The sequence below is a fragment of the Lates calcarifer genome, linkage group LG11 (assembly GCF_001640805.2).
Source record: "Lates calcarifer isolate ASB-BC8 linkage group LG11, TLL_Latcal_v3, whole genome shotgun sequence".
NCBI lineage: Eukaryota > Metazoa > Chordata > Actinopteri > Centropomidae > Lates > Lates calcarifer.
This window is the reverse complement of record NC_066843.1, coordinates 21,101,186-21,164,345: the sequence shown is the minus strand read 5'-3', so window position 1 is coordinate 21,164,345 and position 63,160 is coordinate 21,101,186. Positions and strand designations below refer to the sequence as shown.

At 39.8% G+C, this 63,160-nt stretch overlaps 1 protein-coding gene across 1 annotated transcript; it reads left to right on the top strand.

Annotated features, from left to right (window-relative positions):
* Window positions 1-2,735: 2,735 nt before the first annotated feature.
* On the top strand, window positions 2,736-6,040 carry LOC108897900 (ADP-ribosylation factor-like protein 4D). Its single transcript, XM_018697708.2, has 3 exons — window positions 2,736-2,910; window positions 3,670-4,407; window positions 4,996-6,040. The coding sequence occupies exons 2-3, from the start codon at window positions 3,964-3,966 to the stop codon at window positions 5,158-5,160; spliced, it is 609 nt and encodes a 202-aa protein (XP_018553224.1). The 5' UTR covers window positions 2,736-2,910; window positions 3,670-3,963; the 3' UTR covers window positions 5,161-6,040.
* The last annotated feature ends 57,120 nt before the right edge of the window (window positions 6,041-63,160 follow it).

The following is a 63,160-nucleotide window of genomic DNA, read 5'->3' as shown; positions in this document are numbered from 1 at the left end:
AAAAATCATAGGACTATATAGACTCACTGCCTCTCAGTCTCGTGTTTGAATCTTTCAAAACTGGGGCACTGCCACATCAAGGTCGTAGGTTTGATGTCAGCAGCAGCTAAAACATCTAGATTTTTTTTTGGAAAACAATATTAACTCAAAGTCCATTAACTAGCTTTTTACAAATCTATCTAGCTCCACGGCAACAGAGCAAAGCTCCAGCTGGGGGACCCTTGTTTGCTCTCTCTGGAGACTGTCAACTGTCCAATAAAGACAAAATGCCAAACAAACCAATCTTTAAAAAGCATCAGTGTTCTTTGATATTAACATAAATCAGCCATATAAGATCTTTGCAGCAAGACGGAATAGGTTCAGCAAAACTATGATTTCAATAAGGAAATATCTGAACAAAGAATAAGTAAAGAGGACTAAGAATCTGACCAAGCATTCAATGCCAACCTGGTACTTGCTCGTTCCAATATTCTTAGTTTGATTGTAAAATATTCATAAGACTCAAACCTAGCCCTATCCAAGACAATAAACCGTCTGCATGTTGTTTCCCTCTGAAGACGAAAGAAAAAGACAGAGAATGTGAGACATTTCCGTTGTTGAGAGGATGGAAAGTTTCTGCATTCTGTTGGTATATTTGTTCCATGCGTACAGGTTAAAGCTTAAAGCTTCTCATTAGATTTTATTTTGTAATTGGAAAATATTTGATTCTAACAGTTTGGCTTATGAATTACAACAGACATTGCTTTATTCATATGACTAAAACTTTCCAAGTCACACTAAATTCCACATTTTATATACAAGCTCAATTGGAAATAACATCATGTAGGACCCAACTACACCCATTTTAATTCCATTATTTTTGCTTTTGATCTGATTTTTGTATTTTTGGGAGGAGTTCATTTCTCTGCTCAAACCTGACTTATCTGACAACAACCTCTAGATTTGACTCAAGTTCTGAAACCTGTCTCACACATAAACAAACGTACACGTTATACATGCATTTGAAGATTCCCTCATGCTGATATAATCAGTTTCACAACACATCTGCAAATCATCTGACAGCTGCGTCATCCCATTCAAATCAGGACCTTTAAAGCTGCCACCCATCTCAATTTCCACATCGGGATCATACGAGCTGTATGAGGAATAATATTGTGGGTTGCATGTCAACCAATTTTTATCAAACTGTCTGTCATGATTATTTTCTGTGTTCTCTCAGAACCCCTCTATTAATGTCACATGTTGCCATGCTTTCTCAAAAAGCAGTCAGTCAGCCTGCTCCAGTCAGTAAAAAGGTCATCACTTGTCTCACACACACACACACACACACATCCCCCACCACACACACATCTGCAACACACCCACATCGTTACCATAATGAGTACCGGTATCAAGGAAAGAACTACGTAAGCCATTATCATGCAAATCAGTACAGATGACCCATTATGTCATAGCTGGCTCGTACTGACCCTTGATGACCTGTTATCAGTCTGAGGCTTCATTCACACACACATTTGCTCTGAATGTTAAAACACAGGAGGTTCCACAGTTTCTCCTCAAAGACTCAACAAAAGTTACAGGCAGCATGTCCAGGCAAGCTTCATTTCACTAGCTTCTGCAAATCAACACAATATCTTCTGACAAAATGAAACTTGTGTCTAGAGTTTACTTTCCATATTCTCAGACATATAATTTGCTGATAACAAGTGCATATTTTAATTATGACACTTCTTTCACTACTCCCAGCATTTTATCTGCGCTTAGAACAGAATATATTTACAAAAGTCTGTTCAATCACCATCATGGCTGCTGTTCCTCCTGCCAACAACAGAGTGTGCTACTACCCTGTGTAATAAGAATTGATGGCTTTTATGGCTAACTGTTCTGGGATCAGGTTTTCACTTGACCACCTCTGATTAAGGACAGGAAAGCAGAGGAGGCTTCTCCCTTGTCAGACAGGAAGGTTTGGTTCAGTCTTTCATTTCATAAAGGTTGTTGTTTTAGAGAGGAGTTTATTCAGGATTAGCTACTCTCCAAACTTAAGACATACTGTTAGTGATATTGTTACTGCGCGGGACACAGATGGGCCAGTGGTGTCAGTGTTGATGACCAACAGAGGAGTGTTAAAGTAGGTCTGACTGAGCATGGAGCCTCGCCCTGAAACACTTTAAGAGCAATTCGCTCTATCCTAAACTTAAAAGCTTTACTGCCACTGGCTGATATTTCTACAGCAGCTCTGTGTATTTTTGTGTGATTTACAGTGGGCTATGATTACCTACACACAGCATTACATACAGCTGTATATCTTCAAGTAATAATTAAATAGTATGATATAAAATTGCATAGAGTATGGGTCTGTATTATCATAACACAAAACATATTTCATTGATAAATACAACTACTTTAACATGTAACAGAATGTTTTTACATTGTGGTATTGTTACTTTTACTTAAGTAAATGGGTAGGCCTATGAATAGCCTACTTCTTTCACTACTTCCCACAAGCAGAGCAATAACCAACCAAGTTCAACAATAGTGTTTTATCTGTGTTTGAAATAGAGCAAAATTAAACAAATCTGAAAAGAATCAACCCTGTAAACAATATAAAACTCTACAGGAAAATGACAGGAGCATTATCTGATTGTAGGGACTGTTCCTCTCTCCGATACTCTCTCTGTCCCTCCCGCCGATGCTACGTCAGCAGTGGGGGGATGGTGGAGCTTTTCTTCGGCGCTGCCTCTCTCCTGCTTCCAGTCTTCGTCGGACAACGGGGAGAGTTACACAGCAACACACAGCGGCTGTACGGACGAATTTGTCGGGATAATTTGACGTAAAAACTCGGATATTACTGGGAAATTCGTAACACGTCGATAATGTTGGGTAGTTCAGGGAGCGCGGGAATGTGGACAGGTGAGAAATATTAAGAATTTTACACCTAAATGGAGATAATCTGTTTGTTGACTTTGTTGTATCACTGGTAGCCTCGCGACACTAGACCTCCGCCGCCAAGCAGACTTAAAGAAAGAGTAAATACTTTTTAATTAATTTTTAAATTCGTAACAAAACTTGACTTGTAGTTTTGTATTGAACTTGTTCTAATATGTCTGAAAGCATACGTTGTTTTCCCTATTGTGTTGTTTGTGTACCTATGCTGTTCTCGTAATTTTCGTGTTCCAAGCTGTTTTTGATCCTGGGATCACATATAGATCCTAATGCCCGTTTGGGTCACACGCTAGCATTAGTTAACGCTACCAAAAGCCAGAGGGAGACGTTGCAGGATTTCCTCTCTCCCCGTCGCTCCTTCTCATCCGTGTCTTTCCAGTTCTGTGCAGGATTTAGCTAGAAACACTACAGCTGTTGACAATACCTCCTGCCTTGCAAACGCAGCTCACCATTCACCGTGCAGTCCGAGTCAGGACAAAAGCTTACCAGCAGTTTACAACAATAGCCTTTTAAATGTCCTCTGTAGACAACCTTATTTTATCAAACATGTAGGCCTACCCAGCCTACAGTATTTTTAAGTTAAAAAACGCAGCTTGGATTTATCTGTCTTTTGCTTTCAGTGAGGCAGTGGACTGGGGTCTTGATTAGCCTACTGACAGCCCCGTGCTTTGTTGAAATAACTGACTCATGCTTTTCTCTCCCATTCCTTTTTTTTTTTATCTCCAGGTCCCCAGTGACTGCAGCCGGCTGGCTGTCCCCTAGTATCCTGCAGCACCAGCCTTTGAAGTGAGGCCAGGAGTGTGAACCACTCTCCAGCCAGAAAGACTCCTCCCAGTCCCTCCTGCTACCTTCAAAGCCTCTGCTGACACACAGTTTTTTTTTTTTGGCTGCCAAGGACACACAAAGTTACTGAGACAAGGACCCGGGAAAACAGACACTGGAATTTTAAAGGACTACCCACCAAAGGCAATAATTTGATCCTACAAATCCTTACAGAGATTATATTCATAGGACCTAAACATGGGGAACCAGTTAACAGAAATCGCCCCCAATACCCCATTCCTCCCTAGCTTCCAGTCATTGCATGTAGTGGTGATTGGTTTAGACTCCGCAGGGAAAACCTCCCTCCTCTACAGACTCAAGCTGCGGGAGTTTGTTGAGACAATCCCCACCAAGGGATTCAACATGGAGCGGATTAAAGTGCCCATGGGGAACACCAAAACCAACACCACTGCGTTCCAGGTGTGGGACGTCGGCGGTCAGGAGAAACTGAGGCCCCTCTGGAAGTCGTACACCAGGAGGACGGACGGACTGGTATTCGTGGTGGACGCAGCGGAGACAGAGCGTATGGAGGAGGCCAAGGTGGAGCTCCACAGGATCACTCGGTCTGCAGAGAACCAGGGGGTGCCTGTACTGGTTCTGGCAAACAAACAGGACCTGGATGGAGCCATGTCAGCTTCAGAGGTAATTATTGTAACATGAATAGTTTGCCATTGTTCCTGCTTCCTTGTTATTGTATCATTGTAAATCAAACACCTTTGGGTTTTGGGCTGGTGGTCAGACAAAGCGAGCAGTTTAAACCAATCTGCTGCAAATATTATTAATCAATCAGTCTATAGACAGAAAGTGATGAAAAATGTCCAACAATCAAAGGCTTGTGTTGTTCATATATTCAAAAGAACCTCAAAGATACTGAGTTTACGTCACTTTGAAAACTGCACAGTTGGACAGGTCAATAGTACAGAATGTTAGTTGACCGAGCATCAGGAGAAAAAGTGAATGGTTTGTTAAATATCTCTACCTTTCTTAGATTGATGAAAGTTTCAGCTAAATATCATCAGCATTTAGAAAACACATTCATACTTATAGAACTCCAATTAGCATGAAATTGTGCTTTAATTTGCTGTTTTTTATATATATCAGTTAAACCAGTTCAAGTCAGCAGTCATTCATTCAAAATTGAAATATTTCTCCTTCACTGAAACATGGTCAGATTTGCAAGAATGAGTGTCAGATTGTGACGGGCCTCCTGTATGTGTCTCTGTTTTTCAGGTAGAGAAAGTGCTGGCCCTCCATGAACTGAGCTCATCCACACTGCACCACACACAGGGCTGCTCAGCACTGGATGGTCAGGGTCTGCAGCCTGGCCTGGAAAAATTGTATGAAATGATCCTGAAGAGGAAGAAGATGCTCCGACACAGCAAGAAGAAGAGATGAAGGGGGGGGGGGGCGGTCACAGTGATGCTGGGGATGAACCTCGACTTGTTTGGTGAACTACTCAGCTGTCATGTCTGTGACACTTATGCAACTTCAGTGGGTGAAACCAGAGGGAAAGCTGACAGTTCTTCAGAGAAGCTGTGACATTTCCAATCAATTTCAAACTTAAGCTCTGAAGGCTGTGCCCATGGTTAACACCTTCCCTCGTCTATTTTGGACAGACTTGCTTCCTTGGGGACCATTTCTTGCTCTTGAGCACCCATCACTCTCCTCATCTCCAGTCCTTAAAGGAGCATGGTGGAGAGACATTGAGGTCCACAGGCAAAGTGTAGAGGGAATGAAAGAGGAGAAAATCAGTGCAATATATGATGAACATTCATTCAAACATTGAAGGATATTTTGTAACACTACCTGTGCAAACTCTCTGTTCCAGCAGAAACCTGCAGGCCTGGCCAAAGCCTAGTTCCTGTTCCTCTCACCAAGTTTATATCTTATACTTTACTATGAATCTTTATGTTGCATGATGTTCACCCATATATCTGCTTGGGAATATTAAGCAACACTTTTGTTGATCGAAAGAAGACCTTTGTAATTATTCTGGGTTAGAGACTGCCCAGTGTTTAGTTAGCTATGCCATTGGGACTACAGTTAACCTACCACCAACCATTTACAGACTGACACGCTGAGGCTGTGGAGTCCAGCCATGCAAGCTGATTGTTTTTCACTCTTCACCAAAGTGGTTTGTTTGTCACAGTTTGGTGTATTTCAGGGTTGGATGACTGGTTGGTTAAGTTCAAACAAGAAATTGTTTTTACATGATGTACATATTGTTTTGTAAAATGTTAACAAATGAATAAATTATTGAGAAACTTTGGCATTATTTTGTGGAAGCTTGTTTCTTTATTCTTTCTAAGTGTCATATTCATCATACACTGACTAATGACTGCTGAGAACTTGGTTAAAGTGAGTTCTAAGAATATGATTCATGTCAGAGTGCACCAGGGGATATGTTTGACAGGTGCAAGCTAATGATCTAGCCAGTGTTGTTAGAACATGTCTTTCAAGAAAAACAACACGTAGTGTTGTTAAGCACCGAAAACTACATGAACAAGATTTCATCCACTTCTGCGGCGGAAACACACACAGGCCTGTCAATAACTGCTGTATTCAGAGCATAATAATATAATCAGGGTGGACATTGACATAACAATAATGAAGATACAGATCTATACTGAAATACAGCAGCCATGAAATCCTGTCCTGTCCTTGTGAGGCTTGTAATGCTCAGCTCTTGTTAAAACTGCCAAGTGGGCATTAAATTCTATGTGTAAAATCTATGTGGTATGATATGAAGAGACAGTGTTATTCTGTCCATGCTATGGAAATGAAACTGTTGCCTCGTGGATCCTTTAACCAATCAGATTTCAAGTTGACGAGACCAGGGCCTTCTAGCAGGCCTACCATGATGTTGCCAGTCATTTGATTGGATGGTCATAGTGTACTGGTCAGAGCTAGCAAACTGCATCTATAGCTACTAGCGCAAACATGTCATGATATAGATTTAATAGCTGTTTTTTTAACCCACAATGGCTGAAGGAGGAAGAGTTCAGTGGCTCTGCTGTAGAGCTTATCTGTGCGTCTCAGCCTCCATAGCGATAGAAAAGGACTTATTGTTGAAACTAATGCTGAAAGTCGAGTCTGCCCAGTCGTATTTCTCAGATAAGTTTTAATTCGCTTTAGGACTGAGAATGTCCGCTCGATAGAAGCAGTTTTTTTATTTGTCTACAAATAATCAGCAGTTTCAGTGAGTAAAATGCATTTTACCTATATTTTATTGTTTATGTTTTTGTCAGTTTATTAGTAAATATTGATGCTTCTGCTGGAGATGATGTGTGTGGCTAGGCTGTGGCTGCAGTGTTTGGAGACCTATTGAATTGTGATAATAGCCCGCCACTGGTTTCCACCCCATCTGGCTTATGACCCTTTATAATATACCAAGGTCTACTTGTGACCACTTATCATAGCTTACAGCCTTTATGTGGATGTGTTGTGAGCAGTTTAACCAAAGAAGTTCTTTTTCATTTTCAGCCTGAAGAGGTGAATATCTTCTACATCACAAGAAGAAACAAAGAGTAAAAAACTTGATGACAGAAATGTTTTTTTTTTCCTTTCTCATCCCTTTGAACATAGCCGCTATAGTTAAGGGCCACATTCAGCTTTTCCTGTTTTTTTTTTCTTCTACAGCAGCTTTCCTGTGTGCTTGCTGTGGATGACAATTCCTGCACATGCTGGAATGCACACATAAATCGCTGCTGACAGTGTGCATACAGAGGAGATGGCGTGCAGGTCACAGCACAGAGTATGCTAGAGCCCTTCAGTAAACAGTAACAACACCATGGATCATCACAAGCCTTATGCTGTAAAGAGGAGGAAGAGAGGGAAGAGGAGTGTGCAGCTGTGTGAGGTGCAGTATATGGTCTAGTTTAGAGAGCTGCTGGACCTGTACCTGAACTGCAACTTCATCAAACTTATTTTATACAAAATAGTATTTTTACCCACAAACTACTAACTTGTGCAGGATAGTTGTTTTGTCTCCTGTTTCGTTGGGAGTAATGGTCTTTTTTTAAATGTTTTTTAATGTTTTTAATGTTAATCTTATTTGTATAATCATTTACAAACTGAAATATATTTCAGTATTACTATACAATGCTGTATAGGCATGTTATCTAGGCTGCTCCAATTCAAGCCCTCAGTATAATACAGTCTTATGGCCTTAAATATGACCACAATTTAAAACAGCTCCTCTCAGGAATCCTTCATTTTAAATGATCATTTCATTCAGGTACAAGTATTTATTATATTAACATAAGACAACAATAGATTGTTTCGGTGTTGTCTTCATTTTGTCTGTCCCTTCAGTTTTCACAGTCAGAGTCTACTTCTATATACATATTGGTAGAGTGAGTCATGGAACTTTGAAGCTCGGGCAGACATGTTGGTGTCGTGCAGCTGTATTTGTCGCTGTATGTGGATCAAACAGGTTTCATGTCAGTGTCCTCAGGCTACTTCTCATCAGAAGGTCATACCATTATGTATCCCACACACACACCTCTGTTATTATTATTACCCATCTGTCTTTCTATGCTACACCCCCCCCCCCTCTCCCTCTGCCATATAATAGTATCCAGTGCTCAGGCTCATATTACTGACCTGTTTGAGGTGGTTGTGCCCTGCAGAGTCCATTCAGCAGGAATCCCTCTGTGTCAAACCAACTGCCTGTTTATAGTTCAGATTCATGATGTCAGGAGCAGTTCAGATGTATGCTGTTGATAGCAGAGCAGAGATACCTGAAACCTTTTTATTCATTAATGACACCAGATTTATTCCTCTCCAACATTAATTTTCTGTGCTTCGATGATCATGTGGCAGAAGAGGTGTGTATCATATAACAGCGGTTGTGAATTACAACAGTAATGTGAGGCAGCTTATTTATACACATGCTTAAGCCAAGGAAATTGAAACAGCTTTAAATAATAGACTGCAAACATCCTTTAGCAGTTATGCAGCTCCCATACTGATATATCATTTGAATTTACAGTCAAACTGTGGCCAGTACTGTCAGCTAATGACAATAAGATAAAACACATCTTGTCCCTGTTATCAATATTGTATATTCTATAAGTAGTAATGGTTGATAGGAAACTAATCAGCAAGCTAGTTAGGGCAACAAACGATTGCTTTAATTATCAACCAATCTACCAATTATTTACAGTGAGTTTTTATTTTTCACCAAGTTCAACAGACGCTGTGTCAGAGATTGTTAACAGTCTGTCTTAAATCAAATTTACAGTTTTTTGCAACCTGGGTATTTTTATTTATTTATTCATTTGTTATTAGTAGTAGTAGTAATTTGGGCCCTTGTTTGCCTTTATTTGATAGAACAGTGGAGAAAGACAGGAGATGCAGGGAGGGATCAGGAGTCAAGCTGGGGACTTGGCCCATGTGGTATGCACACTAACCACTCGGCTACCCCCAGGTATTTTTATCTTATGTGTAGCTATCACCATTGGGACAGAAATTTTACTGATCAACGTAACTGGTATGATCAGGGAACAGCTACATTGTAAAAAAAAAAATAAATAGCTCCAACAGGGAAAGAAAGAAAGACAAGTAATTACATTATAAACAACTAGCTAGTTTAGCTAAACCACTTTGTTTAGTGTGCACCTGTAATGTTCCTAAGTGTATTTGGTCAAAACTGAACAGTGAACTGATCACTTGTGTTTCTTGTGTTTTTTTTTTCTACTTTAATTTTTGGCACATCCAATTCTAAGAATCAAACATGAGCGGTTTGGCCTTTCATGAATATTTGAAGGAGAAATGAAAGCAAGGCTGTGGGCAAGGTAGACTTCAAACAAACACACTGTACAGACACAGGAAAGCACACACACACACACACACACACACACACACAAACACCACAGAAATCAATAGTAATGGGATACTATATACTGCTGGAGTGCTATAGTAAGTCTGCATTTTACTACATGGGCTGCACAGTAATTACTCTGCCACTTTGGTTTATTGATTTTATTAAACATCTGTACATCTGTAATGTCATGTAAATTTAAGCTTGAGATACTTTTGTATTCTATTTTAGGAACACTCAAATAGGTCTAATACGATTGTGATGGAAATATAATACAAATCTATGATTTTTTATTTAATTTATTTCTAACCCAAAAATGTATCAAACAAATATCAAAATTACCACCTTAGAAACTTCCACTGACCCTAAATAAACACCTGCCTAAAATGTACATAGGCAACTAATATTCATACGTACAATATGTGCTTCATTTGCACCCTGGAACTAACCAACTCATACATGTACCACTGTCTGACTTAGGGCCATCCACACTTTGTTTGCAACTTCATACTCTAGAGCACCGAATGTGTATTTATCCGCTGCTGAAAATAGTCCCCAACAAATGCACTATTTCCTCCTGTTTGAGAAGCATTTGCTAAAAACAACTTTAACCATCTCATCAAAATACTGAGCCTTTTTAAAGAATGAAGCTACTTGTATTTGTCAAAAACATCTTTTTGATTTTGAGGATTTGATGCTTTTGTGAGAGTGCACAATAGAGAGACAATGAAATGAAAAGACACAGGGATAGATACAGGGATTGATATGCAACAAAGGTCAGGTGTAAGCGAACTGAATTGATGGGTTGCAGCTTCACTAGGAACCAGTGGGCTGAATGCAACAGAAAGTATTGAGAGATGCATCAAGACATTGTTGGTGTTGGTATTTTCATTGGAATTGTTAACACCAACTTTACTCCTTTGCATCAAAAGGAGCCAGTTGAGGTGGTTGTTCCATCTGTTTAGGATAACTCAAAGGAAGGCTCTTCTTTTGTTGGTTTTCTGGTCACACCCAACTGGGAGGGGATGCTGGGGTAGATCCAGAACTCACTGGGGGGGGGGGGGGGTTTACATATCTCATCAGGCCTGGGAACACCTTGAGACACTGCCCAGACACCCACGTGGATGGTGGAGTGTCTGGAATGCCCTGCTTTGTTTGCAGCCACTGCCACCCTGGATAGGTGGAAGAAAATGGATGGAAATGGATGCGACTAGTTCTCAGACTAATCCATGCAGCTGTTTTAATATAACTCTCTATTAGCCACTCATTTAAGCTGCTGATGCCTTCACCAGTTGGGCCATTCATCCAGTCCCAGAGTTGTAGATACTGAAGATTAGGTCACTACCCAACCCCCGTATGTCAGTGATACTAAATACTAAAACCTGCAGTTGTTGTTCCTGCTTTCTCTCTCTCTCTTTCACAAGAGACGTGAATGTTTGTAGCTAAATATGACACCAGCCAAGCACTGTCTTGCATTTTACATATCAGATCTGGTTGTGTCATTCAAATCTCAAATTTCTGTTTTGTTTTACATCAGTTCATACACAACAATTCAAACATGTACATGTAAATCACTTCATGCTCTTCTTATTATGGGTTGGGTTTGGAGAACTCAGTAGCCCCTTTTATACATCCTGTTCAAGATGTGACTGCTGTGCTGTAATTCTGCCTCACCATGCTGTATAAAATGAACAGCAGCCTTGAGTCTCTCACAGATAACCTCTGTTGTGATTTTGTGTTATACAAATAAAACTGGCTTGACTTGAATTAGACTAGTTACAAAGCTGAACCGAAATGTAAAATGGAGAGCTGGCACAGCAGGACAGATAACAACTGACGCCAACACTGCTGAGCTCTTTCTCCGAAAGAATCCTATCCATAATATTGTCAGATACTTATGACAGTCTGAGGCTGTCAGTGGCTGAATGATCCAGCAACTGAACGCATACTATAGAACAAACCTCTGACCAACCAGGCTGTCTTCCTTTGTCACTGCCTTTTTCTCACCATTCTGATACAGTACTTCCTGCAGTACAGTATTGTCTTAATAATGCATCAGAGGGTGTAGTAATACAGTTTGTACAAACAGAGGGTTTGGAAGTCATTTTTCCAGGTTTTGGTAACATAAACTTTTTTTTAAAATTGACATTTTATTCATTTATTTCTTCATTTATTTTATATCTGCCAGTTTACCACTGACCTATCTAAGTTTATTCACTGGGCTTGAGCTGCTGAAATTTAGGCCTAAAACCATTTGTGTACACAGCGGTGCTAAATTTGTGTTGACTCTCGGTGGCATGATAACTCTCTGCCCCATCCCCCCCGTGCTCTCTAAATCATTGTTCGAACCCTCCCGTGCCCAGTTACTGCTCAGTCAATCCAATTACCCTGATTGGAAGCTCCCTCCTGCTGCAACTCATCTGTTGCAGCAATAAGTAAGACGAAGGATTAGTGAGTCAGCAGAATTGACAGGAAAACCCTCCACTTGAGAGGTCTTTAAGAAGCAAGAACTGACTTGGATTTCCTCATTCTTTATTAAATGAATGTCCTGTCATTAAAACTTTCTCTCTCTGTGGTGATCTGCCTGTGGATATTTTTCTTTCTTCTTGATCTTCCTCCTCTCTGCTGTTTTCTCCTCCACTCGGCACCTTTCTGTCTCTTTCCTCGCTGCTGTCAATAAAGTTTTTCTCACCTTTGTCCTTTCATCTGTCTGTCCTCAGCTTTTTCTCTCAAACTCAGGAGCCTTATCTCTTCCCCCCCTCTTTCACTTTGTCTCTCAGACAATGTCTGACATTCACACTGAGCCAGCAAGACTTTAAAATATATTTCTTTCTTTCCAACAAATGGAAGATAAAGGAATGCAATTCTTTTTGTTTTTATTTGTTTTTGACACAAGGTTGAAGAATTGTAACTTAAAAGACCTGAAAATGTTAAACTAAAATTTTACTTACTGTGCCACTCATTATTTATGTTGTGATGATGTGATAGTTAACAGAACAGTGTGATGAATGATAATTCATTTGTTTAACAGTTTACTCAACAGTAATATAATATAAATAGACCTGATGTATTTCTTTACTGTGGCACAGTATTACAGAGTAGATATCTCTTGATGTGAAACAGCATCAGGGTTGTAGCGAGAAGTTTGTAGTACAGATGCTATTTTTTAAAAGAAAAAGGTCACTGAAGATTAAATACTTCCACTGAAAAGTAGCATGTTGCTCCACCAACAGTCTCAAGAAGCATCTCCAACAATACTAATAACAGTTCAAAATGAACTAATCACTCCACAAATACTCAGCTGGCCGACACACTTACACCAGCCAAACCAAACATATTTTTAAAGTCCCATGTTTAGTAAATCTTTATTACACTCCAATCTACCCTCATTTGTTCTACTGAAATATCACTTAGAGAAGCAATTTTACCAGTAATTCTTCTGTCGTTGAAATTCTGTCTCTGGTAAATATGATCATATCTCATCTCACCAACTCTCCCAAGATCAACAAACTCTGGATAGCTCTTTTTATGCACAAATATGGACATCTCCCTATTTCTTATGAGAGGTGTGCATATTAAATATTCAACATGCACAGATCCCATATCCCACTGACTCAACTCACACGTTATTTTTAGAAATTGTAGCATACGCACACACACACACACACACACACATATGCCTGTCCCTCTACATGGTATGCATTCATTTTTATCTCTACTAAAAGAACAAAATCTAGCTCAGGGTGGAACATACTCTCAGTCCTAACATGCAAGTTGGGGCTCATTCACCAGAGAAAAGCTGTCTCCCATTATTTGTGGTTGAGGCTACGTCTCTCTCTCTCTCTCTAGAATTACCCCAGTAAAGATGTCAGCAGGCCTCACCACACACATGAACAGGACCAAACCCATCCACGTGTTCAGCTCTGAGTCTGCTTTACTTTTATCTGCCCTTTTTGACTTAGTTCTCCTTTCTGCTTCTAGTAAAGCTCCTCATGTGCACATAAACAATCATACATCTGTTTAATGCATGTAACAGTTACATTACCTCCTAACTGGCACTGTCAATGCCATCAGTCACCTATTCCTACATAAAGTCAGGGACACTTCAGTTACTAAATCTGATTTTTATTTTCATATCCATGTACAGAGATTAGTTGAGTTGCTGCTTCCAGTTCTGTTTCTGTTTCGCCTCTCGCAGTCTCTCTGCAGGCCATGTTTTCCTCCTCAGAGCAACACAGCACTTGTCGAAATCATTGTGGTTTTTGATGGGTATCTACATGTCTCTCAGTCCACCCAGGCCTTGATGGTTGAAGGGAGGCTCCAGCTTCATGCACCATTTCAGATGAGACATGCCTTCCAAAATAGAACTGAGTGCATCCAAATCATGATGCTATCATAGTGTGTGGAGTTAAACCATTGCACGGAAACCTCCATGCTTCACGCTAAGGCAACATTTGCAGGGTTATAACTGCCTTCAAATGCATGTTGAATTGGTTGCATTGTGTAGTATAATGACAGCAGTGGTTCCAGCAGTGGTTTCTGATGTAAAACTCACAATGTGCTTTCTCGTTTCATCATGAAACAGCAGGTTAGTTTATTGTATACTGACATGCTCTACGGCAGCTGTGCATGTGCAACCCAGATGGACTTTATCCCCCTTTGTGTGATATCTTCTAAAATCATTTTATGCAGGGGGGATTATGGGTTTGTATCTCTGTTAGACCAGAGGACTAATCATCAAAGAAATCACTGAAAATATAAACTTCACTTTGCTGCTGTATGATTTGGCACCATAGCATTTATGGATTTATGATACAACACATAGTTCGGACCAAGCAATCTCATTGGTCAACAAGACATTTAGAATGTGCTCAAATCAGCATGACAGCACACCTTACTCATCACTAAAACTATTACTCGCCATATACATTTTATTTTGTTGGTAATAGTTGTATAATCACAATGTTACACTTACGACCACATCACTGTCGTGCTCAAATGACGTTAAAGCACACCCTCTCGGTTAATATTGCTTAATTAATGGTCAATGCATTATTTACTAATGCTTTGTATTTATAAGCCATTAATAAGAACAACCGTTGGGTTGCCAACAAACTGGCTGTGATTTGAATTCAGTACAGAATTTTGTTAGTTTTTGTTTGTGAGAGAACTACACAGACATTCCATATTGTGTGTGTGTCTGAACAGAGGAGGTAGGGGTACAGGTTCAGTATACAATTTACTGAGTACACCTCTGTGCAATATTAAGAAAATGCTATTTTGAATTTGAAGTGTAGAGTATATACCTATGAACAAACAGGTGAGCTAGACTACACTGAAAATACCTAGAGCACAACCTCAACACAACAAAAGTGACTACACCTGTGATATCCACTAAAGTCTAACTGCAGGAGCAAATAACCTGCGAACACCACAGCTTCCTCAGTTTTGCCCTTGGCTGTGTCTAATACAGAATGGCTCCATGCAGTAAGGAGTAAATAAGAAACCATATTGTGAGACTTCATAAAGATGGGAGAGGGTACAAGACCATCAGTGTTCCTTCCTTCTATCTACTGAGCTCTACCAATAACAGAAGGTGCTTAAAATTTTAAGTTTAAATCATCAAATATTTCTGTTTTTCAAATTAATTGTCTTCATTCTTCTAAGGCTTTGGCTAAAAACATATCAAACAGTATTAAATGGACAGGATTTGTGATTAGTTACCATTTTAATGTGACTGACCGGGGGTGTACTCAGTTTTGCACTATATAGAGGAGGCAGCCAGGGAGGGCTAGCAGGTTGTTCATATTAATGACTTATCACAGATCTGTAGAGTATTAGTAAACGATGTATTAATAAATTCATTAATTACTTGTGAATAATTTATTATCAAAATTGCTTCGCTGATGGGGCTTTCACATCAAGACTCTGAGCCTGGATACTCCTGGCAGTGTTTGCTGATCTCTCAAATAGAAGCATGATTCAGATGGTTCGATAGTAGTAAAAGGAAGTGTCAATAATTGTAGTTACTATTTAAAATGTATTCCGTTTAAAGCTGCAGCCCATATCTCTCAAACATTCTTTGGCCAGAGAAAACAGGAGAGACTGAAAATGTATCATCTCAATATCTTTACGTCCTTTTCTGCACAGTGCAAATGTATTTTGCTGACATTTCATTCAGAGTCTGACACCCTGCTTCTCTTCCAGTTCTTTACACTTTATTCTTATTTTTTAAATCATGCCTTTGTTGTGAACTGGTTTTTTGTTTTTTTGTTTTTTTTGCACAAATTTTCATCTACCTCAATGATTATCTCCATTTCTCCTATATTTATAGACTGTACATTTCACAACTGCACATTTTCTATTTATTACAGAGACTTGTTTTTTCCAAATGCTAATTGCTGCACTTTAACTTTGTATTATTTGTATTGTTTATATATATTTTTTCTATTTTCCTATTTTGGTCACCCTTGTTTCTTGCTGCTGTAACATGTGAATTTCCCACAAGTGGGATAAATAAAGTCTATCTATCTTGGACAGATAGTCATTTAACAGTAGGACAGACTTGAGCTGCTGGAATGATCTGCTTAAACATGCAGAGGGAATCCTCCTGTCTTCAGGTTTGACGTGGTGTGTTTAATCACAGGTTAAAAAAAGAAAAGGCTATTCCAGGGAATGGCCTCAGTGTTACAGGCTGATCTTCAGAATGAAAAGTATGTCAGGGATTTCAGCTATGTGCTACTCTGACGGGCTTCAGCCAATTATCATACCACATGCCTACTGGGAGGCATCTATAGTTACTTAATCTTAATCATCTTAAATGGCCTTCATGCATTGTTTGGTACCAGTGCTTCATTTTCCCCTTTGTTACAGTTCCACATGATTTATACACATGTAATGTCATGTCAAAGACACTTGCTCTCATGTACACACTCTGTCCTTTAATAGTATGTGCTCCACCCTCCTCTTTGGCTGCCTAACAACTCATTGGCAAGGATCTTAAAACCAAAAACCTCATCTTCCACAGTCCTGATCCCCACTTTACTTCCTTGTTTTTGTATGAAAATTGACTCTTGACATGACAACAGGGGAGCTGTGAGACCCATATGAGACCTATCTGAAGTCTGTTCTCTGCCCTCTGTCACCTCACAGTTCTCATTGTAAAACCACAGGACTCACTCACTGGGATTTTATTTTGGAATGGAATATTCTCTATAAGTTAGTGTATAAATACAATAAAACATAAGAATATGAAGATATAGTCATGTTTAAGTTTCTTAGTTTAGTTACATGGTAGTTGTATGGTAAGTTGTTAGCTAGGTATTTGACATGTCTGGCATTTACCAGCTTCAGGTGCACACCTGGCTGTTTAGGTACACTGGGCATGCATGTGCCAGTGCAAACAGTAAAGGGCTGATAACACCGCTGGATGTGGAAATTGTTGCAGATCAGTAATTTGTTATCCATGTTGCATTCACCACTGGAGACTGAGGCTGGTGTTTGTTTTCTTCTGGTAAAGGGTGACGTAGCTGGCACGTGATGAATCAGGGATGGATATGCGTTATCTATCATCATCCATACTGAAACATATTAGTATGGATGTAGCCTGAGAGTGATGTTTATCTTCTCATCCAACTCAAAAGATAAAATAAGTGCATTTCTCCTCAGTGTTGAAGTATTCATATAAATGACATTAGATACAAGTTGAGTCTGTGATGCCCAGAGGAATCATCAATGTAATGTTGACATTTTTGAGTCTCATTCTGTTGCAGGCAACTTGATGATTTGCAAAAAGAGCGATCCAGCATTTGAAAAATGTTACTAAGTAAACATGGCAAACACCACCACCTCTCAGCACACAGCATACCTGAAGCAGACAATCCAGTTCATTCAAGTTACTCAGATAACAGTCGACCGGTATGACAGCTCTTCCCCTCCTCTGTGGTTCAACTTGTTTTTGTTGCCTTCTACTCAGCTGGCTGTACACAGTCAGTACGTCACAGCAGGAAGAGGAGCTGGACTGACGTCTAAGGGTTGTTCCACCATTCCACCCCACCCACCTGCCAGCTGAATACAGGTGTTGAAAACAGGCTCGTCTAGATATACAGTGGCATCCCTGCAGGCATGAGAGCATAACTCACACAGCAGATCAGTGCATTTCTTAGTTTCGGTGTGGATGCAGGTCGTGCTAGCTAAACTGCTGAAGGGAGTTCATACAAAACCAGAGTGTTAAGAGGAAATATTTATAGTCATTGTAACACTCATTAAGGTGCCAAAACAAAGGAGTTTCACATGGAATGTACAGTTTAATCACTGATAAGCAAATGCCTCTTTTACAACATATCCCGATCTGATCAATTACTTTATATACAGCATATGTATGATAAAGTACATAATAGATACAAGGGTTTGTGTTCTGCAGTGTGCAAAAAGGACCAGAAACACATTTTGAGATATTGTCCATCCTTCATGTATTTTGGTTGTGTGTACCCAGGAATCTTTTTGCTTAGATTGAGTTTTGAGTACCACTTAACTACTCTGACCCACTGGGGCATGGACACAGGACCTGTGGGAGTGAGTGATCGGATTGGGATCTGGGGAGTTTGGAGGCCAGGTGAACACCTTGGGCTCTTTGACGTGTACCTGGAGACATTTCTGAGCAGCGTGGTTGCAGTGGGGTGGGAACACACATCCTGCTGGGGGAGGCTGCTGCTTGGTCTGCACCAGTGCTCAGGTGTGTGGTACATGTCAAAGCATCATCCTGGAGAAAGTCAGGACCCAAGGTTTCCCAGCAGAAACACTGTACTGTACTTGATGATGATGATGATGATGATGATGTTTTAGCTGATCAGTTTAATTCAGGACCTGAGAAGACATGAGAGAAATAAAATGTTACTTAAAACAATTGCATTCATCATGTAACATTTTTAATGTGATGCTTGAATACCTGATATGAAGGCATGAATTACTTTGTTAGACAGTGTTTATTATAATATGTACTATACACAGTTATGTGTGGTTTATTTGATGATATGTATAAAATGTTACCAACCCCCTGATGGTTTTTATTCAGTTATTATTTATTAGTGTTACTTAAACCCAACTCAAACCCCTGAGCTGACACTGCTGTTAACCCAGGTGTGTGTGTGTGTATGTTTGATGCAGACAGACCTGCAGGTGATTTACTGCAGAACACACAGCAGACAGCACACAGTGTTCTTATTTTAGGAACCTGCTCTACCTTGCAGATCACTTCAAGTCTACACTGTCCTGCACACATGACGTGTTTAAGATCAAACCACAGATTTTCAACAGTCCCTTTTTACAGCCTGTACAGGCAGATACTGCAAAGGAACTGAGCTAAACAGCCAGCTCAACTGGATCATAACTAGACAGTACACTACTTTGTGTATTGTCTAGTTCTGTGCGTTAGATGACAAATATCATGTGCACTGGCTCTTTCAGTCTGAATGACATTTCTTTAATGGCTTGATGAAGTCAGCGATGTTACATATTCCATATCTGAAAAGGGTTAGCGCCTCTCTCTCTCTCTCTCTCTTTCTCTCTCTCTCTCTCTCTCTCTCTCATCAAAACATGTTAGTTAGACTTCTGTCCAGATCATTCCAGAACATTGCCATAACAACAGCTAATTAAATTAATGGAGCTGTTTGGTTAGACATGTGGTGACAGACCTGTGTGTGTGTGTGTGTGTGTGTGTGTGTGTGTGTAGGTGGGTCGGGAAGGGGAACTCATTTCTGGAGCTCTCAAAAAGGATGAGTCAGCTTATCAGCTCTGAGGAGAGATCTTGTGTATGAGACTGGGAGAGAAAGAAAGAAAGAGTGCCAGCACAGAGGCAGAGCACAAAGTAACAGTTAAATCATTATTACACACCACAAGACTGTGTATGTGTGTAGAGATAACAGAATCAACAACTCAAGCTACATATTCCTTGCTAATTATTTCTTATAGAGCATACATTATTGTTTGGTGCGTTTTATTTTATTTTATTTAGCATACAGTTGATAAATGAGGCCCCAGGATTCATCACGATTACATTGGACATTTGTACTTCACAGCAGTAAAATGAACAAAGAGACAGATATATCCCTATTTTATCAGCTCATTTGAAGTAATCAAGTGGACACTCCATCACACTGCCCCCCCATCTCTTTGCCCTCTGGGGGAGAGCACACAGGCAGGCAATGATTACCTAACAGCTGAATGAGTGCCAGGATAGAGGGGGGGCGGGTCAGGGTGTCATCCAGTCAGTTCAGTTCAGTCAGGGCTGGAATAGAAGGCAACTGAAGAGACCCTGGATCTGTCCTGCTCCCACCCTGCACCATCTCTTCTCTTTGAGGTGGATTCAGCAGTGCTGCAAGAATGTCACATCATTTCTACAAATATTAAATATTAAATATTTGTATATTAAATATTTGATTAGAGTTTGGGGAAGAAATAAGCATATTGGTAACATTTTTCTTAATGAGGGGCACAGACTTGAATTCAGATGGGCTTTGTGAAAGGGGTTAGACAGAGCAAGAAATAAAGTTAGAAAATGCTTTACAAGAGAAAAAAAAAGACACAGTTACACTATTAGTTAAAATCAAAGTACAGAGGATGAGACAGACTAAAACATAATGAAAAAAGATGAGATAAAAGAGTGAGTTAAATAAAACAGATAAGACATACATACATATGAGACATAAAAGTTTCAGCATGACTGGGCAAATTCAAATGTTAATGCAACAAGTCCTCCAACCATATGGGTTTGTCCCTACCCTCTGATGTGACCAATAAGAGCCTTTTCTAAATCTAATATCTAAGTATCATAACAGGGAAGTGCAGAAGTATATATTATATATAATACATGTAATAATCATACCAAATATCATAAATAATATATTGATATTTGGATAGGAAGATTCATACCACTCTCATGCTTGCTTGGTGAGCAGCCAGTTAGCTTAGCTTAGCAAAAACTGTTCACTGTAAAGTTTCAGCCAATCAGTGGCAATGCTAGGAAGTTACTGTGCCTGGCCATGAAATAGTTCAGCTCAGAATGTTTAACACTGCAACATGTCGTTTTTTATACCTCTGTCTGTATACAAGTAAAACAATATAATAAATAAACAATGTAATATGAGCTTTAAAGATAGGTATGTGGTAGGTTGATATTGTCTCCTTTGTTACCTTTGGACAAAGCCAGGCTAGCTGTTTCCTTCAGTTTCCAGTCTTTGTGCTAAGCTAACTGGCTACTGGCTGTGTGGCAGCTTCATATTTAACATACAGATGTGTGAGTGGTCTAGGTCTTCTCATCTAACTCTCCACAAAAAAAAACAAGTGAAAAACAAATGTGAAATTATTCCTTTAAGCTCCATTAATCACTGCTCCGAAACCGTAATTATTAAGAACTAAAGGTGAACGTACATAGACACACTTTATGGATATATGAATAGCTGGTGCAACCCAGTTCTTCCCAATGTGTGTTTTTGTTCTTATTGTTGTTGTCTTTGTTGTTTCTTTTCTCCCTGCATATAAGTGTGTGGAGCAGAAGGAAAAAAGAAAGAAAAATGTACAGAAATAAGGAAAGAGTAGGTGGGGTGGAGAAGGAAGAAGTGTAGATCTTCTCCAGTGTTGTGTAATTGATACAATGACTGACAGAATGGAGAGAATGATGTAAGAAAGAGAGAGAACGAATGAGACAGAGGGAAAGAGAAAGAAGCCTAATTGGTATATGGAGAGGAAATTGGTTTCAGTTTGACGTGTGGAGCCTCTTGTCTGCAGCAAAACATCATCCTTCTCTTTAACTCATCTGAATCTTCAGGAAGCACTAAAACACTACTCACAGGTGGCTCATTGCTGGTGTTGGCTGAGCAATTTATCAGTGTCAGAATTACAGGCTGAATATGAATGATCTTAAAAACAATACAAAATCCTTTTTCTTCTAAAGGAACTTCATCTAAAATAAGACTTATTTGTTCTAATGCCTTTTCCAGGTATTTTTATTGTTTGTTGGCAGTGGTAATCATGATTGGTTGAGGAGATGACTGGTCACAACAACCATCTGTGACCAGGAAAACCAATACTGAACCAGTGCAGGTTTAACTACATCATTGGCTCTGTGTGTGCCTGAAGTAAACCCAGAGGCTTTCGTGATGTAAGTTACAAAAACCTATGATATTAAACAGATCATATTGCTCACCATTAACCATTGGTCTGTTCAGCTGCGGGATAAGATTACACCAGGTAGATGATAGCAGTGGCCTGTGATCTGAGGCCAACACGGCAGCGTTCCATCCTGCTGCTACGAGATTCAAAATACACAGTCAGATAATGTGACAAATGCAATGTGTGAAGTTCAGTCCCACACTGACTTCAGTTTGGTTCAGTTGTTTCTCTTACTAGGAGAAAACAGCAGTTCACCTGAGCAGCTGCAGACCTTTGACTCAGCAGCAAAATTACAGTACAGAGTACAGTATGACAGAATACATATGAGAACCAGACTAAAGATCTTGTCAACATTGTACAACACTTGCAATTATCAACTATTTAGCAACTGATAAAAAATCAGTAAGGCTAAGTACTACAGCTGCTTCTGCAATTGTGCCACTGTCTCATGGACCTGACTTCCTCTGAAAGTCTGAAACATCACCATCCACAGTCCAGTCACATTGACATGCAGCTCCTTGCTGATAACTGCTTCCTGGTTGATATATAACCTGGATTTGCCTCAGACATTTTGAACCAACCAGTGCACAATGAGTGGAAGGGTCTGCACACAAGTATTCCAGTAAGTGGTAAAGAAGGACTAAACTGCCTCATCTGTTTACCAGCTGTCTGGAAAAAGATGGTCAGAACTGCACACACACACACACACACACACACACACACACACATACAGAGAAAGAGAAAAGAGAGAGAGTCTGCATTTCTCATGTGGGAAACAGCTGTTAAGGCCTCTGAGATTTTAATCTGAACTTTTATATGATGTGTGTGTGTGTGTGTGTGTGTGTGTGTGGTGTGTGTGTGTGTGTGTGCTTGTGAGTTCTTGATAGCTCTGCCAGGTAGACTGATGATTTGTTGTTCAGCTGTTAACCCTGTGGCAGTGTGTGTGTGTGTGTGTGTGGACTGTTGTGGTGAAGACAGCAGGTTTGTTTTTTAGGGAAAAGATGAGTCAGATGGACTGAGTGAAACGAAACAAAAAGGCTGCAGCTTCGTGGGGATGACAAAACACACAGATATAAAACCACAGTGTGTATAAATGTGTGTCAGTGTGTGTCTCATTCAGATGAATAACATCAATGATAAATGTTTTAAAGCAGGTATAAAATGACAGATATAAAGTTGTGTGTTAGTCAACTGTGTGTAGCAGAGGATGAGTGCAGTTTGGTCTCGTTTGCATTACTGTACTTAACTAACTTTAGATTATAGTTATAGATGTTAACCTGTTACTACCTAAACATGCACAGCTGTTTAATCTGTGCACAAACAGAAATGTAGAAATGACAATTCGTGGTTTAAGGAGCAGAAACCAACAGAACTATTTCTTGACAAACAGCTGATACAGGTTTCATGACTACTTATGCTCTACACTGGCACTGGCACTAATGTTGCTAGCATTGTTACTTCTTCCTGTGAGTGCTTCAGACAACCACTGCCTTCACATTAAAATAAATTCAACATGAAACACATAAAACTGCTAAAGAATGGTGCAGAAAATGGAGCAGATAGATTCCTGTTGTGATAAAGTGCTGGTAAATACTGACAGACAGTATTTATACAGGGCATTGTCTTGGTGCCACATGAATATAGCAGAAACTGTGTAGCTAAATGTAGACACTGATGTGTTATGTACTGACTGCTATGAATAAGGTCATGTTGGCTAAAATCATATAATCCACATGGTAATAATAGTTCTGTAAACTGCTCATAGCACTGATTTGTTGTTTTATTAGTTGACTTCTTGGTGAGTTGTGCAATGAAGCTTTCTGAAATCTTGCTGTCGCATTGAGGCTGTCTGGTCAGAGACCAAAACTTAAGACCTGTGCTCACCAGTACTATCTGACAACCCACGCTTCAGTCAGACATGCTGCACAGACGTACTGGTCCGATGGATACACTGTGTTTTTGTTAAGAAATAGTTCCAGTGTGTAACTCCCTGTAAAACTACAACTTGCTTTTACATTTCTGTTCATAATAATGGCCACTGTGGTGGATTTTGAATCAATCCCACATACACTGTTCTGGTCCTGTAACTGCTCACTAGAGCATCAAATGTGTATTAATCTGCAGGTGAAAGTAGTCCCCGACAAATGCGCTAGTTCCTCCTTTGAGCACCTGAGTTTGTAGTGAGACCTCCTGTTATTACAACTGAGGTAGACAAGTGAAGCCTCTAAAATTCTGTTTCTTCCAGCACTCATACACAAATTACACACTTACAGAATGCATTTTCTTGACACAGACTCCCTTTCAAGCAGGTTGAACAAGAACTAACCTTCAATGAGACATTAAAATCAACCCGTCCAACTCCTGGCTGGTTGGACACACCACTCTCTGGGCTGTTATTGATCTTCTAGTTTTTTAAACTGGAAAATCATTGCTCTGTTGATGTTGTCATATGTACGCATTTTCTAAAATGTTCACGTCACAGTTCTTTCTTGAATCAGAGAAATCAGAAACAGGCCATACGATAGTAGAATGTGGAAGTTGAAGAAAAGTGACCTTGTATTATTCAGATTAGCTTTCTGAAACTGTACCTACAGTTCTTGTCAACAGTTTTCCACTTTTACCACAACATGTCAGAGACAGGACATCAGCAACACATTCAAAACAAATCAATGAAGCAACCAACCCTTGCAGGCTCAGCCAGCTTGAGTGTACGGTGTTGCTGAGCAGCAGCAGGTGTAAGGCAGGCGGTGGAGGGAGTGTGTCTGGTATTAGGGGAATGTAACATGGCTGGTGTTTATGTCTGCATTCCTCATAGCTCTTCATCCCTCCCTCACACACTCTGGATCTCTCTCGCTCTGTCTGTGGCTTCTCTGCTCTATAATGGGACTGAAGTATGAGTAAAGTTTTTCTTGCTTTATTTTTTCCCAAAGTTAATTTCTATGTGTTGTCAGTGAGAATAAACAGCACACTTTTGAACTGTTATATTCATTTTGGCTGCTGTTTGTATGACCTTAAGCCAAATTTGTGAATATATAAAATATACATGTCGGTAAGTCTTATCTGATCACACCTGCCTCCAGTCCACCACAGAAATACTCTGACATAGATTTAAGTTCCTTCAGCATACTTATGTATTATATGCCAAGTGTCATTATAATCATTCACTGTGAATGATTCAGCAGCATAAAGGTTATTTCCAGTGCCAACACTGATTGCTACTGCAGGAAGTAGTGTGTACTTGACGTACTAAAGTATAAAGTACAGAACCTGGATGGTAGCTGGAATTTGGCTAGGACTTTAACAGCCAAATCCTGACCATAGTTCATTTGTCAAGACCAAAGCCTTTCCATAACCTTGGCCACACCAAAGTTACCTTATATTAGGTTTAAAAATAAAAATAGAAATTATTCTAAAAACAATAGAAATGAACCATGAAACAGTCTGTCACAATCAACTGACTGAAATATGTCAACAACTGACCATTTATATCAAATGGTTGTACAGATAGATTTGGCTAATGCAGGAAGTAGGTGTGTCTTTATGTACAAGGCTGGAAAGTAAGCGTGTGGAGGCCAGGATGGCAGATGGGCGTGCAGAACATCTGACTTTCATCTAGGACACCGGTGTTTACATCCCATTACAGACTAGTGATTAACAGTAATCATAACCATGATCCACTTTGACCATAGTTGCATGCATAGATAGTACAGAAAGTGAGAATTTTGAATATTTTTGTGTAATATTGATTTCACAGTGTTCATCAGTGTTTGTTGTGATAAACACTAACATTAAGACTACAATTAGATTAAGTTCTTTAGATTTGTGTGAAAGCAGTTTGTTTCACATTAGCATTTCAGTGATTTTATATCAAGCTGACATTTAAAATAAACAATCAGATTAACTAAGTTGTCTTCTTAACTTCACTGTGCACAGCCTCAGCTCACACTTGCCTGCGAGTTAACTGTTTTGGAAAAGCTCAGTTTATCCCAATGAAACACCAAGCCAGTGATTTCATATTTTCAGACTAAGGAGACCTGTTTGAAAAATGTATGTTTTGGGGAGAGAGAAATGGATAGAGGGCTGAAACAGAGAGAAAAAGATGCATTTCCAAAGTCTTAGTTAATTCAACACAAACTTAACATGAGGAGGAGTTGGGGTGTTGGATTGAATTGCAGAGGCAAACAACACTGGCATAAAGGTATCAGCAGAGAAGTAGTGAATGGTGTTGGATCTAATGGCTGTGCTCCACACCTGTGAGAATATGACTGGACTTTGCTAGCCAGCTGGTAGTCAGTCAGCTGATGAATAAGCCAATGACTGTGAGGAAAAAATGAAGCAGGTTTTGCATTCAACTAACACAGTGCTGCTCCAGTGCTCAGCCTGAGCTAATACTATGTAACATTCATTAAACATCATTTAGGTTTTGCAGAGTTGTTCAGTATTGCTGTTCTGTATGCTGATAGGGTTGGTATTTCAATTGCCGCTGGCCAGTGAAGACCCACTTGTGTCTATCACCTTGTTTACGATCATGTATTTCTATGAGCCATGGTTTTCCTGGGGGTTGTGGCATATTTTCAGCTGCTTTGTAAGCTTTGATGACTCCGTGAAGTTGGTGTGATAAAACTCAATCACTTATGACCTCAGATCGCCCTGGGCATTATTATTCAATGACATTCATGCAACTTGAGGCCTAGCACAAAACTAACTGTAGTCTTATTCCAGTCTGTCTCACTGACTGTCTTTCTCTCACTCTCTACCCGTATACTTCTCAGTTGAGTAAATATGGTGGACAGACAGTGATGTGGTGCTACGACTCTGTGTGTGTGTGTGTGTGTGTGTGTGTGTGTGCTATTTACCTTTCACAAAGGCTGATGTAATATATGTACTCTGTACACAGCAGATGAAATGGCTGTGTGTTTATGTAAATTGTATGTAAATAAATGAGTTGACACACACACACATACACACAGGAGATGGGGTAAGCTGTACCAATGTTACTATTATCATCTGTACACTTACCAAGCACTCAGATAACCACTCTTTACAACTGTGCTGAGCAGAACAGCATCAAAATGAACGACACTTTCAACCTTGAGGTAGATGGGCGTCAATCTGTCACCAAGAACAGGAGAACTGAAGCTGCAGTGAGCACAGGCTCACAGAGACTGGAAGAACATATCCTGGGTTGATGAATCCGGATTTCTGCTGAGGCAGCAGATGTTGGGTCATAATTTAGTGTCAGCAGCATGAATCCATGGACCCAACATGCCTTTGTATGGATTCATATCCCATAAATACATGTTACTAACTAAATATCTTCCCTCTCCTGTAGTATTGTGCTCTTCCGTCTCTCTCTCCTCTTCTGTCTCTTTCTGCAGGTATTTCTGCCTCTGGAGCTGTAGAGTCTGATCTGTGATGACAAGTCTCCTGCTGCTCCTACAACTCCACTCAACACCTGCTGCTACAATTAGAAATGACTTATACTGCTATTAGTTGTATTGCTATGTTAGCAGTTAATACTTTAATTATCATTACTATCATTACTACTGCTGTATTACTGGCCTCACTCTTATATGGAACCTGTGTTATGCTATGTTCTCCAACTACCCCACACCCCCCCTCGCCTCGAGGCAGATGGCCGCCCACCCTGAGTCCAGTTCTGCTCGGAGGTTTCTGCCTCTTAAAGGAAGTTTTTCCTTGTCACTGTCTCCTAGTGCTGCTCATGGTGGGATCTGTTGGGTCTCTCTCTGTAAATACCTATTTTAAAGAGTACGGTCTAGACCTGCTCTATATGAAAAGTGCCTTGAGATGACTGTTGTTGTGATATGGCGCTATATAAATAAAATTGAACTAAATTGAATTGAATTGATGGTGGTGGTGGTGTAATGGGATGGGAAATGTTTTCCTGGCTCAGTCATGGTTTGAATGCCACAGTGTATGTGAGTACTGTTGCTGACCATGTTCATCCCTTTATGGCCACAGTTTACCATCCTCTAATGGCTACTTCCAGCAGGATAATGCTCCAAGTCACAAAGCAAAAATCGTCTCAAACTGGATTCACGATCATGACAATGAGTTCAAGGAACTTCAGTGACCTCCTCAGTCATCAATCTGAATCCAACAGAATATTATTTAAGCATACATTACACACGCACACACACACACACACACACACACACACACACACAGTACTGTGCAAATGTTTTAGAACTAATGGTAAAGTGAGGATGCTGTCACAAATAATTCCATCATTAATTTTTATTCATCAATTAGCCTCATGTCAAGTGCAGTAAACAGAACAAACTAAATCAGATCAGTATTTCTTATGACCCCCCCACCCCCACCTCCTGTCTTTATAACAGCTCCAGTTCTCCTCAGTACACCTGCACTTGCATAGTTTTTTTTCCTCAGTTGCCTCAGTTCCTCTGTGGATTCAGGCTGTCTCAGTGTCTTCTGTCTCTTCATGTGATCCCAGAATGACTCCAGATCAGGGCTCTGTGGGGGTCAGACCATCTGTTGCAGGACTCTTGTTCTTCTTGTCTCTGAGGACAGTTCTTTATTATGCTGACTGTGTGTTTGGACTCATTGTCCCGCTGCAGAATTAATCTGGGGCTGATCAGTCACCTCCCTGATGGTACTGATGAAGGATGAGAGTAAAAACATCTAGAGTGCATAAAACCTCTGCACAGTACAGTACTGTACTCTTTTCAAACAGGTGAAAGTGTGTTGGTGTTTCTTGTGCCTGTGATACTACCTGATCTTTATTCTACCCAGTCCTACTTTCAGATCCAAGAAGGGAAGAACTGGCTGTATGAAAACTAGATGAAAGGTAAGCACAGATTGATTTGTCTTGTTGAGGATCAAAGGCACACTGCCAGCCTACTACCCACAGTAAAACACAAGGAAGAGTCTGCCTTCGGTTTAATGGTGCACCATCAACGGTCTCTCTCTGTCTCACCGTCTTTTGATTTTACTCTCTGACCTCCTTTCTCTTCCACATGTCATTCTTTTATCTTTTTACCGTCTCATCAAATAAACACACTTTCTGTCTCTTCTTCTCTGTCTTTCATTTTGTTTTCTCTCCTCTCTATTTTTACATGGAGGATCCTGTGATCTAAACCATAATGTTACTGTGGTGTGGTACAACAGAACAGCAGTGTTTCTCCAGTCAAATTCAACTGGGATAAAACCTCAAATCTAAATCTCCCTCAACTGTGTAATTCAGTCCTTATTTAAAATGCACATGGGTCTAACTGTTGGATGATGTTACTATCATCACTGTGACACACAAGTTTTCCTTGGCCTTACTCCACCATCTTCAACATGACAAAAAACACAACTTAGACTTTTGCATCCAAACTTTTTTCATGTATTATGTAACCCACTGATCTTTTTATAACATAAAGGTTAGGAAAATACTGACTTCACAAGCCCAGGACAGTGGGATTGAGGTTAATAATTAACAACCAAAATATACACAATAGGACACAAGCATCACATACTCTATATTATGAACCAATAAATCTCTATCAAAGACTTTTTCAACCGAACTGGCTTTGCTGAATCACCAGTGATGCATTCACTTACCGAAATGATGAGACCACTACATAGTCACAGTGAGTCTTTCAGCCGAACCCGAACCAAGTGGTTCAAATGAGCAAAGTAACGAATGATATCCAGTTTTAACGCCATTGATTGTGGCTCAGGAGGTAGAGCGGGTTGTTGGAAGGTCAGCGGTTCGATCCCCGGGTTCTCCAGTCCGTGCCAAAGTATCCTTGGGCAAGATACTGAACCCCACTTTGCGTGTGTGTATCATTGGTGTGTGAATGGGTGTGGGTGTGTCAGAGAGCTTTGGTCTTAGAGCAAGTGCTGGATGAATGTGTGTGGGAATGGGTGAATGTGATGTGTAGTGTAAAATGCTTCGAGTGGTCGATACAACTAGAAAAGCGTTATATTAGTACAAGTCCATTTACCATTTACAGGGTGTTTTTATATAAGTGTCTGTGCGGTGGTTGTGGTGGTGCTATTCTAAATGTATACTCTGAATGCATCCTGAAGAACAGTAGATCAAACAATTTCCTGCAACATTCCCCTTGATTCAGTTTTTGGTTGTAATGCACTTTAGTTAATACATTAGGTTGATCCTTCTCTATTAGTAAATAGACATTGTAACATTCCCCATGACATTACTGAGATTAATCTTACATCATTTTCAAAATTAGTAGGCCGAGAGTGATTCTGTTGATTTTACTGTTCCCTGTACCTGTTGGTAACAGCACCCCCAGAAAACCACCATCCAATACCTGTGCAGTTGTGCTGGTTTTAAATTTATATTTTAGCACGCATGCTGTTTGGAGTCACAACCATGTGCACATTACAGCATGTGAGACGTGAACTGTTTTCAACAGTTGACCACACATTTCAAAGTGCCTGATTTACCAGTTGTTTTGATTTCAGAGCAGCGTTTCATGGGGCTTCTAGTGCCACAGTTCACTGAGATGTTTATTTTTACACTAAGCACTTCACTATACTTGGATCTGTGCAGGGAAATTCCCACTAGAGATCAAGTCCAATGCTTTAACCATCCAGAGTGAACCACAAAGTCTGTTTGCAAGTATCTTTGCCTGCAGCTGAAGTGGGAAATTGAATTTTACAAATATACAAACACACCTTTAACCTCTGTCCCAGCCCTCCCAGCTGGTAAAGGAGTAATCTGTTGGTTTGACCCTGCTCAAACACCAAAAACAGTGAAAAATCCATATCAAATTGAGCCCAGCTTTTCCAATCAAATATAATACTGGGTCGTCTTAACAAGCTGACAGTGGGAGGGGACAGAGAGGATTTGGAGGTCCCCAGAGACACAGGGGGGTGTGGAGAGAATCTCAGCATGGGACTTCTAAGCTAATTATATTGTCTCTGTGCTGAACCATAATTTAAAACCAGCAATATGTCAGCCTGCTCTGACATAGATTTAGAGTCATTTGTAGGTACCTCACATAGTTTTCTATTCTCTTACAGCTTTGTAATTAACTCTTTTATAGGACTGATCACAATTTTTTTCTGTTTCAAATTCATGTTTTAAAATGTGAAATCTCAGTGGAACAGTGCTCTGAATTTAGAGCTTCAGATAGATAGATAGATAGATAGATGATTTAACAGCTGTAAAACTCATCTTGTATTAACTCCAACAGTTTGCAGCTTTCTTACCAGCAAATCTGTGGTGGTTGAGTGTTTTTGGTGTGAGAGTTGAAACCTAATGGGGAATCCCTGAACAGGTTCAAACCGTGTTCCTAGTACTGTCTCTACTCTCCAACAGACATTGCTGTATTTTGCTGCTAAGTGAGACATCCTGTCTCCTGTGGAAGTAATTAGTGTGGTTTCCTTGCAGACAACAAGGCACACAAACAGCACAGCAGACAAAAGGTTCACTTACTGGATTTGTCCTCTTTGAGAGGTCCCTGTGACCTCTGTGTCTGTGTGTCGCTGTGACACACAGACACACACCGACCTTGCCTTGAAATGTAACATTAATCCCTCTCCTGTAACAGACGTGCACACTGGCCTGTCCCCTCTAAATCCTTTAAATCCCACAGGTCATAAAATGAGGGACCCTGATGCCACAGTTTTACGGCCTCTCACTGTGTGCTAACACCTCCTGTTCTCCTCTGCTGCTCCCTGCTCTTTGTCCTGCTCTTCTATTGCTGTTGCAAGTGGAGTGTTAACATTTAATGGGCCTGCTCATAAACATTCGACCTGCATTGTGTGGAGCGAGAGAGCAGACTTTTTACGGGATTTGTTTAGTCTCCATTTTTTCAGTAAAAATATGGAGGGAGGGAACTCGAAAAGGGACTGATCGGAGTTTGAAGAATATCTCAGGATGCCTAAAACAAACCTTTTCTATGTGGAAAACTATATTTTTTACAGTTGGATGCCTTTTCTGTTTGTGTCTTTCATGCACTTTATTGCCACACCCTCCCACCCCCACCTTAATTTAATCCCCTGCAGCAACTGCACTGTCAGCAGGAGGTGCCCACCATGCGTGGGACAGGGGACTGAAGCTTTGTGAGAGGAGAACGAGGAGTAGGAAAAAAGACTGAAGATGACGAAAGATGCAGAATGAGGAGGTGAATGTACAGTGTGATACATCATTAAAACTACTGAATACTCCAGTTTTATCTGTTGACGTTCTCTCCTCAGTAGCATTCATTTCATTTTTTTGAGCTTTTTATAGGACTCTGATATATAGAGGAAAAAAAACTGCATGTTCCACATGCATGTCTGGTTGCATGTAATCCTGTCAGATCGTCCATTAATTGAGTTAGTGTGTACAGTCAGTCTGGTCCCACTGGTTAATGGTAACACTCGTGGTTGTGGAGAGTGAGTGACCATACACATTAGATAAACTCACATTTTCTCAGCCATTGCTAAAAAGAAGCTAACAAAACCTGCTATCAGTATTAACATGTGTGGGGAGGTGTAACAAAATGGTCACTGTTATTTACAGGAGCAGGTAATGAAAGCAAGCAAATACAGCAATATTTAAGCACACTGTTTCCTGTTCCTGTCACAACTTTAAATACTGTCAACAATATGAAGACCACTGTAAGAAATATATTAAAGAGTCACTGTTCTGATTCTTGGTCCATCCTTATTGGATCTGGAGACTGCTCAGACTTGAACTTGTCTCCATGAGTGATCATGACTACAGCCCAGCTAAAGCAGCTTGGCTTACCTTAATAAATTACTGGCTTTTTTTCATATAAGAATATTCCAATCTGCATGTGATTGATTAGATCCAATCAAAGTGATCACTTCATTTAAAGTGCAAGATGAATATTTACATAAAGTGGACTCACATGTAACAGAGCTGAACACTGCTACAGAGGCGTTTTTCCTGTGTATGTTTCCCAGGACAATGTACTTGTCAATTTTAGAAACAGGCTCCTACTGTCCACAAACAAGACATGTTCCAGTCAAAACAGGAGCTGACAGACTTGACTCTGTGACACAATAAGGGAAAATAGGAAAAGGACAGGAATAAAGCAGAAGCTACAAACACAGAGAGACAGTCTGTGAGCCTCTCAGCTGTCAAATAACAAGAAAAATATGGATATCTTGGTTTATCTCGCAATAAAGGCAAAGTTTCTCATTTAGTGACATGTATTGACTTTGTGTGTTGGCAACAAAGTCTCTGTATAACATCTTGTCATAAAGCCCTCCTTGAAATAAAAACTGAACAACTTTTAGGATGCTGTAGTCTCTCAATAATTTCTGGCTCTTGCTCAAGTCCATTGCTTCCTACTGAAGATGTAAATCTAAAAGAGCAGCTCACAAATATAGCCCAGGATTTTTTTAAGGCTCAGTCATTTCCTCCAACTGTTTTGGACACTAGTTGGAGTGTCCAAAACAGTTGGACACTAGTTTTTAACATATCTTTACATCAGGCTTTGATACATACACAGTACTTGGGTCTATGCATGGCCTATAGTCTATCATCAGACGTATCCATCATTTGATACATGAGAACAGTCATTTGAAGAACAGTGGTTGTGAACATGCAAAGAGCCACATGTGGTGTCACATTTCAAAGCACGGCAGCAGCACGTGTGCAGTGATAGCAGCACAGCTCTGTGGATAACTCTCTGTCAGTCCACTGGACTCAACTCTCTCAACAGCTATTAGATAGATTTTGCACACACTGACATTCGCATCAGCCTCAGCTGTACTTTCTGTTTAGTGCTAATTAGTAAATGTTAACATGCTGGCACACTTAAACTAAGATGGTGTGCAAACCTATTTAATTTCAGCATATTAGCTTTGTCTTTTCTAATGTCAGCATTAGCTAAGTACAGTCTCACACAGCTCTTGGCAGTAAAGTCTTAGTCATCTTAACCCTCAGCTGATTACAGAAATAAATAACACAAATAAAAAACATTTAGGTGAATCAATAAGCTGCTGAAACGTGTCTTGTCGAAATAAAGCTAAGCACTGGAAAAACAGTTGAAAACTAAATGAACAACAGTAACCTGACCTCTGTTATTACTTTCAGAACAATTCTGCAAACACTTAAACCACAAAGTCATGACCTCACTGACCTCTAAAACACTGCCTTCCTTTTCTCTATCTCTTTTCCAGAGTTGAAAATAGCAGCATGTTGAGGCCACAAAAAAAAAAAACTGATTATCCTTTACAAAGACTCCATTGTGCTTTGTGATTTCAAATGTCATCATATTTCAGCATGTAACTACTAGTTGTCTCAGTGCTGAGTCTAGAAAATAACAGAGTGGAGCAGAATGACACATTGGCATAGTCACACTCTGGTCCGACAGGAACCCTGCAGCTGTAACATTTTAGGATATCTGGTTTGTTTATCCCATTCTCATGCTATCCACATGTTCACAGCAGAGATTTCCCAAAACTACAGAGAACAACATCTAACGTGTGTAATTAATTAAGTCATTCTCCCACATACCCACTGTAACCTGCTGTGTGCAAGTAATCCACATGAAAGTGACTTTGCAGCACAGTGTGTTGTATTGTCTTTATCAGCTGTCTGAGGACAGACAGTCACTGAGAGGCTCCTGTAACACCTGTCAGGATGCCAGCATTCACACAGACTCACAGGAGAGGCTGGTTAACTCTGTGTGCGATTGAGATCAGCTGAAAAAAACAAACAATTGTCAAAGACAAGTTATAAGTAATGTAAGTTATCGTCATTACTCTAAGGCTAACATTAACAAAGATAGGTTTTCAAGCACATCACCCAGATTTACATTAAATTTGTTTGTATGAATTAACGGATACAGTGAATGTCACACTCTAGGTTAGAATGGACATGTTTGTGAAAAGGTTTTGGCCACTGTAGATGTTTAGATTATATCCATCAGGAGGAGTCTGACTAAACCTAGATTCATTCTACAGCAGGACAATGAGCCCAGACACACAGCCAGAGTCATAAAGAACTACCCTCAGAAACTAGAAGAACCTGCAACAGCTGGTCTGAACTGACATTGACAATGATCAAAGCAGCCTGATTCATGTAGAAAAATAACACATAAGAGTTACATTTATTACTCCTCAGTGGCATTACACACATGATCTTTCCCAAACCTGAACCAAGTGCTGCCACTGTGTAATCATTATGGTTAATAATGCTGCATGTACAAATGGATATTGTGCTTGGACTTGCCACATATGTACATTAACATAATTTTCTCAGTATGTCACTGGAAAACATGGGATGAATTTAAGTCAGCTGATGTTGGACTGTAATGGCCAGTGAAGTAACTGTTGAACTGTCGAATGACCTTGTAATGTGGAATGCCACCGTTTACCTTACAATCATCAAGACAGAGAATAAAACTAATGATGCCCTGATAAATGTATGGAGTTGTAAAATCCTGTCTAAATCACTGTGCTGTACTTTAGTGCCCTCCAGTCTCATGGACCAAATGCTTCAGCTGAACACACTAAATATACAAACGCACTATTCACACAAACTGACTTAAAGTCCTTCACGTGATTACTGCTTTAACCACAGCTGAAATCAGGTGTATGTTTTTCAAACATCAGTAGATGTCCTCCACAGACAGTGTCCAGTTTTTACAATGAGACAAAGAAAGTGCACATTCCAAATTTTTGTGTCATCATTATGGCTTAGTTTAATCAGGTATCCTCAGTCTTCACAGAGGGTGGTTTCCAGGAACAACAGACATGGTGGATTTACACTGGTTGAAGATCTCTGACGAACTCTACAATTACCACAAATCACTAGATTTCCCCAGGTAAGACTGAAAGCCTGTAAATATAGTTAGTGGCTCTGTGAAGGTCTTTCATATCTCACATTATAATCTCAAGTTTAATGCCTCTTAAACTTGCCCTCTTTCTATCTTTTTTCTTTCTCTCTGTCTTTCTTTCTTTCTTTCTTTCTTTCTGTCTTCTCTCCACCAGCAGGAGCACATGAACACATTTCACAAGGTGTTGAACAGCCTCATACAATGCATACAATTATCTCTAACAGCTCACAGATGGGCGATCCCTCTGCCACATCAACATGCTGTATAATGCAGTTTCATTGTACACACACACACACACACACACACACAGTATATACAGAGAACGGTTGTGTAAATGGCTGTATCTTGCTGAAAGCCACGGGCAAGAGCAGTCACGGGGAATACAGCTCCCACGTGCTACAGCTCCACTTAGCACTGGAGAGAACACTGGGAGCAGAGGTGTAATAATTCAAAGACACACACACAATCAATGGTAAGAGCAGGTATATATGAATACACACAACCACTGAAGCAACAGTACCCAGAGTACTGCAGCATTAAGTGTAAGGACAAATCAGGTAAAAACAGGGACACGGGAACACACAGGTGTTTCTTACAGTTCTATACAGAAAAGTAAAGAGTCCACAAATAAATAATAAGGTAGTGTGTACATTACCATCCAAGCTATGTTGCAGTAAATATAATCATGTGGCAGCGTGTGGTGTCATAATAAAGTTCTCTGCTGCTCACTGCTTTGATTCATTGAGAGTCAGTGCCTTTTCTGCCAACTCTAACTGTACGACTGTTTGCTGTAAATGGTCACTTCTTTGAAGTGTCTCTAGCTGTGGTCACATGCACACACATTTAATCAGCACAGCTGTGAGACATGCACAAATGTGAGGAATATGTCCTCCCTCAATAGCTATCTCAAAACAAACTCTCTGCAGAGGAGGCTGCCATTTTTGACCAGAGACCAGAGACTAAGAGACACATTTCAATCAAGATGGAGGACATGCACTGAAAGGATGCAGCCAGGAAGTAATCAGGTTAAATCGCTTACATGGTACAACTTAATTCAACATTTTTATTCTGTTTGGGTGTGCTGTTTTAAACCAATTATAAGCAGCATACTAGGCTCCATGTAAACATACCTTGGTTCATGACCAAATACCTGCAGGACTAGTGCCATTCCCATCAGCCTCAGCTGTACTTTGTGCTATTTCCCTAATGTTAGCATGCTAATGCACTAAACTAAAATGGTAAACATGGTAAACATCAGCATGTTAATATTGCTGTCATGAGTATGTTTGCATGGTGATATCTAATGACCAGATGTAGCAGTATATGCACCTGCTTCAGTCGCCAGTTCGGTCCTTCAGAAATACTAAAATTCTTATGTTTTCGGCCACTTGGTGCGTAACATCAGAAAAGCAGTTGGGAAGGTTTTTAGCTGATCACAGCTTCATGAGTTTCTGTCCACCATAATGCAGTGAGACGTGATGGCTTTGCATATCAATCATTCATGACTGGCAGGGGAGCACCAGAATAGTATGCAGTGGAATCTGCTCAGCAACAGCCACAGGAAGAAATTCTACTCCTTTGCCTGGTGTAAGTATTCATTCATTCATTCACTTCACATTTGTCCAGCTAACATTTTTTAAGAAATAATTATATTAACTTCCACAAAATAACATTAAAGCCAGAGCACGTTTGGCTGAATTTGATTCATTGATTTATTTTACAATAAGAAATCTCCTCCACAGTAGTTTATGGAATACACTTAGGTGAATAACTTGGCCTTCTGAGGTTTCCCATGCAATGACTAAGTTGCTCCTCATTGCTCAAGCATTTTTATAATATTACTCCTAGATCAAAAGCTGCACTGTGTGCAGTAATATGGAAGCACCAATAAACTATAGTCTCTTCAGATTTTATTATTTATATGTGACAGTTGGGAAACAAAATCCACAGTGTGTATGAAAGGGACTATGAAATGTGATGATGTGTCATGGTGCTGTGTTTCTTACTGTATTATGCATGTTTTTTTTTTACTGTATATAACATTTGAAATTACATATGCACCGCTTTATCTCTTAAAGACTTCACTGACCTCCTTATTGGACAGGAAGACAACCTTTTTAGAGTCTAGTTAAAATAAAAGAACCCTCAAAAATATGATTTGTGATTTATCCTGATTCAGAGATTGACTCATAATTGTGTATGAAACATGATCCAAAAAGAAGCAAGTAGCCAAAAACATATGATATTGTTCATATAGCATGATTTCCCTCATAGAATCTCTCAATGTTTAGCTCATTTAGGACGTGTATACCTCACACTGTGTTTCATGCATTTATAACTATTCAGCTTTACTTGACTGTTCAAATGACTGCACAATATTCTCTTCTATCTTTTATCTTTTAACCTTTTCAGCTGCTCAACTTCTTCATATTCATTCATACTTTCATTTAGAAACTTAATTCAGACGTTGAGTCTGTCACCACTGTTTGCTCTGTATCACATTAGTGAACTTTTTCAAGCCTTCCATGGTTTTCCTTTAGTTACAGTGAAGTTTTATGCTTTTTAGAGCTTTTAAGATTTTTACATTGTTGTGCATGTGCAGAATGATTAAACCTAGAGTTGGTGACATTATCACATTCACTATAAGCTTAAGCTCCTCATCTTGACAAGAGTAAAACAGCTGTTAGATATACTTACTTTCTTCAACTTACTGCTTTCTTTTCTAACACTTAAAATGACACTACAACTTCTTCCTCAACTGAGAGTTCAGCTACTCTCTTAGTCTCTGGTCTACACCTTCAGAACAGAATAGTTCCTCTAACATCGTGCTGTCTGTGCGTACGCAGACTGTCATAGTCTGTCAGTTTAAACACTCGGCATCAATGGTGTTTCACCTGAAACTTTTGCCTTAAAGCCTTATATCACCTACACTTCACACGAGTGACATTTTAGCTTAGTGTTATGTTTGAACTGCAAATGAGTTTTCCAGCCTTTTCCCAGTATTATAATATAGTTACTCTATTGGAGGCAGGTGTAAAGCCATATCTGGATAATGTTCCATGTGAAGTTAATCATGCAAAATCACTATTAGACCTAATTTGAATGTGTGGTGTGTTAATGTCAGAGGTAAAGGAGAGCTACTCATGTTAAAATATCATGTTTCTGATGGAGATAAATGGCTTTTTCCTGTTGGCTCAGTAGCAGTCTGGTTTGTACATCAGCAGAGTGGAAAATGAGCCTTGATTGTCCAAGCAGTCTAGACATATTCACGGCTGATTTATCAAACAGATGAGTGCAAACACACACACACACACACACACACACACACTTAATTGCAGAAACAGACACATATTTCCACATGAATTAATAAAGGCATAAAGGATACACAGATACAACACAACAAAAAGTTAACACATCATGTCCCATCCCATTTTCAATGTTGATGTTTTCTATACTGAACTGAGATTGAAATCTTTGCTGTACCTTAACATGTTGAATGTTCAATATAAACCTTTCCCTAAAGTTCTTGCCCCTAACGAGACACACTGCAGCTCAGTGAGGTCTGAGCGCTGGTGTTTATAAAACCAGTTGAACTGTAACAGCTGAGGGTCTATGTTTGTTTATATCTTAAACAGCCATGTTGCAGTAAATGAAGGCATAATTGTTACACAGCTTTTTTTTTTTTTTAATGTAAGACCAGACCAGTTCCATTCATGGTCCTCAGAGGATGAAAGGCATCCAGTGAAATATCTCCACATCTACTACATAGACTGTCACAAAATCTTGTACACACCTTAATGACTCCCAGAAAAGGAATCCTGCTTTTCATTTACTGCCTCAATCCAAAGTTTTCACCTATCCAGAGGTTAGTGAACAAATACCTGCAGCTAATGCCTCAGCTGTACTTTGTGTTTAGTGCTAACATGCTAACACGCAAAACTAAAATGGTGAACATGATAAGAACACCTGCAAAAAATAAGCAGCACTGTCATTGAGAAGTTTAAACACAACCGCTGTTTTTCATCAATGCAAAGTAGCATTAAAAGGTAAAGCACAGCTAAGGCTGAGGAAAATGTCATCTGTTTTTCAATTTTTACAAATTGAAAGTCTGAGCAGATGATGGAGCAGATTACTGGTTGTCTATTCTGCAGAACCATTGCATCCCCATGTCAGCACTACTGTATCTTGTTAATATGTAGTAATCAACATGCCACCCACTCAGGACTTAAAATATCCCCACCCCCCTACCCCTGTGTTGAAGCTGGCAAACACTGTAAACGCTGCATCAATCAGTTATTGTTACATAACATTGCAACTGTTCGGTTTATCAGCTTTGATGCTGCTTTATAGACACTGTCAGATCTTTCAGATGTGGACTTTATATTTCCAGAGAGTGAAAGAAGGGATGAGGAGAGAGGTGAGAGAATGGGAGAAATTCAGGATGCAACAGCAGAGACAGAAACATGAGGAAAGTAAAACAGGTGCAATTGATTCAAGATTTAAAGAAAAAGATGAAAGAGGAGAAGAGACGAGTGGAATCAAAAACAGCCCAGCAGTCAGGTGAAAGAGAAACAAACCCTCTGAGAGGGCAGAGAAACCTGTTAACGCTTAACTTCATCCAGTCACATTCAAAACACAAGATCAAAACCTGCTATAAAACAAACTGACAGATCTTTTAATACAGGGACTAACACCTCCTAACCATTACATGAATTCACTGTTTTCTTATGCTGTTTACCAGGTGTTTACATTAGTGAAGTTTGTAGATGCAGCAGTAAAATGGTAAAACTGATCAGTTCTGATCAGATGAGAAGCAGTAAATAAGTCCAAAGTCCATATAGATCATAGATAGAATGGTGGCACACCATAAAGTAGCTGAGATAATATACTGTATATAGTGTAGTAGTTACTTAATACTGCTACTACTAGTTATGTATAATCCTCATATATGCATTATTATCCACACACACACATGCACAGTTACAAGCCACACTTCACCTTTCATCCATCCCACCTCTAAAACACAGAAGCTATTCATATTAGACAGACAGGTGTGTGACTACCAGACTCTGCATAGTCTTCTTTTCTCACCACACTGACATCTCAACATGTGTGAAAGCTGCAGAGGCACCGAGAAACCACACAAACTAATGACATGATTACAGGGAAGGTCATTTTGGAACATAATTAGTTCTGAAACTCTGACATGTTACACTGGAGGACAATGGAGCTTATGTGTGCAGAGCTGAGCGCTGATGGTCAATACTTGTGGTTTCACCTCCTCCTCTTGTGCATTTTGTCCTCCAGGTGTGTTAAACAAAGAGGGCTCTGTGGAGCAGAGAATAAGATCTGTTCACAGAAAATCTTATATGATGGAGAAAGGATGATTAAATGATATCATATCTCCTCTGACTCTATCACAGCAGCACACTTAGAGATTATAAACTTAAGGGTGAGCCCAGCCATCCGGATACACCAGTCACTTGAATTCCCAATCTCATTCTTTCATCATTCATTCTTTTCATCCTTGAAACATTCACACCTTGAACAGGCTGTGTAAATGGGGCTAGTGTCACACCCCATCTTACCATACCTGTGACCAGGATCCCAAGATACTAGAACAAAAAACTAGAGGGAAGAAAAAAAAAAAGCTGTGAACACTGAGTCACTTTCATTCTGGAAACTCGGCTGGCTGTGACCTCAGTGGTTTTTATTAAGTCAGGCCCAATTAGAAAGCCAGACCAGGTATTAAGCCAGCAGTTTTCCTCATGAAGCACGGCCCTGAGGCAAAGATAAACTGATGTTAGAGAGGCAAGCTTCTGCCTGCAATGTGGGCAGCTCAGATGCACAAGCATTTCTAAAAGCCTGCTTCTCTTTTACTTTCAATACACAGTAAAATCATCGTCAGTAGCAGGATCACTCACAGACATTCAGGAAGTCAGATGTCATGGTGATTTGAGATGGCCCTCCCTGATTCTCTTGGCTCCAGGAACTACCTAATCTTGTAGTTTGGCAGGTATGGGGTCATTTGGTCATGTGTCTAATGCAAAACAGTCCAAGGATCAGTAATTGCCATAGACTGAGGGAGCATTGTTATATAGTGTCTATTCATATGATTCTGTTGTGTTTTAAAATGTCAGATTTATTTAATATCCGACACTCCGAGCCAAAAGAGAAAAAAACATATTTTCAGTTTGTTCAGTTAAAGGTGGATTTCTAGTTGTACATTAAGGTGTAGCTTTGGAGCTCTAACACGTTGGCTCAGAGGGGGGCTGACATACAGAGACAAACAACCATTCAAACATAAGGGGAAGTAGGAGTCACCAGTTAACCTGCATGTCTTTGGAAACCAGAGAATCAAACTCCACAAAGAAAAGCCCTGGCAAACCAGGGTTCAAACCCAGAACCTTCTTGCTGTGAGGTGACAGTGCTACGACAAGCGATACAGACATGTTATTAGGTCCAACATAGTAAGATCGCCATTGTTACTTGTATAGAAAAGTGAACAGGGTGTTTATTCAGACATGACACAGACATGTTAAACTGCTAGTGGATGAATTAAAAGAAGTTGATGTCTGAATGAGCCACAAAGAAAGCTGTCATAGATTACACAGTGCTGCAGGAAGGAGTCCTAAAAGAGAAGAAATAAGTTAGCATCTTAGTACTTCTGGTTCCCTTGTCCCAAAGTCAATGGATTCTTTGAATGGGTTTTTGTTAGATGTCTGTGGTTGTAATATAAACTCAAGACATTTTCACATTTTGTTCAGTGTCATAAAATCCATCATAAAATTGCACTTAAGCTTTAGTGTCTTAAAAGCGGTGCTAAAGTGGCTAAATGAGACTATAGAGGTTGTTGGCATCATAACGGCACACATGAAAACTGATCTCACCAGTCCACCTTTACAGCCTTGTCGTGTTTCTATTCACACTCATTCAAACTATCACTAACTTTCTAAGAAGAAAGGGTTTGATAGAAGAGGTCAGAGCTAAATCATATTACAACTTAGTGGCTGAGTGGGGACGAGGCTGAAGTCATGTGACCGTAGCATAGTTTGTTTATAGCCTAACATCAGCTTTTTACTTCGGGGCGATTGTATTTAGGCTTCAAGAATCATAATGTTGCTAAATAAAATGTCTAAGTATGATAAATCCCACTGGCTATTTTTTTGCGGGAACCATTCCTGGACCACTCAGTGTGTCACTATTCACTCTGTCAGAGCATGAACTGCTCCAAGAACAGTGTGGTTGCAGACAGTTTTGAGTCCATGCCACAAAACTCTTTCCCACATAAACTATGTGAACTTGTTTTCCTGTTGGTCATCAGTTCTATAGCAGCATCTGTTTTACCAGGATGTGTGCATGAACTTTTCTGAACCACTTTAGTGTTGTGGGCCTTTGGTGTGGTTGTGGTGTCATTTTATCTCCTCCCTCCCCCACCCACCCTCTGAGGGCACACAGAGACACACACAAAGACAAACATAGTGTTAATGCTGCTGATTTACCATTCTACTGACCTGCTGAGAACGTTTTGTACCAAGACACAGCGACCTCTCAAAAGTTCACTTTCAGACACAAACATACACAAAACCAGAGTCATATAGCCCGTGGCAGCTAATCCAACATTCATGCTGCAATTCCAACCTGTGAAGATAGCACTCGTGTAGCTTGCACACATCCACATTATACTGAGGTACAGCAGCTCCACAGACAGGAAAAGACAGACATAAATCACAATGCTGTGTACTCATAAATGTGCAAGAAGAGAAGATTAGGTTGTTTAGCTCCAGGCAGTGGCACACAGATGAAGAAGATTTAATGCAAGCTCATATTTTCATGGCAGTTTCTTTGTGTGCAAGAAATGTGAGGAGGAGGGGGAGTTGTAATTAGGAGGAGAGCAAGATGCCAAGAATAGCTAATATAGCAATTAGGAAGAGGAAACAACCAAAAAGGAGGAGGCAAGAGGGAAGTGGGGAGAGAGAGAGAGAGAGAGAGAGAACAGGGAGGGAAAGGAGGAGTGGAGTGAAATATACAGCAGATAGAGTGATAAAAAGAGAGAGGATGCTGGGGGAGGGGGGAATCAAATACAGAGAGTGAGGGAGGGAAAACAGGCACAGGGGAAGAGAAACAGCTGATGAGATGAGATAAAGCAGAGTGAGAAGCAGTGAAAGACAGAGAGAGGGAGGTGTGTTCTGGAGGTGATAAAAGCAGTGGAACATGGAGAGGAGGGAGATTTCCCTGATATGACCAGTGAGAAAAGGCCAGGCTAACGGCTCAGATGGGAAAGATATCTGTGATGATCCGGAGAGCCGAATTCTATGAATGTAGCAGAGGGGCCTGAGGACCACAGGGTGAAGAGTTCACTCTGAAGCTGACTAAAAGCATCTATCTTACCTATATCATTATAATATGTATAGTCTTACATTACAGATATAACTTATGATATACAGATATAACACCAGCATCAGAAAATGAGAAAATGTTCATTAACAGCTTTTGTTTTTTAAGAAAAAACAAACATGAGGTATGGCTATTAAATAATGAGACTTATATAAAACCACGTGGTTCACAGTCACACAGAGTGTTATATATTAAAGGTTGGATATTCACGCACAACTGCTGTAAGTTTCCAATAAGTGACGTCTTTAGTTCACTGCTAGCTGCTGATTGAAGTGCACGTGTTTTTGCTGAAGGCGTCAGAAAATGATTAGCTTAAAAGTTGAGCATTAACTTGAATTTTTTGGTGAAACTGAACAAAACAGCAGCTGAATCTTTTCATACATTGTATGGGGAACACTGCATGTTATGTGAACGTGTGTTTGAATGGTACAAAAGATTTTGTGGAGACAGAGAGGATGTCCAAGATGATGAACGTTTTGGGCCCATGCACATCAAAAACTTAAAACAAATTGAACAAATCATCTGAAATGATCGAGGACTCAGTATAAGACAGAAGTGGTCTCCACTGATAACGAGACAGTTTATCAATTTTGCATGAAAATCTAAACATGACAAAAGTGTGGGCCAAAGTTGTTCCAAAACTTCTGACTCCTGATCAACAGGAAAAGCAGTTTCTGGCCCAAAAACAAATCCCAGTGCTTGATGACCCTCCCTGTTCACCTGATCTAGGCACCGTGTGACTTCTTCCTTTTTCCTAAGACAGAGGTTCTAAGACAACTGTCTGAAGAAGACCTACTGCACTGCTTTGATCAGTGGAAGACCTGAATGCAGTGGTGTGTTGATGCAGAAGGGGAGGATGTTGAAGGAAGAAAGACACTGAAACATGTTTATGTTCAATAAAATTGTATTACAGCATTAGTCTCATTATTTAGATAGCCACACCTCGTACTTCCAGAACACTAAGGACACAACTAACCTCAGGAATGAACAGTATCACACAAGAAATGACATTAAAAATGTTTTTTCTATGTTATCAAATAATCAAATAATATTAATACTTACAAACAGGAAAATGTATCAGTACATGTCAGACAAAGGTTAGTAAGCAGGTTTAATCAGTTATAACACCTATGTTTTAACATTCATGGTTTTGGTCATGATTATATGAACATTTTACCTGCCATACAGAAAGAGTGCCATTACCTGAAGGAAGGGCTCCATACAATCACAACGTCATTACTCTTATTTATTTTAATGTCTGTTCTAGCTTCACAGTCCTCTAGGAGGAATAACTTCTCTAACACCTCCACTCTTACAGAAGATCAACAAGAGAAGAGAAGAGAGAGAGAGAGAGAGAGAGAGAATGAGGTGAGAGGAGGGAGAAAAGAAACTCCTTTATCATCCTTACACATGAACCTTTGCACAGGAAACAAAAATAACTCTCAAGTACAGTGTGTGTGTGTGTGTGTGTGTGTGTGTGTGTGTGTGTGTGTGTCTGGCCTGTGCTATGAGATCGTCCTTACCTTCAACTCTGACATAGATACCAAAAATATCTGTCATTTCCCTGCAGTGTTTAGACTGGGGTGGGAAAGTCACCCTTTTCTCCCTGTGATTAGACTACACCGAGGCTTCATTGCAGCAAGATAATAGCTGGGTGTAATCGCAGTGTTTTTTTTGTATGAGTGTAAGTAAGTGTGTGTGTGTGTGTCTGTACATATTTCAGCCCCCTGCTGTCAGACCTTGTGGCAGAGCAGATTACATTAGTGCTAGCCAGAGGGAAAGAGAAACCAAGGTGGTACAGAAAGATGTAGTTTAGCTGAGCCAACACAAGATGATGGTGATACAGAGATGAAGTCAACAGGATAATGAAAGAGAAACAGCAAGAGAGAAATATAAGGATGAAAATGACAGGATCACATCTACATAAAATTCTAGTAAAGCAAGACCGGCATACTCTGATCACATTGGTGGGATGCAATGTTATGATGATGCATTCCTTCCAACAACAACAAGAAGAGCTCAGAAAAACTGATCCCACCCTAATGAACACTGAATCTGTCTTAGCCCACAGGAGGTTGGGGTGGTGGAAGGAGCTGCAGTAACATCCTCATATACACAACTGGCTGTCACTCAGCTGGTAGTCAGGCTGCTGATGGGTGAGACTCTGATGTCAATGAGCTAACGCAAACACAACCACAGTAATCTACCTAAAGTAACTCTGTCCTTGATATCCACACTTCACAAGAAAAACAGATTAGATTAGATCCAATAATAGGTGTATCAACAACAGCTGCTCGAGTGTGTGTATGTGAGAACAACCAGAGGAAAAGAAGAACCACAGGAACAGCCATCATTCTCATAAAATGTAACGAAATGAGTCCAAAACCTTTTAGTGCAAATGATGATGACATTGTGATTCTCCACCACAATGGCACGCAATGGACATGCTATTTTAGATTCATTAACAGGTACATTTGGACATGATGAAGAACTCCCTTTTAGTTCAGTTTGCAGTTTTGTGTGATGAGACAAGAAAAACTATAAGATAAATGACAAAAATGTGATTAAATTATTAAGAAACCAAGGAATAATCTGTATTAAAGCTGGTGTATTTTATACATTCACAAACACAAAAACACCTACTTTTATGATAAATCCCACTGTGGACACTCCTGCTGTAGTTGCAAGGTACCACTTAACAGGAATTTGAGTGTAGTCCCTGAAATCTGACAGATGATACTCCAGTGCCTGGTTATTTTCCATCTTCCACAGCATCAGTCTTTTCTTTTTCATTCTGCATTTTGTGGTTCTTCTGAGCATCTGTTGTGTGTAAATACTAGCACCATTTGCTTGATTTTTCAGTGTATGAACTGAATCAAATTATGTCTCATACCATGCATGTACAGTTTGAACTGCCAATTAACACAGGTCTTTATACATAGGGCATCAGGATAACAGAAAAATATCTGTGCAAATGGCTGTTGTTTTTTTCACACACACTTTCACTGCTCAGCATGATTGTTATTTCAACCATTTTCTTCACTTTTCCTTTCTGTGTGAAGCAGTCTAAGTAAACTTAAGCAGAAAGCCGTCCCAAGAAAACAGAGAAGCATATGCCACAGTTCCAGTGTATCATTTAGTGTGGTTTCCAGTGTAAATCCCTGAGCTGTAGTTAGTGGAGACAGACGCAGGAAGAGGACTCCCAGAGAGTCCTATGGGAAACACAAATTAGCCATCTTGCAATTGGACGATGATGTCATGGATATAAGTAATGTGTATGTCATTTTGTTTTTCTCTCCAGAAGGTCATGGTATTCCAGGAAGGATAAATCAAACAAGTAAACAAGAGCAGCAGTGGTGATGAGTCCTTTCTGTCTTCTTATATAATTTCTAGTCCTTTTGAGGCTTTTGAATTATTATTATATTATTATATTGTCCTCAGAGGGATCAACAGTTAAGTGGATTTATAGTTATGCGTTACTGGGTTATGATGTAGCTACAGACTGTAGCTCTACTGTGGGCTACAGAGACAGCATGTGGAGAATACAAGAGCTATGACTGGCCAACCTGCACTGCCTCTTTTTTTCCTGCAGATTTTTGATGCTGGTAAAGAATACTGTGAAGGCAACATCGAAGTAAAATGAAACAAAACAAAGTATCTAAAGTCACGCTAGTTGGTTCTTTACACTAAATGTGCTAACATAATACTTAACATGTTACAATGCACCTCAATCACTATCTTAGGCTGTCAGTACTGTGTGACAGACAGGTTGAATATCTTTTGAGTGGTGCATGTCTAAATGCTGGATAAAAACGACCCTGATCCTAATGACAAAAAGAAATCAAATTAGACCAGTTGGTGAAAACTACATAGCTTACAGTTTGTCATGGAGAGAAGAAGCTGTGCCACCTGTGAATGCCTATCTGCAAGAGAAACAACCAAACAAGTGCCAATAGACATCCAGAGACAAAACACTGCTCTTTAGCCAGCAAGGATAAAGAATACTCAATGAAAAACTGAATACATGCATGATGTCATTAATTGTTTTGTTGTTTATGAAAACCTAAAATGTAAGTGACCTTAGAGGAAAACAAAATAATTGCATTCAAGTTTTTTTTCTTTCAGAGTTTTCTTTTATTTTGCTTTATCCAAGGAATACTGTGTAGTTTAAACTATTGTCTCACCAAGCTTCTGACAGTTAGCTTGAGAAGGGACAATCACTCTTCAACCGAACTGCTCACACTCCATAAGACATGCAACTTTTTATGAAAGGTCACAGAATGATACAGAATATTGTTTCTCTAAAAAAAAAAAAAAAATACATGACTTGAACAGAGAGATAATGTCAGCAAGGTTACACATACAGAGTCTGAAAAGGGCTAGAGATACAGAGATATTTAAATGTCTCTGTGTGAGTGGACACCAGCTGAGCCTAAACACTAAGCACTGGTGGACTAATTATGAGTGACAGACAAAACACAGTGGTCAAAGGGTATGACAGTATTCTACCTTGCTTCCTGCCTGCACACACACACACACACACACACACACACATACAGAGGCTCAAGGTCACCGTCTGCCTTTTGTTGTTTTTAGTTGGCTCATTAATGCATGATACTGTTTGACTCCCCTTACACACACACACACACACACACACACACTTCACACACAGGCACACAGACATTCTGCCCCCTATCTCCTCTCACACCCCCCACCAAACCCTCATCCACAAACCGTCTGTTCATCCTCTCTGATATGCGTTGCTGGTATGGCCTCTGACCTCTGCCACACACACACACACACACACACACTAACAAAGTGTCTGAGCTCCCATCACGCTGCCCTTTCCTCTCAGAAGTCCCCTTGGATTTCCATTCCCATATGTCAGGCACTTCTTGTTCTGTCCTCTCGCTCTCTCTGTGCTAGATGCACTAACCCTTTATTAAGTTCTCATTGGAAACTGCCTTTGTGTGATTATGCTGTTTGAAGCCAGCAGACAGGATGAGGAAGTCCTTTTAAATCCTGTCAAGTCTGTAGATGATCTGCTTTGATGTTTGACTGCAGGTTTCTTTCTTACTGAGCAGTCCACACCACACACACACACATCACACCTCTACTAACTGAAAGCAGCCACTGTTTGTCTGCAATATATGATGAACCAATGCTCCACCTTCAAGGAATAATTCTAGTCTATTACAACTTACAGCTCTGAAGACAAAAGGAAGGCAAATTATTTTCTGAACTGAGCAGAGTAAATATCCATCACATATGTATCTCACTGGATAATTGTCAGTGGGGATATGGATGGATAAACACACAGGTGAGGTTGCAAATTGGTATGATGCTTTATAAATTTGTATGTTCTTTATATATTTATTGTCACAAAAACCCATTCACTTTCCATTATAGTATGTATTGCAAAAGACACACTTCCAACCAACCTGAGTCACTTTAAACATCTAAACACCAAATGCTGTGATTGAGCAGACAAGCAGAACCAGTATAAAGCCTCATTAATTAGATTATCATTACAGGTGGACGTTGGGTAAAAAATATTCACTGTTCCTCAGTATTTTAACTGGCAGATGCCATTTTGACTATGGTGAAATTACAGGATGTAGTGTATAATAAACATGGACTACCAGTACCTAACTATAGCTGACATTATGCCAGTCCGTTTCATGACTTGCTCTCCTGAAGGCTTTCATTTTCTTCTGTCATCATATTGGCTCCCAAACTGTTTATACTGTTTGTTGGTTTGTTGGCTAATTTCACACTGTGCTGATTAAATGCAACAGATGAATGATCTACTCTTTCTGTAGAAAAGTCTCAGCAGGTTAATAGTAGGTAATTGTGTCTCTAATTATTACTGTGGTGGCAGTGAAGAGTTACCCACATACATTCTCAGGATGGGAATAAAATGACAGAGATAATTCTAGGATCACATAATCATATTAATATGCATCTCGTATATAATTAATAGAGTAAGACACATTCAAATTAACATGTGAAACATAATGTATGGCGTCTATGACCTGAGATCATATGGTAGTTGAGTGTTGTGAGGTTATGTGTACCAGGGGGAGCAGATACTCACACTGAACTATTGGTATGTTTACAATCTGTCTGATCATCTGGCTGCTTTTTTTTTTTCTTTTTGACCCACTTAATAATTCCATCATGTTCCCAAATTGATTGAAATGATGGCCAAATTTTAAAAAACAAGATTTACGTTGTAATAAAATGAAATTGTCCTTTAAATTCCCTCTGCTCCATGTGCTCAATAGCTTAGCAGATCATCCATACTGTGGTCAAGTCTCAGTCCAAATTACGAGGAAATGCCTCATTCTCATCTGAGAGTGATCCAGCAGGCCTGAGACTGTTCATGTCTGCCACGTCTTGGAAACTTGGAAATAAATATGCAGTCTGAGAAGATCGGGCACGTACATTCCCACCTCCATTTATGTGCAATAAATATTCTGGGTACATCTGTTGAAAGACTTGCTGAGGATTAGTTATTTCTGTTTAAATAAATGTTGGGGTGTGTTGGTCGCTGAATAAGCTCAGCTGCCGATCATACTGGCCTACTTCCATGTTAAGTGAGTGACTGAAGCATTTGACACTGCAGGTCCTTCCTTTTGTATCTCCTTGTATGTGCAGTCTTTTTGCTCCACCTTTTGAGCGTGGCCATTTGGAACAACTGTAAACAGTTTTGCCTGTAGAAACAGTCAGACAACACATCATATGACCTGGTCTGAAGCATATTGAGGCTTTGTAAGAGCTGGGCTACACCTGTTACTCTGTCCTATCTGTATGATTTTGAAGTTGTAGCAAAAGTAAGCAAATGGAATTTATTTAACCTACATTATGTCATACACAGTGCAACAGTCATGTTGAGGCTATAATGATATATAATAGGAAATTGCATTGTACTGTGTACAAATGTTGCTATATAGATAATTACTATAATCATTAAGCACAAAGGATACTGATAGATGATACGTTGCATTTCTATCTTTATGTTTTCTGTCAGAAAGAGGAGAAGTGATAACTAGAGAGAAGTACAGCACAGGACTCCTATGGCTGATCAGACTGTGAGGCCTCTGGTTAAGAAAATATCATTACTGTCTGTAGTGGGTGTAAATGTTACAGAAATTGTTAGACACAGTCCCACCAATTTCAACTTTGGAAAGGTGAATAGGTGGTTCTAAAGCTGTTTGACCATCTCACAAGCAGTTATGATAATTAACCAGATTGTGTTTCCAGGTGTTGAGGATTGGAGTTCTACTGTCAAAAAGGTTGTATGCAGCCTTTGATGTCTCCAGAGGGTCTAAGTCTGATAATAATCCACAAGTGATTGCTGCATCTGTTGACAGTCTCCAAATGACCCAAAGACTGGGTAACAGTACCACCCAAAGGTCATGACCAGAGGAGAGGGTTGGAACATAGATCAGCCTATAAATTGAGACTGTCACCTTCAGGCTCAGATTTGTTTTCATCTCAAATGTCTGAGACAACACCTGCATTACAACTGAACTGAATCGTGACAAGAGAAGAGATCTTTCCACTCAAACATAAGAACATGAGTATAGAAAAGAAGATGCCCACAGAATACAGGAAGGGCAAGGATGTTAGGAAACTAAAATCAATATTGTCATCATGATCAGAAAAGGGACAAAACAAACCATTAGAAACGTCGGTCCACTTGACAAAGTAAGCAGTGATGAACAATGTGGTTCTGAGTTTAGCTCCAAGCGTCACTGCTGTACATCCAAACCAAACAAACAGGAGGAAACAATGGGAAGACAATAAACACACAGAATACACTCCAGAGTACACATGTGCAGATGGAGACACTCACATACCACAAAACAGTGACTCTAAACAATAAGAATACCCTGAACACACACACACCACACACACCACACACACTTCCTTAAACATGTCCATCTCTGTTTAGATCCTTGCTTTGTGTGTGTGTGTGTGTGTGTGTGTGTGTGTGTGTGTGTGTGTGTTGCATTGTTTGGATTTTGGCCGCTGTCTGCCTCTGGAGACAGGCTAAAAACTAACTCTTTATGATTCATTGTATTTTTTCCTGTGTGCACATGCATGTGTGTGTGAGTGACTTCATGTGTGTATTTGCTTTCCTCTTCCCATCATCCACCTCCTGACCACAGCTCCTCTCCCTGCCGTCTTCAACAACAGCACTAATAACTGTGATTTGCCACAGTGTAGTACACATTTGAGTTGTGGTGGAGACACAGTCACATTCCTTTGGCTGACAATAACAAAGCTCATGCTGTTAGTGTATCACTGGGAGTTTGACTTTAGGGTTTATCATCAGTGGGGAGGGGAAATGCAGTGCAGTAGCCTGCAGTGGTAACACAAACTGGAAAATATAGCAGAATAATTTGAATCATAATCTGTTCTTACGTGTTTCTGGGGCATTTTTGTACCTTTACAAAATACAAAGAGAAGATGACAAAATAGAGGGGACACATACAGCTAAGGTACCTGGCTGAATTCAAGCCATTGACTCTTAACTCCTAAGCCTAAAGGGTGCCCTAACTTCATCCTGTTTGTAAAGAATACGTTTTAATGTGTAAATCATTACCTACATCATTTTTAGCCCTTAAATGCATGGGTGTTTTAACTTGTACATACCTCTGGTCTTAAGCAACCTTACGCATATATAAGAAAGATAAAGCCAAATATTAAGATCATGTTGCTTGTAACTTTTTCAGAACAATAACAAATAAATTATATTTTTGTCATTTATGAAACGTTTTCAATCATATATAGAGAATTTTTTTTTTCTAAATTCATCAATATTTCTCAGTGTAGACTTCTATATTTCGTGTTTAGACTGTCTTATCTTACACCTAGGCTGCTGCAACTTCTCATAGACCAACATCTACTAAACCTTAATTAGTCGCCATGGTAATCACAGTCACTTGCTGTTGGTGGCGCACTGCTCTGCTGTTTTGCAGTCGAGTGAAGACTAGACAGCGGTTTTGGGCAAGTTCCTCAGCTGAATTGGTTCTGTTTCTGGACAGGGCATCCATCAGCTTTTGGAAGTAATGGAACTTCTTTAGAATAGAATAGAATAGAATAGAATAGAATAGAAAAACTTTATTTTCTGTCACAAGGCAACAGAAATTCCTCTTTGACATGGCCCAGGAGAGAAACAGCAGTCACAAAAACAGTGTCAGGCATCAGAATAGAAATTCACATTTCACAATAATAGAAATATAAGAACATGCCATCAACAATAATTCAGTATTCAAAGCTGAGTGTAAAAAGTTAAGGAGGCGTTACGCCATTACATCTTATTTAAAACATTCACAGCTGAAGGAACAAAAGAAGTTTTATATGCCTTCTTGCTGACTAAGGGGGCTCTACAGAGCCGTGTCAGGAGTCACTCACAGGAAGTAGCGCCCCATTTCCTTTTCTGAAGCTGCAGCCACCGCAGCCAACATGCCAACATTTTCTAGAAGAAAGTAAATTTAGTGCAACTGTCGAGGCAGCTTCTCTCACCATTCCTAACTTCTCCAGGGACTGCAGCTTGGATGTATTTTGGCCATTGTGCCATTCAGATGTTGTCTGATATACACTCTGGATGAGTTCATCATTCTCATGTTCTGGTTCTGCTTTTAAATGACTTAAATGATTTGATTCATGAATGGGATGAAAATAAGTCCTCGTCATCATTAGCCTTTGGTACGTCATCATCTACTTTTTTTAACAATGGAGCTCTATTCTTAAGGAATGACATACATCAGACTCTGCATACAGACACTGTTGTTAATAGGATAAATTCATTGCTGTTTTGCAATTTTTCATGGGTTTAGTTGACTGTAAAGAAAAAAATACAATACCACCAGACTTATTTATTATGCCATTATTGACATGAATTACAGAAATGTAATAACTGACAATACATTATACATTGTCTAACATTGCAACAGTGAATTGAAACTTTTTTACTCACAGTCATGTCAATAATGAACTAGTTGTTTGTGGGAAACCTCAGATCAACTCAACAAACAAGTTATAGCAGTGTTGCATATCTTACACACATCTTCTGTTCCCATCTCATCGTGTGCCTGTTCAATCTTTTACTATGTCATGTGACATTTGGAATGACCTGCCTCCTATTTATTTGTATGCAAAACACAATCACAATCACACAATCGCAATCATGTCCAAAAGAATCTAGTAAACCTTCACCCCCTGTCCTGTCTCGTCCTACCTGGCGTCCTACCTGCACACACACATATAAAACCATATACACACAAGGCCTCTGGCTTGTCATGCATCGCCCCTTATCCTTAATCTTTATCCTCCATAACAACAAGAACAAAATCTGGTTGTGTCCTGCCCCTGGAGCACAGCTGCTATATAAAGACTTCAAGATTGCTACATAGATTGTACTGAAGAAGTTAAAAAAGTGTGTGTGGGCGACTGACTGTGTGTCTGTGTGTTTAGATGGGTGATTGCACAGATAAAGATGTGTGTCTGTTTTTCCCAGAATTTTCTGATCTTAACTCTCCACCCAGCTCCACAATCCACCAGACTAATGAAAGAAGTAAGGAAGAAACTACAGTGAGGAAAGTGAGAAGAAAAAGACTGTGACTGAAAAATGTTTGAAGAGAAGGGAGGAGAAAGCAGACGAGTCCGAGAAAAATGAGAGGAATGTAAATTTACTGGAATAAATGGATGAGACATGCAGGTGTGAGTGAGACAAACAAGGGTGACAGAAATAATGAAATCAAAGGAGTGTGTGCATACCTGTCTCAGTGACAGCTAATAGACTGGTTTTTAACCAGGACACCATGAAAACGTCACACAGAGAGAGAGACTATCCTTTTGTATTAAAGGAAATGCACTCTATATTTGTCTGTGTATTTGTATCAATAATGAATGAACATGATGTCATCGGACAAGGCACTGTATTGGCCAGTCACATGCAAGTACACATTCCTGGTGGATAACTTTGTAACGTGATGCTGCATTTCAGCTGTTTACCTCTAAATTGCCACAACTAAAGATAAACATTCCAGCGTCCAACCTCTGTGCTGAATAAGCTTTAAACACAGAAATCAGTTCCTTCAGTCTCATGAAAAATTCAAACCAACAATGTGTTAGTCCATCTCTCAGCACTTTCTTACTTTGCTACCTTGTCTGAGGTCCTCGTCCCCAAATCCAGTAGCCCCTTATAACAAAATAAATCTTTAAGAATTTGTCTGTATTTCTATGAATAGTAAATACAGTATATAAGTTTTTTTCTATATACTGTATTTGCAGTATATGCAGTTTTGCAGTTTTTATCAAACAAACAGAGGGAAACAGTGTATTTGTTGGGGACTATTTTCAACAGTGGATTAATCCACATTTGGTACTCTAGTGAGCACTGAGGGCAGCAGAACTGTGTATGTAGGACTGAGGCAAAATAAACTATATCATGTGTGTTCATAGTAACTAAGGAACATGTCGCCCAGTGCAACAGTGTGGCTCATTTGTGTGTTTTTAACAGTTTTTGGAAAAGAATTGAGTTCTTTAGCACAAAGCAGTAAGGTAAAGTATATTAGGTTCTGATACACATACAATACTTGACAGTAGCATCATCACTGTTTGGTCTGCCACATGAGGTTTATTGACAGTAAAAAAAAATAATGAAGAATATCACCAGCTTTTTCTTTAAGAGTGAGCTGCTTTCAGTCCTGAGTGTTCATTTGTTAATGTCAGTATTACCATAGTCCAGTTTGAACAGTATATCATGATAGTGATAGAACTTCAGCCAGTAGCAGACTACATTCACATTCAGTTGCATATATATCCTGAAGGACAGTGGAATCTAGATCACTTCAAAACTGAATTAAGTCAGTCATCATCAAACCAGTACATTAGCACAAGTAGTGTGTGAAGGTGTTGAGGTTGTGCAATTTAATCACTATGTTTGAGTCATGAGGGAGGAACAAGAGCAGCTGTGCTGTGGAGGAAACTGGAAAGTCAGGTAATACATGTTTCAGCTAAAACCATTAGGAACAACAACAGAGAGCTGTTTTAACAAGCCTCCATATGTTTAAGGCCTGTCTCCAAACATTAATTGTGGGTGTGTTTTGGCATCATTCCACATACCCTAACCGAACTGTGTCACAACCTAATTATGTAAAGGTAAAATGATATCACCTTCCAACAAACTAATGACAGAGTATTAGTTAATTACCGCAAATCTAGACAATGTAACACATAATAGTAAATACTGTGGAAACTGTGTCAGGTGTAACATTCCTTAAATCATCAGTCATATTACCAAACCTTGTTACTGTGGAATTAAGCCTAGAGGATATATGCAGCTGCTGCAAGGTAATCAGGGGGTGTTAAGTTACTTAACAAGTTTGTCGTTCTGGATATAATCTAATTCTCTTTATTGCTGAGAGTTAAATGAGAAGACTGACTCCACTCTTGTATCTGTAAGATCAACACAGAGGCTGGAAACAGCCTAATTCATAATTATATCTTGTGTTTTTGGTCTATGTAAAAAGCAAAGAGTAAATACAACATACATGCTGCATTTGACCAAGAGCAGTAACTCCCTGGAATCTCCACTGGCAACCCCGCTTTCATAACAAATTATGCACCCAGCCAAGAAATAGACTAGTTTTTTAGCTTAGCTTTGAGTATCTTCTGTTTGATGACCAACCATTACTGGTCACTTCCTGGCAAACCCTCTTTTCCAGCTGTGTGTGAGTGTAAATGTGCATGTGTGTTGTAGGAGTGAAAGAGTCTTCCTTGGCATCTCTGCTCCACAGCACACTGTGATTCATGCCAGTCTCATCAATCCATGTCTTCCTGTAACCGTGCAGCTACAAGAGATGCAGCTGTTAATTAAATGACAATCAGTGTTCCTGTTTAGCTGAGTGATAACAAGGATTTCTACTTATTTCTATCTTATTTTTTATCTAACACAGCAAGTCACAACAGGTCGTGAAAATGTAAACAGTGGTTTGGGTAAACAATGAAAAAACTGGAGTGAGCAATGCAGAAGTCCTGAGAGGCATGTGTGTTTTTTTTTTCCTCTTCCATTTATTCTTTAAAAAGAAAGGAAAAACACCTGTTTTTACAGACAGTAAAAGAAAGTTTAATTTAAAAAAGATGACCATGGGGGAAAAATGTCAGGGTTTGCTTTCACAAATGAAAAAATAATCCTGGAAAAAAAATCTCTCTTGCCTTTCAGGGCTTCCTTAGTAATGCATCTAAATTCAGAAAATGAATGAAGTTATTTGGTGACAGCTGCAGCAGCAGAAAGAACCACCTGGAGTTTTTATGAACATCCTTTTTTCCATGATTTGTGACAGTTGCACTCACAGTTTGAAAATTTCTTCTCTGGACTGGTTCTGGACAGATGGATGACTCAAACACATCTTCAGTGGACAAGGTGTAAAGAAAGAGGTCTCATCTGGAGAAAGAGCTGCAATTTTTACTATGGAAATGTGAAACAAGCAAATGAAAACATGGCAAATTACTCAGACTGTCAGTGTCAGTGACTGTTTGTGTGGTGTACTTTTTATGTTCTGTGTAAAATGCCTGCAGAAATGTATGTATTAAAACGTGTTTGTGCTTGTAGGAGGAGTGAGCTGTCTCTGGCATTTCTGCTGGCTTTGCTCCAAATCACTGTGTGAATCATGCCAACGTGATCCATTTATCTGTCCATCCATCCCACCCACTGAGCTGCAGCACACAAACACACAGAGGACAACCAGTACACCAGTGAGGTTAGCAAAGAAGTTATGATGTGACTGTGGGTTTTCTCTTTTGCATTTTGCATGTTTTACCTCAATAAACACAGTGACTAACCTGTAGGTAGAACACAAGTCTCCACCAACTCCTCTAAATATCCTCAGTTTCACCCAAAACTGTGTTTAGTTGGTGTTAACAGGTGAGCATAAATGTCATACAGCTGCACACAGGGTGCGGATATGTAAATTGTTCAGAGTAGCCATTAGCAACTACTTTGCATTTCACACTTTCCTACAGCCAGTATTCCTTCACAAATGCAAATAGCCAGTTAGGAAAAGATCCTACAAGGTGAAAGAACTGCATTTTCCTTCCAGGAAGAGAGTCCATGGAGAGAACCTGAGTAGAGGAGCAGAAATAGAAATAGAATATGTTTATCTTTTACTCCCACAGCTGGATTTATCTCCCAGCTGTGATGTCATCATTTCTCCTCTGGAACTGTTCCACTTTCAGCTCAGTGTCGTGGTCTGTGACTGCTGCACTTCTAGATGAGAGTCCATGACTATGCATCTGCAGATCTTTAAAATGTCCTGAAAGGTCTTACATTTGGTTTTCCAGAATGTAAGGCTTTTAACATTTAACATTGGACTTAATGTTAGATGCATAGATATAAAACCTGTCCCTCTTCATACTCAGCAGAGTGTGGGTTGTTTTATTATGTTGTTTTTTGTTTTAATCACCTTGTTGTGGATGTTCTGCTCAGCTCTGCATTCACCTGCTCTCAGCTCCTTTGGGGACGATAACACAATTAAGGACCTAAGCAAACAATTGACTGATGATGCTAAGCTAAAGACAACCCCAGGGGTCTTTAGGAGGAAAGGTATCTTATTAATATTTGTCTTATTTATATCTGTCTCATATTAGTAAGAATCTGGATGTTACCATCCAAATATGGTCCATGTTTCAAGTGCAGGACGCAGGTCAACTTAGAGGAGAGGTGGAGCAGACTGACCTCTTCCAACATGCAGGGACAGACTGGCAACTAACAGCAGCTTGGGATTTTGCTGTCAAGTAGCATTTTCCTAATTACAAGCCAGTGTACCATCTTGTCGGTTTCTTGTCTGTCCATCTGAGCAGGATTTGAACCTGTAATGGGAAATCCCATTGGATTTAGAGTGCAACACCTTACCACTTACTTACCACTAGCTGTTGGCACTGTTCAGAGTGTTCAGTGAATAATTAATCACCCAATGACTGCTGATTGACATTCTTAAAACATTTACTGGTTTCTCATAGCTGTTGTAATATAAAATGACTGTGTCCTGACTAACTGCAATTTTCAGGGATTATATTCTGATGGTTAACCTACATTTCTTCTTGAGGATGTTCAGAGAACCTCACCTAACACAACCAACCAAGAAAGAAAGAAAGAAAGAAAGTTCAAGGACAGTGTGCACAAACATTCTTTGGCTCTCTGCTGACTTCTCCATCCTCTCTGTTCTCTTTACCTCCCCATTTAATGCTTGTGTGTGTGTGTGTGTGTGTGTGTGTGTGTGTGTGTGTGTGTGTATACCAAGGTCGACCATCCTCTCTAAACACTCACCCAGCTGCTCTGTCACAGAAAGTTCATTATTAATTCAAACAGCCCTTTAGGTGAACAGTGAAAGTCCATCCATGTTCACAGGTTCAGTTTGACACAGCTGAGGTCAAAGAAAAACATTCAGCAGGTATTTAGTTACTCTCTATGACTTCTTCACAGCTGTAATATACAGGGCATCTGTATATTACTGTAGATACATTAAATGGCCAAAACAATATGGGCCCCTTTATCCATGCTTTTGATATGGGAGTGGTTTGAGGTAAATTTAGGAATACATAACATGACTGAGGGCTTTTTGTCACTCACAGATCACAGGTGTATGCGGACAGCACAATTATGACAGATTACCAAGATGCATGTTTCATCTCTTTCTCTGCTGCAGCCTTTACATCAACCTGACATCATGTAACTCAGACTTGTGCTGAGCTGAATATGCAGATGTTGCCTGGCCTGGTATTACCATCATGACTTATGTGAAAGTGATTCACACACTTATCAGATGTGAGACCAGCATGTTAAATTGCCATTACATTCACTCAGTGAGGTGAATGCCTGAAAGGGGCCTTCAACTGCTTCCAGGGTATAGTCTACCCCTCCAGCTGTGATAAAGAGATATGGTAACATAATATGGATCCCCAAGATTCCCTGTTGGTGCTTTGTGACCATGGAGGCCTGGAGACAGGCCTCTCCAGGATCAGCGGCCTGTTAAAGCAAATATTTAATATTTGATCAGTAACACAGGATGTAAACTTCCAAATGTGAAGCACAGGATCTTGCAGTGAAGTTCATTTCCTTTTCAGGCCATCATTTTAATTATGACCAGGAAGCAGGGCCTCTGTTAAATTATAACTAATCTGTGATCATAGGACTGATTATCAAACATCTTAATAGCAGATGTTATGAACAGGCACTTTCTCTCTAAAAGAATAATCAGAGAGAGTTTGAACACAAGCACGAGAGAGAGAGAGAATTCAGCTGTTCATGCAGAGACTGTCTAAAGACATATGAGCCTCAGCTTCAGTTATGTATATGTGTACCACCAAAAACACTACATGTCTTCACTATGACCTGGATTTTAACATGGCCAAAACTATAAGTCTGGTGACATTTGGATTCTATTGCATTTCTATCCAAAGCCTGGCGTATCTTATTCCTCTGTGCTGTACTACAGTGCCCTGCTGTTCTCATCACCCATCTAAAAGATTTACATCCTCAGGAACCTTGGGACTGAGTGAGAGACAGAGTTAGACCGAGAGGCTAGATACACAGCCTCGTCATTCACTATCACCTTGGTTGGAATTATAGGTGGAGGTCTGGTTAACACTGGGGCTGGCTGTAGTAATAAGGAAGCACTCTGAGTCCTGTTATTTGATTGAGATAAAACATCCAGATAGAACATTTAAGGGATTCTTAGTCCACCCACTGATATTTACTGAGTGTTTGATTGTTGCCGTTCAGTTCAGACGTGGGCAGTAGCAGGGTAACCTACTCTGACTCACCAGGTGTAGACTGTGGGTTTGAGCCTGCTACTAGCTCCGTGTCTCACGCAACATATTCTCCTTCCCTTCCACTATCTGCCTACCTACCGTTTTCAAAATCCCCTCCGCTGCGGGAAACAACAACGACCTCTGAGCCAGCAACCTTCACACTGAAAACTGTACGTTTTGATGCAGGTTTAGATTGTGTCATGCAGTCGACATGCATCTTTTACTGTTTTTTTTTTTGTTTGTTTTTAGCCATTTTAATGACAGTGATCACCTCCCCATGTGTAAATGAAAACAAGTTCCCCCTGACACTGTTTCGCAGGGGAACTGTCGCTGCGTCCTGTTCTTATCGCTGCTCAAGACAAATGTGATTGGTTTAAAGAAATACAAACAAGCCAGAGTGTTTTTGTCCCCTGTAGCAGAATGATAATATGTGCAGCCGGACCTTCCTGCAGTGCTGACAGAGACTGGGTATCTTAACAGCTCTTCTTTTGTATCTCAAACACACAAGAGTGGCAGATTGTTTTTGTATCATGATACTGAACTTTACGCTCTCTCCTCTACAGCCTGACTCACGGTTCCACCATCACGCTCACTATCCTTCTCTTACTTTTTCTACTACTCTCTGTCTTTCACGGTCAGTGTTTGTGTCTCACAGTGAGTCACACTGACTGGCTGCGCGTGAACTTATCTGAGGAAAATATGAGTCTTGCTGAGTCAGATTAGAATTTCTAACCAACAATAACATTTCAACATAATTTAAAAAATTGTGAATATGCTCACAGTTTGTTTCGTTAAAAGGCCTATTTCATTCATCCAGTGCTGCTGCTGAAAGAAAAGAAAGGTTTACAGGAGGTAAACTGGTAATGTATCACTGTTGTTGATTAGTGGTTTATCTTTATTAACTGACCACACGTTCATGATACAACTAAGCGTCATACTTCTCAGAGCAGAGGAACTTCTTCATAATATTATAAAACACTATGCAGCCTCTTGGCAAATGATGAACCTTCAAACTCATGGATACATCTCAAAAACTGCATTGCTGGTCTCTCTTCACTGTCCTATCAAATAAAGGCAAAAAAGGCCAAAAAGAGTAGAAACTACTTCAGTTTTTTCTGGTGAGGACAGTCCAAAACTTTGGTCTCTAGTGGATAACAGGGTGAAAAGGTCACAGCAGGCAGTCATTAGAACAGCAGGCAGATGTACTTATGGAAAGTAGGAAATCATTTTCTGAATTTAATGAAAATTGCCAGTAATAATGTAAAGTGAGTATATGAAATAGTAGTAGCTGTAGTAGTTATGGGCTGAACATTCCAATCTCCCCTTGTGCTTTAATGTTTACTGGCCTCTGTTGTAGCTTCTTACTGTAAAAAGTCTGACTTTTCATCATCTGGGGTTTTTTTTTTATCCTCAAGCTCACAGTTAAACCAGTGCTCATTAAACTGCGTATCTGCAGTTTTAATGACCTATTTTTGGTCCTAAACCTGAGGCTGTATTGTATTGCAAGCTTATAAACACAGGAAGTACCTTTCCTTGAGTTCCAGACCAGAATTAGGCCAAGAACCCTACAACACACAAGCCCTGAAGGAAACATGCTCTTTATTCTAATTTTTCCACCACTAGAAGCTAGTGATAGCACATAAGTATCAGTCCACAGGCAGCATGGGCTGTTTATACAGTGAGAGTTTTGTTATACTGTGTCTCATCAACTCCACATGAAGTAGAGCTGATATATATTTTAAAAAATATATATCTGATTGAGAGGAAATGTGTGTCTTCATTTACATGAGCATCTTTGCCTTCAGATGTATGTATGTCTGTGTACAGAGGAGAGGAGTTTGATTAAAAACACCAGATAACATCTAATCCAGCACAAGCTGATCAGACTGAGCTGAAATCACATCCACCACAGTTTTATTCTAAGATTTTTGCTGCATTATTGTTTATTTCAGTTATGTGTCAGGGAAAACATATTCTGAGACTCTGATGTCTGTCATTCTCACATGTTACTTGTCTACTGAATTTTCTAGAAATGATATAGTTTGGTGTGAGATACATTTACTTAATTACAAACCCAGAATATAGGGACACAGAGAGAGTGATTAAATGAATAAACTAAATAAGTAAATAAGTCAGTGATGATGGCGAATTAAGAGCATGCTTCAGATAGTGTTTTACATGTCAAGTGTTTTAGGTTTGGGGCTGAGTGCCACAGACAGGGTATTAAAGTCTGATGGTACTGAGAGATGGTTAACACATTGGTGGGATGTGTGAATTCACCAACCATGTCTTTTTCTGCTATGTTGTTGCATTCACAGCAAATTGCTCTAACCTGTTCACAATGTCAGCTGAATGTCAAGTATGGAAGAGAGTATGAGAAACA

What these genes read in the sequence shown, in the direction of transcription:
- LOC108897900 (XM_018697708.2), top strand. Translation starts at nt 3,964, where the DNA reads ATGGGGAACCAGTTAACAGAAATCGCCCCCAATACCCCATTCCTCCCT. An exon ending in GAGCCATGTCAGCTTCAGAG is followed by an intron (nt 4,408 to 4,995) that starts GTAATTATTGTA and finishes TCTGTTTTTCAG; the next exon opens with GTAGAGAAAGTGCTGGCCCT.